This window comes from Carcharhinus amblyrhynchos, chromosome 8 (assembly GCF_965287045.1).
Source record: "Carcharhinus amblyrhynchos chromosome 8, sCarAmb.v2.hapA, whole genome shotgun sequence".
NCBI lineage: Eukaryota > Metazoa > Chordata > Chondrichthyes > Carcharhiniformes > Carcharhinidae > Carcharhinus > Carcharhinus amblyrhynchos.
The window spans coordinates 26,255,648-26,311,845 of NC_137331.1; the positions used below are offsets into that span (position 1 = coordinate 26,255,648).

Here is a 56,198-nt window from a genome sequence, read left to right on the forward strand (position 1 = left end):
TAGTGTGTATCAAAACTATGCAGTCTAAATGCACATCCATTAGGTTTCCATGACACTCCCTGAGTAATCACAAAATGCAAAAGATAATACCCAATAAGAAGAGCTGATGCTGGCCAGGTCTTCGTGCTCCTTCAGGATACCGTCTCCACATCCCCAATGCGGGATCTTCTTCTTCTGTATTGTTAATCTCTGGAGTTTCCCTGCTGCTTGTTGAGGAATTTCCATTTTTACCCTGCTGCTTATCTTTTTTCCAGATGTGCCGCCTCTTCTTTGTTGGTCTAAACTTGCTCGCCTATTTCATACCTTTCCCTCATTGGCCATTAGATGGGATTACCTCCTTGCTGCCTGGCTGAATAAGGGTCTATGCCTGACAACATTTCCTTTGCATATTTTCACAGAACTATGTAAGCTCAACCCGTTCAAACCAGTTTCAAGTTTCAGGTTATTCCAGTTTAAGCAGTCTTTGCAGACTTTAACTGCCCCTTTCAGCCCCTGGCCAACAGGCTCAGTTAAGTTGCTGCTCAATGATGAGCCCCTCAAGGATGTTGATGGAGGATTTGGCAATGGTAATGCCACTGAATGCCAAGTGAAGGAGTTAAATTCTCTCTTGCTGAATATGGTCATTGCTTTGTGTCATATGAATGTTACTTAAACATATTACCCAAGCCTGAATGTTGTCCAAGTCCAAGTTGTTCTAAGCGGGCATGGAATGTTTCATTATCTGAGGAGCTATAAAAGGCATGTAATCCTCAGCAAACATCCTCACTACTCCTCATGCTGGAGGGAAGGCCATTGATGAAGTAGCTGAAGATGGTTGGCTCGAGAACACCACTTTGAGCAACTCATTATGCAGCGATGATCTGAGGCTGAGATATTGACTTCCAACACCATGATTATCTTTCTTTGTGACAGGAATAACTCCAAATAGTGTAGGATTTTCCCCGGATTTCCATTGACTTCAATTTTATTCGGACACCTGAGTGCAACATGCAGTCAAATGCTGCCTTGGTGTCAAACAGCAGTCGTTCTTGCATCATCTGTGGAATTCAGATCTGTTGTCCACGTTTGGACCAAGGCTGTAATGAGGTCAGGAGCTGAGTGGTCTTTGTGGGACCCGAACTGAGTGGTAGTGAGAAGGTTATTGCTCTGTAAGTGTCGCTTGATTGCATTATTGATGACATCTTCCATCACTTTGCTGATGACTAACACCAGATTGATGGAGAGGTCTTGGATTGGATTTGGGTTGGATTTGTCCTGCTTTTTGTGAACAATATGCATTATTATAATATAATGAATCATTATAAATATTTATAGTACTGATACTGCAGTAGGTTCCTTTCTGGGCATCTGACCCTTTTCATCTCAAGAGTTCGAAGAAGACTCCTCAGTACAATAAATTAAACATGGCCATTGAGGGGGTTGGATGCTAGATAAAACATTTTTTTTCTGATATTCAAACTGAGCTGCTTCTCCACTGCCTGTGGGAGGGTATAAGGAGGAGTAAACAGTGAAATGTAGATATAGTGGCAAAGCTAGGATATTTTTAGTTATTTCTCCATAACTTAATATAAAAATGTCACGAGGTAAAATAACATTGCAAAGCGATGGAGTGGGAAGCACCTCCTGAGACGCCTTTGTGATTGTGTAGATGAGACAATAAGTTTAGTGCAGTTTGCAAGGATGCTTAATCAACGTCATCTCATTGTTTCTCTTTAACCGCATGCTGTATTCTCTTCATAGTGTTCAGAGTGTACAGAATTAGACCTTGAGTCCCCTCCACTGAATAACAGATTAATATTGTTATGCTACCACACACTCCCAGCACCTTCAGGGACTCTTTTTAGCTGCTTCTTCATTTCCCCTTCTTCAACCTCCCATTTCTCTCTCCTCCGCCATACCTCATCCCCCATTAGCCTGGAACGCTTGTCATCTGCCAAAAACTTGCCTTTCCAGCATTTTTATTATGGTGAATTTTCCTGTTCCACGGGAATCGCAGCTGGCAAGGGGTGGACCATGGAAAGGTCAGTTGACCTCGCACGGGATTTTCTGGTTTTGGGGTGAACACAGCCAGAAAATCCCACCCATTGGCTCCTGGTGAGTCCATGACTGATGTCATGGAACTAATTGGGTTATTGTTTCGAATGGCCTCTATCTGCACTTCATGATTCTATAACTACATTGAAGCCATATGCCTGCCATGTCATCGTGAAATTGAACTGTTTTTGTTTTATCGGTGATTGTCCCTTTAAGGATCAATCTGTGGAAAAAGGGTCACATGACCTGGTGAGCCAATCAGGACATAGGGTGTAGGATCACCCCTGGTGAGCTCAGGTTTCTGTTCCAGAATCATCTCGGGAGCTGGCTGCAGGCACAGGGCTGTAAACCTCTGATTAGTCTTTACCTGCAGATAAACATGTTATTTTTCCCTTAATTGGTGAGCAAGAATTATTACATCCACTTATTCTTTTACATGTTGGGGCATACTTTTAAGCCTTCCAAATGTTGCTTGAGAAGTTTAGTAAATCCTTCAAAACCTGTGTCCTATATACTTTTATCAATTACAATAATTAGCCTACTCACATAAAGAGCAGATGTTATTTTTTGGCACAGGAATCCACATTTCAAAGGAATCTCTCTGAAATAATTTTTTTAAAACAATTCCTGTCTTGTTTGAGGTAGTGTTGAGCACTGCTGCCTCACAGCACCAGGGGACCCAGGTTCAATTCCAGCCTTGGGTGACTGTGTGGAGTCTGTACATCCTCCTCGTGGGTTTCCTCCCACACTCCAAAGATGTGTGGGCCAAGTTGATTGGGCATGCTAAATTGTCCCTTAGTGTCAGGGGATTAGCAGGGTAAATACTTGGCTTACAGGGATAGAATCTGGGTGGGATTGTTCCCGGCTTGATGGGCCAAGTGGACTGTAGGGATTCTATGATTCTGTCTCTCAGTCCTTGGAAGTGACATTTACCCATTTGCTGCAGTCAGCTGCTATTTCTTTGTGGTCCTGCTTTTTTTTTGGCCTCTCCTCCCTCCCACCCACCCTTTAAACTCTTTGGATTTAGAAACCATGGGCTCTCCTGATGTAAAATTGTCATAATGGCCTGAATTTTTATCACGGTAAGCACTCAGCACCCATCAGCCTGAGAGCATCCCAACAACTCTGCCAGGCTGACAGCCATTTTACACTCAACTGAACCTTGAGTCCGCCCTTGGATGGACTTCTCACCTTGGTACGATGTCAGGCAATCTGATAGGCTGACAGTTCTCCAGCCCCTCCTGACGCAGCACTGCAGTGGCCAGAAGAGGTACTGCATTGGCCATTGCCTGTGACAAAGTCCCAGGACTGCACTTCAGATAAGTGCCAGGATTCTCAGGACAGACTTCCTGAGCAGAGGGAGGGCCTTGGGGTGGGGGAACCCCTAGCCTGAAGGGGCCTTTTGATCGAAATGTCTCCACCTTCCCTCCCAAGATTGAGGTTGCGGTGGCACAGTAGTTAGCACTGCTGCCTTACTGCACCAGGGTCCCGGGTTCAATTCTGTCCTTGGGTCACTGTGCGGAGTCTGCATGGGTTTCCTCTGGGTGTTCCAGTTCCCTCACTCTGAAAGGCGTGCTGATTGGGGCATTAGCCATGCTAAATTGTCCCTTAGTGTACCCAAACAGGCACTGGAATGTGGCAACTACAGGATATTCACAGTAAATTCATTGCAGTGTTATTGTAAGCTTATTTCTGACACTAATAAATAAACTTTAAAACCCAAACTGCAAACTCCTTCAGTTCTCCACCCTCAGTCATCCGGCATCTGCCAGCCTAAAAATTGAGGCTGGGTAGGAAATGGTCCTTATGGTCATTAAGAGCCTAAACAGGAGCGTGGATGGGGCTCCTGTCTGAGGCCCTGCCCACCCCATCATAAAATCACCTCCGGGCCTGGGTGGATGGGACCCCAAAGGGAATCCGGGCAAAGCAATTTTACATCCCTCTCACTCTGCCTGAAAACACATTGGGAAAGAGGTGGTGGAGCATAAAATGGTGTTGTAAACTTGGAAAAATAGCTGATATGAATGAAGCAATGAGGGGGAAAAGAAAGTTGTTATTGTTCATAGAATAGAACTAACATTGTTGAATATAAAAGCTAAATATAGCGAATGCTGAAATCTGACCAAAAAGAGAAAATGCTGGAAAAGCTCAGCAGGTCTGATAGCATCTGTGAAGAGTGGATAGTTTTGAGTCAGGATGATCCTTTATGACCCAGGTCTGATGAAGGGTCATCCTGATGTGAAACGTTGTCTCTGTCCTCCCTTCACAGGTGCTGTCAGACCCGCTGAGATTTCCAGGATGGTCATTGTATAGTCCTTATTTCCTGTGGACAACTTGAAAAGTTATTATAAGAGAATATTCTAAATAAGAACTTGGAGCTGGGGTAATTAGATGGTAGAATGAGTTAGCACATTGTCATTCAACAAGTACACTCCAAGTTTGAGTTTAGCCATGATTATGGAATGAAATTCTCCTTTGGCAGCTATGTGTAATTCTGTGTAAAGTGAAACGATACTTGATTCCTTTCCTTATGAGTAGGGGATAAGCAACGCAGAAATACAATTACTTTGGCTTTACTTGCAAAACCTCAAAAGCTGTGGCATAGAAGTAATTTTTTTTTTGACAATTACTTTACTAGATAATGTAGAACATAAGAAACTATATCACCTTGTCCAGAGCAGTGGAAGCAGAGGTCACTGCTTACAACTGAAGGGAGTAAATTTAAAACTAAAGCGCAGAAATAATATTTCATTGAGTGAATTTTCAATATTTGAAATAAACTCCTACAGGAGATGATAGAAGCAGACAATATTGATTATTCAAATGCAAGTTAGATTGATTCTCCTTGTAAAATAATATTTGGGAAATATTGTACCAGTAATACGAAACATGACGTAGAATCCCTACAGCACAGAATGAAGCCATTCAGCTCATCGAGTCTGGACCAACTCTCCAAAAAAGCATCCAACCCAGACCTATAACCCCAAATCTTTACCCCCAGTCTACACATCTAGGGACATTAAAAGACAATTTAGCAAGACCAATCAACCTAATCTGCACATTTTTGGACTGTGGGAGGAAACCAGAGCACCCGGAGAAAGTGCAAACTCCATACAGTCAACCAAGGCCAGGACTGAACCTGGGTCCCTAACACTGTGAGATGGCAGTGCTAACCACCATGCCACTTCTATGTTAGCATGCTTGGCAGGAATAGATCACTTTGAACCTCTGAGGGCTGAAAATCATTGGGCCTGTAAAAACAGAAAATTTTTTTTTTATTCATTTGTGGAACATGTGACTCTAATAAATAAACTTAAATTTTAAATGTAAGTCCATCAGGAGAGTGGAAGTCCAAAGCATTTCTGGCTTTACCAATAGAAATGACATGCCACTTGTGGTGATAAATTTCACCCCAGGTTACCAAGACTCTGTACCGTGAGGTTTTGCTTGTGTTACTTCTGGGTCAATTTGTTAAAGGTTGATTGTGATGATTATCATTGTATCATGATTAACAGGGTAGTGGAAAGTATGTTGAATGGATCCAAGGTTAATGGTGAAGCACGGAACAGGACACAGATCTTCCCCCAATAATACGTTTATTCACAGAACTCAACGTTACAAATATCTACCTTCTAACTATTAACTCAGTGACTCAGTTGAATCTTTTCTTACTATTTTGAATACCAAGAAAAATAGGTAACAGCTAAGCTAATGAACAAATTAACAGCCCTGAAGTAACACAAGCAAAACCTCACGGTACAGAGTCTTGGTAACCTGGGGTGAAATTTATCACCACAAGTGGCACGTCATTTCTATTGGTGAAGCCAGAAATGGGCCATTGAAACAAAAAGATAAAACTTCAAAGGAAGCTTAGCAAGTTAAATTAAAATGTCATTTCTGTGATTGATGATTGATTTTTGTGGCACCCACCAGTCGCTAAAAACTCCAAGTATGCTAATGGACATCACGAGGGCAATTCTTTCCAAAAAAAATTCTAGGTGCTGACTTTGCGTGAAAACTGGAGCAACTCCCACTGATTTTTTTTTTAGCTGGATTTTCAGAATGAATTTCCAACACACTGAGACATAACTGTGGAACAGGGACAGACAATTGGGTCAAGCAAGATTCTCCTTATGCATTTTCAGTCCTTAGTAAAACAATGCCCATGATCTGTGTATCATTAATAACATAATCCACTAACTATTAACAAAGTCAATAAGAAGGAGTCCACTTTGCCTGCTTCAGTCTGGAAATTCCTATATTTCTGCGTTCCCATGGAAGCTCCATCTTGGAAATAAGTCAAAACCATAATTCTGCCTCTATCTCTCATGATGTATGTGGCCTGGTGCTACTCGGTGATGAAGCATGTCTTATAAATATTGTGCTTTGACGCCTTCCTGCAATAAACTTGTAAAATCTTGATGTTTCAGATGTGGCTTGTCAGGAGTACCCGAATGTGGACTCAACAATGAAACGCCAGGATGTAGTGGTGCTGAAATGCGCCTTTCCAAAGACAAGCAAAATGACCCAGTTGTCCTGGATGAAGGTTGATGGTGCTAAGCACACTGTCGCCGTGTATAAGCCATCAGAAGGAGAGAGCATTTCAGCTCAGTACAATCAAAGTGTGACATTTCTCTCAACATCCATTAGTGGAGATATACAGTTGAGGGCAACAGCTGCAGAGGAAGGCAGTTATCAATGTTCCATTAGCGCTTTTCCTGAGGGGAGTTTGGTGAAACGATTTGCAGTAATAAACCCAGGTAAGTGATTGCTTCAAACTATAGCACTGACCAATTGATGAGAACCCATGTCTGTGTCAATTCTTTGTTCAAGTAATCCCAAACTAAATTCAATTGCCCAGCCCTCTTCCTTTATCCTAAATCTTCAACTGCTTCAAATATGTTTTTTTCTAATTCATTCATGGGACATGAGTATTGCTGGTTGGCCAGCGTTTATTGCCCATCCCTAGTTGCCCTTGGAGGCTAGTTGAGAGTCAACCACATTGCTATGGCTCTGGAATCACATATGGGCCAGACCAGGTAAGGACAGCAGATTTCCTTCCCTAAAGGGCATTAAAGTTAAAGTTCAATTTATTGGTCACAAATAAGCTTACATTAACACTGCAACAAAGTTACTGTGAACCAAATGGACTTTTCCGACAATGGTTTCATAGGCATCAGTAGATTTTTAATTTCAGATGTTTTTATATTGAATTCAAATTCCGCCATCTGCCATGGTGGGATTCGAACCTGGATGCCCAGAGCATTAGCTGAGTTTCTGGACCAATAGGCTAGCAATAACACCACTATGCTTCTTCCATTGTCTTTGGCAAAACATTCTATGCTCCAAAAACCTTCTGTTTAAGGTTTTTTTCCAAACTTCCCTCCTTCAGCTCTGAGTAATAACATTAAATCCATGATCTCTTCTCACTGACTCCCAACTTCTCACCTTCTCACCGACATAGTGGGCAAGAAACTGATTACAATATATTTATATATTTCAATATAATTAAACCCCGCCCTCCCCAGCCCATGGCCACATAATCCATGTTTTCAAACCTCACCGACTTGATGTCACATGAATGTGGTTGACAACAGATTCACCCAGATGCAAACCTGTCATGGGGATCCCCCGGTGACATAAATGTGAGCTAACCCCCTGGGGGAAAGGGTCTTGACCTGGCACAGGGGGTTGATGCCAGCATTGACTGTTTGCGGGTGGGGGTGGGGGGGAGGAGGCTGGGCAGGGCAGCAGAGGGAGGACAGAGTGTGGGAAAGGTAAGAAGGTGTCCAATGCCTTTAAAGAGGGCATCCCAATCTGCCATTTTTTCGTAAGATTCCGCTTATGAAGTTACTGTGAAAATCCCCTCGTCTCCCTGTTCGGGTAAACTGAGTGAGAATTTAACATGGTCAATGCACCTGACCTACACATCTTTGGACTGTGGAAGGAAACCGGAGCACCCAGAGGGAACCCACAGAGACACAGAAGAATGTGCAAACTCCACACAATGACCCAAGCTGGGAATTGAACCGGGTCTGTGGAACTATGAGCAAGCAGTGCTAACCCACTATGCCACCGTGTCGCCCATCCAGCTCCAATCTCTTTTCCATAGTTTCCCATCTGGTTATCATTCTGATGAATCTACAATGTACACTCTGTCACTTTAATATCTTTCCTAGGATAAACGTTACACTGCATTCTAACTGTGACCCTCCCAACGTCATGTACAACTTTATCATTACATCTGTACTCTTGTGATCCACTCTCATATAGACAAGCCTGAAAATAGGATTGGAAATTTCTTTTAGTTTTTATCTAGCTGCTTAAACCTTTCAGGAACCCCGAGGGATCGGTTGTACAGTGGTTAGTACTGCTGCCTCACAGCAACAGGGACTCAGGTTCAATTCCAGCCTTGGGTGACTGTGCAGAGTCTGCATGTTATGTCTGCATGGGTTTCCTCTGAGTGTTCCAGTTTCCTGCCACAGCCCAAAAGATGTGTTGGTTAGGTGTATCAGCCATGCTAAATTTCCCCTAGTGTGGCAACGAGGGGATTTTCACAGTAACTTCATTGCGATGTTACTGTAAGCCTACTTGTGACATTAATAAATGAACTTAAACTTATTTTTTAGCAATGTGCTCATTTCCTGTTTTTCCTACTCTCACGTGTCCATGTTTATTTGAATCATCCACCGAGCCACTCATACCTTTAACTGGTATCTCTTTGCCCAAAGCCTTTCACGGTCCTCACTGTTTATCAAAGCAAATACTTGCATGTAATCAGTAAATGTTAATTGTGCTACCTGTACTAAAATGCAAATTATCTATAAATTAAGAACAATTATGGAATCGTTATTGCCCCCTTATCATATGTCACTTCCAATCCTCCTCCAATTCATGCAAGATCCATTTACCATAACTGTTGTTTTCTTGTTTATTTGCCAACCTACTATCGATTTTTACTTGTATCAAATTTCTTCAGAGCCAACTTATCATAGTCGTGTGAAAATTGATACATCTATTGCATCGTCTCTGTGCAATCAGTCACCTCTTCAAAATATCTATTACATTTGACAAACATAACTTGAGTTTAATAAATCCACATCTTTCGTTAGTTCATGTGTTTCTACATGCTTAATCACGTTGTTTCAAATTTTGGATTCTAACAGTTAGACCATTAGCATTAGTTTAACTGATCTATAATTGTTTGACTTATCCACTGCTGAACCAGAAATATCTTTTAAGATACTGTTATTTGTATAATTATAGATTAGAATTATAGAATCCCTACTGTGCAGAAGGAGGCTATTTGGCCCATCGAGCCCACACTAACAACAATCCCACTCAGGCCCTGTCCCCGTAATGCCACGTATTTACCCTGCCAAAAGTAAAGTAAAGTAACATTGCAATGAAGTTACTGTGAAATTCCCCTAGTTGCTACATTCCAGTGCGTGTTTGGGTCAATGCACCTAATCAGCACGTCTTTCGGAATGTGGGAGGAAACCGGAGCACCCGAAGGAAATACATGCATACAATGTGCAAACTCCTCACAGTCAGTGGCCCAAGCTGGGAATCAAACTCAGCGCCCTGGCACTGTGAAGCAGCAGTGCCAGCCACGATGCCAATGTGCCGCCTAACGCGCCTATTCACCCTGACATTAAAGAGCAATTTAGTGTGGCCAATCAACCTAACCTGCATATCTTTGGACAATGGGGGGAAATTGGAGGAAACCCACGCAGACACGGGGAGAATGTGCAAACTCCACACAGACAGTCACCCAAGGCCGGAATCGAACCCAGGTCCCTGGCACTGTGAGGCAGCAGTGCTAACCACTGTGCCACTCTGGAATATTGAAAAGTTTTGATGGAGCCACTGCTCTGTCTCCCCTTTGACTTAATTCAAGTGTCTGGGCTGTGCACCATCGGTGGTTATTCAGTTTGGGTTTATCTCGTTTACTTTAGAGCTGGGTATTCTCCGACAATTTTCTCTCACAATTGTCACCTAGCCTCCTCCTATGCACCGATATTTTGACTGGCGCTGTCGTTTGTAAAGTTTCTGAAAAACCATCCCCAAGTAGATTGCAATTTTTTTATCCCTGAGCGCTACCATCTTCATATGAATGTTCTTTCACTTTCAAAAAATTGTTCTCCATTTTCATTTATGACACCTTCTCATCTTTATATATAGTCTCTTTAAACCCTTCTAATCTCCTTGTTCACCTCTCCAATACATTTAATATATTTCGGGATTTTCTTCAGTATTGCTTCAGTATTTGAAATTGTATAATCAACTAAGGGAATGTCTCTGAGGTGATTGAATATGCAAGTGGCCATGAAGTATATATGTATTTAGTGGTTGCATTGTTAATATATTTAACGATATGGCACTGTGTTATACAGATCAGCAAATTCCTTGCCTCATTTGTGCTATGTGCCCTTTGGTGTATAGTGATCAGCCTCAACACCCTTGGGAACAGGAGATGAAAACTAAATGACAGTTCATCAGAGTTCAGTTCAAATGAACCCAAATTACAAAATGAGCAAGCATGAAAATTGGGTGTTGGCAGGAATGAAGCTGCAATGACCTCCACAGTCAAGTTGCCGAGAAGACCAGTTCCTGTTTGCGCATTAGACATGAATCATTGTGAGATAACATGTTCTTGGCAGCTAGTTAAGTTCCATTGTTTATTTATAAATAGAGTTTGAACACTTAATGAATCTATCGAGTTGTATCAGGCTGGCATTTCAGCATTTCATTTTGCTTCCAATAATGAAAATATAACACGCTTTTCGATCTGTAATTGGTATGCTGGACTTAACAGAGATCAATATATATGATTATCCTATTGTCATTTTCAATACACATTTGGGTTGTTTATCTCTCCAGTATACTATTGATTCTCTTCAGCCATGTAAAGCTCAGCCCATTAGACTCCAAAGTGTATTCGCCATCCATTTTCATTTCTTTCACCTTCTCCTGGTTTTAGGTGCAGAATATAATAAACTATTTATCGCTCAATTCCAGGGACAGTAGTGTTCTCCTGCTAAAATCTCTTTTGGCTTGCTGTTAGTTATATGTTTTTCTCTTTTCATGGTATCGCTACAGTTTCTAACAGTTAGACAATTAGCATTAGATTAACTGATGCATAGTTATTTAACATAGAAACATTGAACAGTACAGCACAGTACAGGGCCTTTGGCCCTCAATGTTCTGCTGAGCTATGTCCAAACCCAAGATCAAGCTATCCCCTCCCTATCATTCTGGTGTGCTCCATGTGCCTATCCAATAACCGCTTGAAAGTTCCTAAAGTGCCTGACTCCAGTATCACAACAGGCAGTCTATTCCACACCCCAACCACTCTCTGAGTAAAGAATCTACCTCAGAAATCCCTCCTATATCTCCCACCATGAAACTTATAGTTATGCCTCCAAGTAACAGCTACATCCACCCGAGAAACAGTCTTTGCAACAGTCTCTATTTGATTTGTCTTCTGCCATATCAGAAATATCACATAAGCTACTCTTTAATGTACATTTGTACATAATTAGAGCATTGAAAATTGTTGACCAAAACCACAGCTCTCTCTCTCTCTCTCTCCTTTTTTACTCCATTCAAGGAGAGACGATAGCTTAGTGGTATTATCACTAGACTATTAATCCAGGAACTCAGCTAATGTTCCGGGCACCCAGGTTCAAATCTCCCCATAGCAGGTGATGAATTTGAATTCAATTTTTAAAAAATCTGGAATTAAGTATCTACTGATGACCATGAAACCATTGTTGATTGTCAGGGGAAAAACCCATCTGGTTCGCTAATGTCCTTTAAGGAAGGAAATTTGCCATCTTTACCTGATCTGGCCTACATGTGACTCCAGAACCACAACAATGTGGTTGACTCTCAATGAGGGATGGACAATAAATGCTGGCCATCCAGTGACATTAGTCCAGTTAACCAGAATGATAGGGAGTGGGATAGCTTGATTTTGGATTTGGGCATAGTTCGGCACATCATCAAGAGCTGAAGGGCCTGTACTGCGCTGTACTGTTCTATGTTTCTATGACATCCATGGTCAATGAATGAATAAGAACAAAACTGCCTGGGCTGTGCACCATTAGTGGTTATTCAGTTTGAGTTTAGTTCATTTATTTTCAAGCTAGTTCCTCTTTTCAAGTGTTCTCTAGCAATTAAAGCATATCCTCACAGATTAAGACATTTTGCTATACATGCGTTGCATGGAATGGGAGCGACATGGTGATGCTGTGGTTAGCACTGCTGCCTCACCATGTCACGGATGCAAGTATGATCCTGGCTTGGGTGACTGTACTCTCTATCTCCCCATGGGTTTCCTCAGGTTGCTCCAGTTTACTCCCACTGTCCAAAGATGTGCGGGTTAAGTGGATTGGCCATGCTAAATTGTTTCTTAATGTCAAGGGACTAGCAGGGTAAATACATGGGTTACAGATATAGGACATGGCAGGGTTGTTCAGACCCAATTGGCCAAATGTTCTCCTTAGGACAGGTGTCAGAGGTAGATTCTTTACTCGGAGAGTATTAAGGGCATGGAATGTCCTGCCTGCATCAGTAATGGACTCGCCAACATTAAGGGCATTTAAATGGCCATTGGATAAACATATGGATGATATTGGAATAGTGTAGGTTAGATGGGTTTTAGATTGGTTTTCACAGGTCGGCGCAACATCGAGGGCCGAAGGGCCTGTACTGCGCTGTAATGGTCTATGTTCTGCACTGTAGGGATTCAATGATTCTATGATGAAATAGATTTTGTAGACAATTTGTAAAGAATTAAAACATCTCAAATATTGGAACCAGAGGTTCAAGTTCCATCTGTACCCAGATCCTAGCACTGCCCATTAACATGAATATTTGTTTGTAATATTGTGGCACACACACCAATCTGTTCCTTTTTAAACAAGTTAAAATACACCAGCTGACCTGAGCATGTTAACAGTTCATGAGGGAAATCAGGTCATTTGGGGCAGCACGGTGGCACAGTGGTTTGCACTGCTGCTCCACAGTGCCAAGGACGTGGGTTCAATTCCCGGCTTGGATTGTTGTCTGTGCGGAGTCTGCGTGTTCTCTGATTAGGTACATTCGTCTTGCTAAATTCTCCCTTCGTGAACCCAAACAGGAGCCGGAGTGTAGCGACAAGGAGATTTTCACAGTCATTTCATTGCAGTAAGCCTACTTGTATCACTAATAAATAAAATAATCAACTAGCAAAGTAAGCTTTAAATAATCTATCTATATCTTAAAGCATCCTTATATCTAAGCATGCTGGTTAGATGCATTGGCATTGCTAAATTCTCCCTCAGTGTACCCGAACAGACGCCAGAGAGTGATGGCCAGGGGATTTTCACAGTAACTTGATTGCAGTGTTACTGTAAGCCTACTTGTGACACTAATAAATAAAATTATCAACTGGGAAAGTAATCATTAACTAATCTATATCTTAAACCTCTGTTATGTCTAAGTGTGCTTCAACATTGGGAATGAGAACTGTCCATGTAAACTTAATTCAGTGCAATTGCGGTGGTGACATTATACTGGGCATTTTAACCTTCCAACACTCTCACTAAGTTATGTTGTGCTTTCTTTAGATACCTTTAAAGAAAAGTTTGCCAAAAGTCAGGCAGCAGACACTCAGGTGCTACGTGTATCAGGCAACAGCATGACCTTATCCTGCGGGTATCTGGATGGGGACAAAGTTGTACAGCTGACGTGGCAACGGGTGACAGAAGAAGAAATAAGCACGATAGCTAACTTCACACAGTTACGATCATTCATCGGCTATGACTACCGACGGAGGATCCAAGATGACTCCATGCCCCATCTAAACATCAGTCTGACCATACAGAATGTGACAACAAACGACGCGGGAATGTATTCCTGTCACGTTGTCACGTCTAATAGAAATTGGACCAAATTCTTTGATGTCAGTGTGGAAGGAGGTGAGCTAGTTATGTGCTAATATAATTGCCTCTATTTTTATCCTATTTTGTAATTGCTTCTTTCCCCCAACCCTTTCCTCCAACTCCTCGATGGCAAGGATGATTCCAGAATATAATTGTGGTTTCTGGCTCTAATTCACCAACGATCCCTGTAGAATTGAAGCTGTTTTCAGTAGAGGAAAGATGAACGGTATGATCCAGATTATTTTTAAATGCTGAGAGGCATGGAGATACAAGCTCATCATTTAACCTCAACTGCGAATTCGAAATCAGAGGAAGAAGGATAAAATTAAAATGCCCCAAGTGAGATGAGAGACGTTAGACAGTCTTTTTTCCCCCTCCTATGCATTAGTGGATAAGTAGAAGATGATTGAAGGTTAAAGGGTAAGCATAGACTAAGAGAATGATATACTCCATGGGCATAAATGTCCCTATGATGCTGGCATCAGCAAGCGCTGAATGGCAATGACGTGATGGATAGTTTGAATTTTTGCTATATTACCTTTGGTGGTCAGGGAAAAATTTTGTGGAACTTTCTCTCGGGTGGTACAGTGCAAGTGTAGATTGTTCAGTGCCTTTCGAAATTGCAGGCTTATTAAGTTTGTCATTATTTTTCCCCTGCTTCTCCTTTGGCCTCCATGCCACAGAATGTGCACGAGGATGGCAAGATATGTGGTCCCCAGACATTTTAAAATCCAGACCTGTAGTCAACCTCTTGGAGGCACATATGAGTGACATAGGTCAACCACTCCCCAGTTTCCCTCTCCCCTTGGACGCACTATCTTGATTTTCACCATGGTACCAATTACAGTTAAATTTAATTTCAACTTTCCTTTCATATCTATAAAAAAAAATTACAGTATCCTCCAGAATCCTTTTTCAGTTCTGGATGTGATTGCACTGGAGGGGGTACAGAGGAGATTCACCAGGATGTTGCCTGGGATGGAAGATATAGGTTTTGAAGAGAGGGTGGATAGGCTTGGGTTGTTTTTGTTGCAGCAGAGAAGACTGAAGGATGGCTTGATCGAGGTGTACAAGGTTTTGAGGGGCGTGGATAGGGAAGAGCTATTCCATTTAGTTGAAGGGTTCATAGGTTCAAGGTGAGGAGCAGGGGGTTTAAGGGAGAATCTGAGGAAAAGCATCTTTACCCAGAGGGTAGTGATGGTCTGAAACGTGCTGTTCGGGAGGATGGTAGAGACTGATTGCCCCACGTCCTTCATAAGGTACCTGGATGAGCACTTGGCACATTCAAGCTATCGGCCAAGTGCTGGTAAATGGGATTAGCAGGGAGGTCAGGTGTTTCTCTTGTGTTGGTACAGACTTGATGGGCCGAAGGGCCTCTTTTGCATTCTATGATTACTTATTAAGGGGGATGTGGGCCTCAATGGGGAGGCCTTCATTTATTGGCCTCCTGAGAAGGTGGCTTGCTAGACAGTTTCAGAGAGCAGATAAGAAGCATCTATACTGCTGTGGGCCTGGAGTCCCGTATAGGTCAGACTTGGCAAAGAGGCAGATTTTGTTCCATAAAGGATGGTAGCATAGTAGCATTGTTCAGAAAATCCAGAACCTGTTGTGTATGACCGGAACTTTCCGGCTGTTTGACGGCCCACCCTGCCACTGGTTTGCCAATAGTATGGGGCAGAGCCAATGGCAATTCCATTGGCAGCAGCGGGACCAGAAGGTCCTGTTGCCAGCCACCAGCACACCACCTCCCGCTGCAAGAAGTACACCACGGGAAGGTCAGAGAATCCTGCCAACAAACACTACTCCAGAAGGTTTCTGTCAATGATTCTACTTTTCTTCAGAGGGTGTGTTTCTGAAGGTTCCCCCCAGAACTGTAATCTTATGGGAATCAATGAACTGAATTAAACATAAACTCTTACACTTTTAGTTCTGTTGTAAAAACTATTTAAAAAGTTACACCCTATTGACTGGGTTTTTAACTGTGCACTAAGTTCATAATTCCTGCTAAACCTCCTTAATGACCCTGAATAAGTAATTTTATATTTGCTGAATGTTTCTATATGATGGTAAAAAGAAAATTGGCCATTTAAGGGCTTCATTAGGTTGAAGGACAGGCAGCTCGTGAGCACCTTACCCACTCCACTACGTATTACTGGGACCAGGCCAAAGGTGGGTGGAACAACAGTGCACCACCCCACCCTCTGCCAAAAATGGGGTGGGCGCATTGCCTTTCCACCCACCTCTGGCCTAGTCCCAGTGAAAGTAGGTAACTTGGGTCAGGCGTCCACTAGCCATCTGGCCTTAGACAGACTGTGGCCTTTAATGGTGGTGAGCATCGGGGAGGGGGCAGCCCAATATTTTTAGTTTCATAAGTTTAAGATTTTGTTTTGAGTCTAACCATGTACGGGTGCCAATCATTTAACTTGTCAAATAAAAAGAAAAGTGAAGCCACGCAATGGTCTCTACATCCTAGTTTGTTGCCCCATTGAGAATATCCCAGTGTGATATTTGGTAAAATCACTGTTGCTGGGTGCCTGGTGATCCCTTTGACCTGCGATGCCAAATTGACTTCAACATAGCGAACAGTCCCGTCACAGAGATCTGCAAATCTTTGCAGCGAGTGGCACTTCTTCGCTGCTGACCTCAATGTCCAGCATATTGCTTATAGACCTTCGTAAGACTGTAAGGCTAGAGTGGTATGGAGACACAGTAGACCAGGGTCTACAGGGGACCCCCGCCCCTCACAGGGACCAGGTTTTGATTCCTGCTTGAGTCACTGTCTGTATGGAGCCTGCACATTCTCCCCGTGTCTGCGTGGGTTTCTTCCAGGTGCTCCAGTTTCCTCCCACAGTCTGAAAGACATGCTGGTTAGCTGCATTGACCATGCTAAATTTTCCCTCAGCGTACCCAAACAGGAGTCGGTGTATGGTCACTAGGGGATTTTCATAGTAACTTCACGCAGTGTTAACGTAAGCCTACTTGCGACACTAATTAAAAAGCTTGAAGTTATCAGAATCTAGAATGACGTCAATGCACAGAAAACTCGCTACAAGAGGATATTGTTGCAAGAATATTCCTTGGTGTGGTTAACAACTTCAGAAATAATGAATTATTTCCTTTTCTTTAGTTGCTTTAAACATTCATGGCAGCTTTTGCCCTTTCCTGTGCTAAAAAAAAACAATCAAACGTTTTTACAAGTTGCCCACTTCAATACCTAGTTGAGGCATTGGGGATGTGTTCCATTTCACATTCGCTGTCAGAAAGAACAGCAGTGAGAGCAGAAAATCCAGAGAGCATGAGAAAACGTGATTCTCTTTGAAGAGACTGCCTTTCCCAATTATCCCCACCCCCCGCTGGTGATGTCACAAGGTTCATTCCCAGAAAGGACAAGAACCTCATCTCAATGAGTTCAATAAATTTTAATATAAGTAGCTGGACCCTGCATCCCCTGCGGCCGCCTCCTCACACCCCCACCCCCTGTCCCACTCCACCTAGAGTATTCAAACATGCCAGCGAGGTTTACAATAGCTTTTTAAGAATGAGATTCTGTCGAGCGAATCCCCTATGGGAAAGCAAAGATAAGTACATCCCGTGGGAGAAGTGGGATATGCCTGGCAATGCTCTTTGGCATTGCCTCTTAGCACAGGCTGGCACTGCCACATTGTCACTGTGCCGCACTGCCATATTGACATTGTGTGACAACCTGGCAGTGCCAAGGCTGGGCCCTCTGGGCAGCCCTGTGGAAGGTGCTCTCCTTATCATTATTGGGGAGGGAATATGCCCCTGAGATCCCAGTTGTGGGCTGGGGGTTGCAGGGGATGTCCTGATGCCTGCAAGAAGGGAGTGGGTGTGACAGATGGTCGCCTCAATATCTGTAAGGGAGGGGTGGGGAATGTGATGAGGAGAGCCCTGTCCCCTGTGCAGTGGTGCAGAGAGGGGATTCCTAAGGTCCATGTTGTGAGGGGGAGAGCGCTGGAGGCCACTTAGTTTCTGTTGATCAGGGCGCCAGTTTCAAATCTCCTGGCCCATCAGAGTGATGGTGCAAACACTCCCATTGATGATTTTTCTCTGAAGGGCTCAAGATCTAGAGAGAAAACTGGTCTGTGTGGCTGGGGAGCTTCCCATTGGTTTTCAGTGAGAGCTAATGAGAAAATTGCACTCATTGTTCACAACTGACGTTTACGTTTGCCAGTTCTCAGTTAAAAATCAGAAGTGTACCATTATACATCCTCAAAAATAATGTAGAACAGAGTTTAATGACTGCACACATGGTAAAACCTTGTTCAATGTAACAAATGGCTGTACATCGCTTCAAGAGAAGGATAGAATGTAGATCAATATAAAATCATTTCCAGTCGATTAAAATTTAGAATATATTTGCTGCCTTCTCCTATATTTTGCTCTTAAGCTTGCACATTGGATATTCCCTGTCTTTGTTAAAACCTGACAATGAGTTATTTATCAGCAAAAAGCCATCCTTTATTGTGTTTATCTATTTTTCCTACACTTTCCTGTGAAAAGCCTGTGCATTCTTCTCCACAATACTAAAACCCATATGACAGTGCAGGCCGACGATAAATTCATAGCAGTACAATGAATTGGATTTGAGCCAAAGGAAATATTCAATCTACATGTTTACTGCACTTGTTAATTTATACTTCACTTAGCCAATATGTTCTCAGGGTAGAGGACTGTTTAAAATAAGATTTTATTCTGTTAATATATTAGAGTAAAAAAAGATGATCATTCCCCAAGTACTAACCTCTCGGGATATGTGATTTTGAAATGGCCCCTTATTTCTTACGAGGGCACTGCATTTTTTGCATTTATCCTGAACCCTTCCATGGATGCTGGAGTATGCCTGTGATTGTCGTGAAGTGTGGTCTTAACAGTGGAACTAGGGGAAAGTGGTAACAACACAGAAGCAGAGGGCAGACTGAAGGGGGTTGGCTTCTATAGTTCAATTAGATATCAACAGAATGACTTTGTCAAGGGATCCAATAAAAGCTCAAACGTTAGGGAAATTAAAGGAAAGAGGCTGAGACAGGGAGGCGATGGCCTAGTGGTATTATCATTCAGCCATTATTCCAGAAACTCGGCTAATGTTCTGGGGACGCGGCTTTGAATTCTGTCACGGCAGGTGGTAGAATTTGAATTCAATAAAGAATATCTGAAATTAAGAAGCTACTGATGGCCACTGTTGATTGCTGGAAAAACCTATCTGACAGATTTTTTCCAACAATTGGCGGTGCTGGGGCAGGAGCAACAGGGACCAGTCACTTTTTCATTCTGCTTTCCTCGTTCCTGCCAAAAACCATGAAACGCAGACAACGTTCTCTCAATTTCTGTCAGTCTGGTTCTGAGCTGAATCAATGTTCGCACACAAATACTTAGAACAGGGATCACTGTACAATGTTAAACGTGAGGACGTTTGGTGAATCCTTTGTCTGAGAACACTTTGGCACAGTGGTTAACACTGCTGCCTCACAGTGCCAAGGACCCGGGTTCGATTCCTGACTTGGGTCACTGTCTGTGCGGAGCCTGCATGTTCTTCCCATGTCCGCGTGGGTTTCCTCCAGGTGCTCCGGTTTCCTCCCACAGTCCGCAAGATATGCTGGTTGGGTGCATTGGCCATGCTAAATTCTCCCTCAGTGTACCCGAACAGGTGTCAGAATATGGTGACTAGGAGATTTTCATAGTAACTTCATGCAGTGTTAATGTAAGCCTACTTGTGACTCTAATAAATAAACCTAAAACTTAAATTTGAGATTAATCCCATATTCCCAACTCCAACAATGTTGGGAATTAATTAACCTGCTACAAGGAGATCTTCTGACCTTTCTGATCCGTATATGTTTCATTTACCCAATGTAAAGTTAAGGGATATACCTGAAAAAAACTTTCTTTTCTGTGTTGCAACTGTATTCTCCAGCAAAGTATACTTCAAGTGAGGGTTTTATCAGGCCCTGTACTCCCCACATAGAACTCTATCTAATTGGCCTTAGTTCTCTTGATTCTCTTTTGTAATGAAGATCTGGCAATAAAAACGTCAGCAATTATTACCCTAGGCTAAAATGTAAAAGAATTGATGGTAAAATATGTTGTCTAATTAGCTAACATGAAATTGTCCTGTTCCAGAGGAGGTTGAATGCCCTGTATTCTGAGTATAGATTTTTGTGTGGGTTCCAGTGATCTAGATGCAAGGAGGGATGAATAGATCTATATAATGAATGATATAATGAAGTGACCAAAAGAAAGAATAGGCCTTGGTTTGACTGAAATTTTAAAGGGTTGTTCTAACTCCATCATAAAACCTGGCATTGGCTTAAGTTGCGTGTCTGGGATGTCTGGATAAAATTTTCTTCATTCTATTATAATATTTGTGCATAGAATTCAAAGCTAGATGGCCAGCAAATAATGCAAATAGCCGTCAACATTACGAAAAATATTTTGTACTCAACATTGTGTTGCAACGAATGTTGATTTATACCAAATATGAAAATGAATGCATTGTTAACCAGTAATTGAGAAGGCCAGTCAATAAAGGATAAAACTGTTGACAGTTTTTCTTTCTGAGCTTTGAGGTTTATTAGATTATGCATTATGCATTTTTTTTAGCACAAGTGGCTACTACTGGAGAACCTATAACAATTTGGTAGGAATTAGATGAATTGGTAGAAAGTGTTTGGATGAATGGCAGAGAAATGAGATTAGAAGGAAAAGGTCTACCTGAACATAGATATGCTGAGCTAAATGTGCTATTATTGTCTAAATTTTGGCAGTCCGGGTCTGTGTTTGGTCAATGTCCCTAGACACAATCTTATAACAGGGATCACTGTCATTCACTTCTAATATGCATTTATTTGCAGAGATGTACATTACAAACATGTGCCTCCTAATGCAACAAGCCCAGTTTCAATCCAGTCCTATTAGTAGGAGTACAAGTGTACCCCCCAGTTAACGCAGTGAACATGCACCAGGCAGTAACCCTGCATAGTTTCAGGAAGAAGTCTTTCAACATGAGGTTAAAGTCCAAGAAGTTTATCTGGAATCACGAGCTTTTGGAGTGCTGCTGCTTCCTCAAGTGAGTCACTCACCTGGTGAAGAAGAAATGGTCTGAAAATTCATGATTCCAAATAAACCTGTTGGACTTTAACCTAATGTTGTGAGACTTCTTACTGTGTCCACCCCAGTCAAACACCAGCATCTCCACATCATGCCTGCATAGTTTAACCTACTTGGCTGCATGAACATCTGGGTTTGTCAATAATATTAATATCAAAAATATTTCAGCATATTGCTTTTGAGCATACTAAATAAAAATATCTCCATTGTAAGCTCACTTTAGCATTGGCTTAGTTTTCACAAAGCATTGTTAGATTTGAGCTCAATATAATAAAACACTCTATTTGCCTGGGTGTTGCAGAGAAAAGATTCTTAATTTTAAAAATATTAGTGTTCACAACTCTGTTATTGTGTGCCCCTACGTTTATCATGGGGGAAACTTGGGTATGAGCGGCACTTAAATATTTATTATCAGAGAGTGCGTCATTTCAAGAGTTTGCTGAAGGAAACTGAAAGACACAGTTTATTTTAAATTGCCATTCCACTGTGTTGTAAGTTACTGATTGACGTAGAGAATCATAGAAAATCATAGAATCCCAACAGTGCAGAAGGAGGCCATTTGGCCCATTGAGCCTGAACCGGCAACAATCTCACCCAGGCTCTCTCCCCTTCACCACACATCCGCCGGACACTAAGGGGCAATTTAGCATTGCCAATCAAACTAACCTGCACATCTTTATAGTGTAGGAGGAAACTGGATCACCTGAACAAAACTCACACAGACACGGGGAGAACGTGCAGATTCCACACAAACGATCACCCAAGGCTGGAATTGACCCCGGATTCCTGACGCTGTGGAGCAGCAGTGCTAACCACTGTGCCACCGTGCTGCCTCGTGTGATATATTAGTTTGTCTCACGCTGATGCATCTGTAAGTCAGCTTCTTTGTAGATGAATCTGGACACGAGTTTAATCCGTTACAAAATGATCCCGGGGCGTGAATATTTTACACCTTCTCAAGTTTCAGGAGAGCTCCCTTTGCATTGTCCAGGACCAGTTCATTGTGATCAGGTTAATTTGTTAGATTTGGACTATATGCAGAGGGTAAACTATCTCGATGTTGGCTGATAAGATGGGTGGCCTACTCATGGAAACTGGCATCACGCTATTTCTAAAAGATAAAAACTGTTGGAAAAAATGCCTGAAATGTACCAACAGTTTCAGGTTCAGCAGAACACGGTCTTGTAACCTTCGGTTGTGGTGGGAACATCTCGACCACACACTGAACAAGGCGAGTCACTATCAGCAGGAAATTCATACACTTTAACACATGCTATTTTGATCTGCTTTGCTGTTGCTCTCACTGAGAAATAATTGACCTTTTGTTTTTGTTTTGATCTAGTAAAATGCTTTGTTGAAAATATAACTAAATGTTTAACTTTTCTTGCATTCCTTTTAATTGCTCGTCTCTTTAAGATCCTAACATATTTTTTAGATTGTCACCTCTGTTTGAATGTAATCAGGTCATCTCCAGTTAAACTGTATTTCCACTGACACAGTTTAGACTCAATGATATTTTGTTTGAGAGGAAGTCGAGTTCAACATGTGGTCAGTGGTAAGAGGCTGGTTGGCATTAACGTTTATAGCTAGTGTTTTACAATTGTTTTAATCAGATTAAAAAGAAAAAAAAATGACTAAATCAATTAACCTCTGCCTTGTTCCTCTCGCTGTACATGCTTACTAATTCTGGCCTGTGATTAGGTCCATCATTTTGGATAGAATAGTTACCAGTTCCATTGTTTCCTTTCATACAAGAGCAGTCAGATGCCCCACCAAGAATTCACGCCACATCCCAAGTATTTGTTGAAGGACAGAGCGACTCATCAAAGGCAGGTGAGTCCTCAGCAGGGAGCCACTCCTGTAAACTGTGTTGGATCACTGTGTCATTGGTACATATATGTGCGTTAGAAAATTGCAGCGCACAGCTTATACTAGATTCCATTTTGTCTGAATATAATACCTGATCTGACATGAATGATCAAATTCTATAGTCCTTTGTATAGGCAAGACATGTCAATAGGGCAATGAATGAGTAGATATATTCATAGAACCCCTACAGTGCAGAAGGAGGCCATTAGGCCCATTGAGTCTGCATCGACTCTCCAACAGAACATCCTACCTAGGCCATGTTCCCGTAACCCTATTTACCCCGCTAATCCATCTAACTACACATCTTGGGACATTAAGGGGCAATTTAGCATGACCAATCCAGCTAACCTGCACATCTTTGGACTGTGGGTAGAAACTGGAGCACCTGGAGGAAACTCACGCAGACACTGAGAGAACATGCAAACTCCACACAGACAGTCATCTGAGGCTGGAATCGAACCTGGGTCACTGGTGCCATGAGACAGCAGTGCTAACCACTGTGCCACCGTGCCGCCCTATTCCATATTAAAATATTCCATATTAAAAATATCCATCTCTTTTAGGCTTATTTTCCTGAGAATACTGACATTTTCATAATGAATGGAAATACAAAATAATAGAATCCATACCACAGAGGCAGTGTTTAGGTTCATACAAACTTCCTCCCACTCCAGTCATCTTTCAATTCTTCACTCTACCCCCGTCCCCCCGCTTTGTCAGAACACTGACTCCTGTGTTCCTCAATTTCTATCAGCCCTCCCTTTAAATTCGTCAATACTCTTTGCTTCAATCATTTAATTTGACAGAGAGCTCTACATTCTCGCTGTGCTGGACGCACAGAAACTCCTGTTAATTTCTTTATTTGATTTGTTTTTGGTTATCTTCTAATAATGCCCATTTGCCACCTGGAATTGTATAATACTTACAGCTCAGAAGCCAGTCATATGGCCCAACACCTCAATGTCATATTTATACTCTGCATGATTCTCTTTCCACTCTCTTTCACGTAACCCTATCAGCATATCCATCTATCCCTTTCTCCCTCTTACTCAGCTTCCCCACATCTATGCATCTATGCCATTCACATCAGCCACTGAATGTGATAGCAAATTTCACATTCCAACCACTCTCTGGCTAAAGAAATCTCAACACCATTGGAAACAGTTTCTCGACATCCATTCTATCAGATCCCTTCATAATTTTACAAAACCTCTCCGGTTCTCCTCATAGTTTTTTCTTTTCTAGAAGCAAGAACCCCAGTCTGCTGAGACTACCTTGAGGATAGCGTCCAACTTTAATCTTGGTAACAGCCTTAGTAGATCTTTTTTGCACCTTCTCCAATGCTTCAACATCATTACCAGGGCCATATAGGTGTGGATATGTACAAGGAAAAATTGGTGCATAATTCTAAAAGTAGGAGTAAAATGAGAAGTTAGGAGAAGATAAGGATAAATATTAGCAGGGAACGCCATTGAATAAAATAATGTAAATAAACAGTGAACAATGGAAGAAAACAGGTCTATCAGAATATGTAAAGAGAAAGACAGTTTGATGTTTTAGATAGAGAACCTTTATAAAGAACATAAGAACATAAGAAGTAGGAGCAGGAGTAGGCCATCTAGCCCCTCGAGCCTGCCCCGCCATTCAATAAGATCATGGCTGATCCAAAGCGGCTCAGTTCCACTTTCCCGCTTTCTCCCCATAACCCTTAATTCCCTTGCCTACCAAAAACCTATCTACCCGTGTCTTAAATATATTTAGCGAGGTAGCCTCCACCACTTCAACGGGCAGAGAATTCCAGAGATTCACCACCCTTTGAGTGAAGAAGTTCCTCCTCAACTCCGTTCTAAACTTATCTTGAGGCTGTGCCCTCTAGTCCTGTTGTCCTTCCTGAGCGGGAAGAATCTCTCTACCTCTACCCTATCCATCCCTTTCATTATCTTATACGTCTCTATAAGATCCCCCCTCATATTCTAAACTCCAACGAGTACAGACCCAGTCTATTTAGTCTCTCTTCATAGTCTAACCCCCTCATCTCCGGTATCAGCCTAGTGAACCTCCTCTGCACTCCATCCAAGGCCAAAATACCCTTGCGCAAGTACGGCGACCAAAACTGCACACAGTATTCCAGCTGTGGCCTCACCAATGCCCTGTACAGTTGCAGCAAGACCTCCCTGCTTTTATATTCTATTCCCCTCGCTATAAAGGCCAGCATCCCATTCGCCTTCTTGATCACCTGCTGCACCTGCAGACTGGGTTTTTGCAACTCATGCACAAGGACCCCCAGGTCCCTCTGCACCATTAGCATGCTGCAGCTTTTCGCCCTTTAAGTAGTAATCCCTCCTACTATTATTCCTGCCAAAGTGGATAACCTCACACTTGCTAACATTGTACTCCATCTGCCAGGTCCTCGCCCACTCGCTCAGCCTATCTAGATCCCTCTGCAGACTTTCCACACCCTCCGCACACTTTCCACACCCTCTGCACAATTTGCTTTTCCACTTATCTTTGTGATATCAACAAATTTCATCACTCTACATTCAGCCCCCTCCTCCAGATCCTCTATATCATCTATATATTATCTATCTATATCATCTAAAACTGAAAAGACCAAAATATAGAGAGGAAAGCAGAACAGCAGATAACAGGGGAGGTGGTGGCCTAGTGGCCATATCGCTAGACGATCAATCCAGGAACTCAGATAACACTCTGGGGACCCAGGTTTGAATCCTGCCGTGGCAGATGGTGGAATTTGAATTCAATTGTAAAAAAAATCTGGAATTAAGAATCTACTGAAACCATTGTCGATTGTTGGAAAAACCCATCTGGTTCACGAATGTCCTTTAGGGAAGGAAACCTATCATCCTTACCTGGTCTGGCCTACATGTGACTCCAGAGCCACAGCAAGGTGGTTGACTCTCAACTGCCCTCTGAAATGGCCTAGCAAATCATTCAGTTCAAGGGCGATTAGAGATAGGCAATAAGTGCTGGCCTAACCAGTGAAGTCCACATCCCATGAATGAATTAAAAAAAGTTAACGAGTACATTATAAAGAGGTAGCTAATAATCTGTGGGCAGGTACTAATATAGCTACAAAGAGATGAAAAGTGCTGGAAGACATAGACAGTTCACCTCAATCTGGCTAAGGAAAAGAGCTAAAATAAAAAGATATATAAAATAGTGGGAGATAGAATGGGGAACACTGGAAGGATAAAAGGAGAGATAACTTAAGTCTGGAATTACCTAGTTAGTGTTCGGATGAGAGATCACTTGGCACCATGGGGAAAATTGAGACGTTGTTCTGAAGTTTCTATGGAATTTGGTTGGGACAGCATAGACTGAAACATTTGACTGTGCTCGGAGTAGCAGCAGAGATAATGAGCTACAGTCAAACAGGACTATATCTGTTGACAGAACAAGCAGTGAGCAACAAACAGTCAAAATTTCTTGGCCTCTCCAGTATAAAGCACACTGTACTGTATACAGTAAATAGAGTGGCACAGTGGTTAGCATTGCTGCTTCACAGCATTAGGGACCTGGGTTCAATTCCAGCCTTGGGTGACCATCTGTGTGGAGTTTGCATGTTCTGCCTGTGTCTGGGTTTCCTCTGGGTTCTGTGGTTTCCTCCCACGCTCCAAAGATGTGCAGGTTAGGTGGATTGGCTGTGTAAATTCCCCCATTAGTGTCCCAAATGTGGAGGTTGAATAGACAAGCCATAGTAAATGCATGGATTTATAGGGATAGGGCAAGGGAGTGGACCTGGGTGAGACATTCTATCGGAAAGTCGATGCAGACTTAATGGGCCGAATGGTTTCCTTCTGCATTGTAGGGATTCTATGAATGGCATGAAAATAAGTAAATGGACATTTGCTGAGGTGGTTTGCGAAACTGCTTGAGGAAGAACTGTTGGAAGTGTAGGCGATGAAAAATAAAATTAGCTTAAGAAACGGCTTGAAGTCTTTTTGGAGAAAAGAATAACAGAGTGATATGTTAAGAAGGTAGATGAGGGGGAGGGGGTAGAAGTTGGCGGAAATGAGAGTAGTGTTGCTGATCGAACAATCTTTTCCTGTTCCTATTTCCAGTTAAATTGTCAGGGACTTAATAAATAACAAGACAAACCTTTCAGAAAATCATCATTGTATGATAAAGCTCTGTAATTCACAGCATCGTGAAAGAGCAGGACACAGCTTGTCAGCACAATATAGCTCACACAGATGGCAACTAAAAATATTAATCACTAACCAATTACTAACCGAGGTGCTATTCTAAAGCAAATTATTTCATTTTGATTTAGTAAACTATCAATTTCTAATGGTACAAACATTGCCTTTGATTAACGTTGAGATCCTACCTTGCTTAAGTTAAATTCTTATCAGGTCAATGTAAATTAATGAGACTTTGGCTGTTTTGTCCCTGCATTCGCCCACTGCATACATTAATTTGCCAGATATCATTTAAACAGTCAGAATTGCCGGGAATTTCCTCAAGGATTGCTCTGATCAGCCAGTATCACTTCAACACTGTCCTCTTCAGTCTATGGCACTTTTTGATTTATTGATTTGATTTGTTTTATTATTGCCACATGTATTGGTGTGCAGTGAAAAGTATTGTTTCTTGCACGCAGACAAAGCACACCGTACATAGAGAGGGAGAGGGTGCAGAATGTAGTGTTAGCTAGGGTGTGGAGAAAGATCAACTTAATACAATGTAGGTCCATTCAAAAGTCTGATAGCTGCAGGGAAGAAGCTGTTTTTGAGTCGGTTGGTACATGATCTCAGACTTCTGTATCTTTTTTCCCAAGGGAAGAAGGTGGAAAAGAGAATGTCTGGGTTGTGTGAGGTCCTTGATTATGCTGTACTTCCAAATTTTGTATCATCCACAAACTAATTGTCCCCTGCACACCAAGATCTAGGTGAATGGGATGGATAGGATAGAGGTGGAGAGACTCTTCCCACTCAGAAAGGATAATAGGACTAGGGGGCACAGCCTCAAGATAAAGGGGGGGCAGTTTAGAACGGAGTTGAGGAGGAACTTCTTCACTCAAAGGTTGGTGAATCTCTGGAATTCTCTGCCCGTTGAAGTGGTGGAGGCTGCCTCGCTAAATATTTTTAAGACGCGGGTTGATGGGTTTTTGATAGGCGAGGGGATTAAGGGTTATGGGGGGAGGGCGGGAATGTGGAACTGAGCCACGACAGATCAGTCATGATCTTATTGAATGGCGGGGCAGGCTCAAAGGGCTAGATGGCCTACTCCTGCTCCTATTTCTTATGTTCTTACGTAAGGGTCCCAATATTAACCCATGGGGAACACCACCACAAATCTTCTCCAGCAGAGAAATATCCATTGACCATTGCTCTCTACTTCTGATTATTCAGCCAATTTTGTATCCATGTTGATATTGTTCCTTTTATTCCATGGATTATAACTTATCTTGCAATCCAAATGCTTATTTTAGCTTTGTTTTCCATGTTTTGTAGTCCATTAGATATTAATGAGATTCCTGAGATGTTTCAGCATATGCTTATGGAAAGGATACTGTAAATTTCAGGGGGAAGCACTATACGGTTCTACATGATGAGGGCTTGGGCCTTCATATTTGAGACTGTCCCAACCCAATTGCTCACGTTTATCAGTTTTCGGGCCACGAGTTGCTAATATTGATAGCTATTCCTCTTCCGCAGGCACTGTTGCTCAGCCCTTCAAAATGGTTATCATCATCACCACGCCCATCCTCAAAAAGCCCACTCCATCTCATCAATAGGGCTGACATTGCCTAAGCAAAGTCACTGACAACATTCTGTGTGACAATAGTTGTTGTACATTATCTCCTCAACTTCCCTATGGTTGGTGACTTGAGCAATCCTGAGGTGACCGTGCATGAGTAGGAGAAGACATCATTGCAGGATAGGTGTTAGCTATTTTGGAATGAATAGAATTGGAACCAGGCAAGAGCATTAACATGAAGATAAATGATGGAGGAATGTGAAGTAGTTGGCTGTGTTGAACACTGTGACAGAAATGGACTAAATAGATTCAAACTGAAAAGGGCTTTGGTTTCAATACATTCTAGGATGTTTGCAATAGTGGGGAAGTTTGAAGTATGATGGCAGTTAGAGAGGAAGAAGGATTGAGATTGAGCTTTTTGAAGAGCTGTAATTGACTCAAAACATTGGGTGGGATTTTCCACTCCTTCCCCCCTCTCCCTGTGTTTTCCAGTGGTGGAGGTGACCTGCAATTAGCTGCCAGTGGGATCTTCCGGTCTCGTCATTGTCTATAACGTTTTGCGTGACACGCCCATCCCGCTGCCAGGGAACCCACCACCAGAGGTCACCAGTGGCAGGACCAGAAGGTCCCATTGGCTGGGATGGCTGGTAAATCTCACTCATTAACTCTTCTTCTCTCTCCACAGATGTTGCTCGACCTGCTGAGTATTTCCAGTACTTCCTTTTTTGTGTTTCGGATTTCTGTCTACCTCTCTGTGATATGGCTTACTGATACATCCATGCTTTCTGCCACAAGACCATTTGTTTATTTATTTATTAGTGTCACAAGTAGGCTTATATTAACACCACAGTGAAGTTACTGTGAAAATATCCTAGTCGCCACACTCTGGCACCTGTTTGGGTATGCTGAAGGACAATTTAGCATGGGCAATGAACCTAACCAGCGTGTCTTTTGGACTATGGGAGGAAACCAGAGCACCCGGAAGAAAGCTACGCAGGCACAAGGAGAATGTGCAGACTCTGCATAGACAGTGACCTGAACTGGGAATTAAACCAAGGTCCCTGGCGCTGTGAGGCAGCAGTGCTAACCACTGTGACACCTTGCTGCCCCGTTTGTGTAATAACTTCTGAACAATGACAGTTTAATTGTTGCTATAGGAGATGGAAAACCAAAGCATGTGATGTGTTAGTTTTATGTGACTAAAAAAACCCCAAATAGTTGACAGCTCAAAATATTAGCAAGGCAATGTACATGTGCAGCAAATATAATCACATGGAATCTGTTGAGTAATACCCTTCAGCATTTCATTTTAAGTTAGTATATTGTGCGCTAATATCTTTTTTCTTGTTCAGTTACAGGTTTAACAACGTATTTAATAATTGGTGCAGTTGCTTTTGGAAGCCTTGTGTTGGTCATCACTGTTGTTATTATAATATGTGTAAGAAGGTATGTATTCTGTGATTTATTAAATAGTGAATGAATGAATAGGTTAATGAAGTGATTGACCCGGGACATACTAACATGCCTTATTCTTTTCCTCAGAAGAAAGAAACAAAAAGGGAACAAAAAACAGTTTAAACAGGACACAGCCAAAAGGAGTAATGTAAGACAATCTTTGTTACAAAGTTAGATGCTTATTAATTTGCTGTTAATGTAAATTTTATGATAGGCCACATCAACTTAGATTAGTGATAAGACTTTGCAGTTCCAGGCCCTTAAAGAGTTGAAAGATTAAAGAAAAGCTCTCAGCCATTGACAGGGACTCCAATCTGCTGCCTTACAGACACAATGGTTAGCACTGCTGCCTCACAGCGCCAGGGCCCTGGGTTTGGTTCCCAGCTTCGCTGCCTTGTGGAGTTTGCACGTTCTCCCCATCTATTCTCTGCATGAGGTTATGTTTCACCAACCTGATTTGAGTTTTTTGAAGAGGTGGCAAAGAAAACTGAAGAGGAAAGGGCTGTGGACGTAGTTTATATAGTCTTTAGCAAGGCGTGTGACAAGGTCCCGCATGGCAGACTGGTACAAAAACTAAAATCACATGGGATTCGGGGTGCGGTGGCTAGATGGATACAGAACTGGCTTGGTTATAGAAGATAGAGAGTAGCGGTGGAAGGACGTTTTTTAGAATGGAGATCTGTATCTAGTGCTGTACCACAGGGTATATATAAATGATCTGGAAGAAAATGTGGGTGGTCTGATTAATAAGTTTGTGGATGACACAAAGATTGGTGGAGCTGCTGATAGTGCCGGGGATTGTCAGGGGATACAACAGGATTTTGATAGATTGGAGACTTGGGCACAGAAATGACAGATGGAGTTTTATCTGGACAAATGCAAAGTGATGCATTTTGGAGGATCAAATTTGGCTGTGAATGGCACAACCCTTAGGAACATTAACAGACCAAGGGATCTGGGTGTGCAGGTCCACAGTTCCTTAAAAGTGGCAGCATATGTGGCCAAGATGTTTAAGTAGACATATGGAATGCATCATCAACTGGGGCATTGAGTTGGGAAATCACATTTAAGCGAAATAAAACCTTGGTTAGGGTGCATTTGAAGTATTGCATGCAGTTCTGGTCACCACACTACCAGAAGGATGTGGAAGCTTTGGATGGAGTGCAAAGAATGTTCACCAGGATGTTGCTTGGTCCTGAGGGTGTTGACCATGAAGAGAGGTTGAATAAATAGGATCGTTTTCACCGGAAAGGCAAAGGCAGAGGCTGAGGGGAGACCTGATAAGAGTCTACAAAATTTTAAGAGACATAGAGAGGGTGGATAGTCAGAGGCTTTTTCCTAGGGTGGAAGTGTTAATTAAAGGGGGCAGAGGTTCAAGGTGAGAGGCCAAAAGTTTAAGGGAGATGTGTGCGGGAAATTTTTCATGCAGAGAGTGGTGGGTGCCTGGAACATGCTGCTAGAGAGGTGTGGAAGCAGGCACATAAGCAAATTTTGAGAGGCATCTGGATGAGTACAAGAATAGGGAAGGAATAAAGGGGTATGGACCTAGTAAGGGCAGAAGGTGTTTTTTAAGTTACGGCATCTTGATCAGCACGGGCTTGGAGGGCTGAAGGGCCTGTTCCTGTGCTGTACTTTTCTTTGTTCTATGTTATTGAATAGATGTAAGGTTTGGGGTTTCCTGGTGTTTTGGTCCATTTGCCTTTGAAGACCAGAAGGAGCTTTCTTTCTAAGGATTACATCAACTTGGTTGAATGACATTTTCTCGGTGCCCACGTTTTTCTCTTTCAGTGAGAAACAATCAAGTTCTGGGTGTCTAACAATTACCTTTTGGTTATTGTGTGACCGAAAAAAAGGTTTGTGTATTGTGTTTGGTTACACCAGGTATTGGAAAGAAGTACATTGCTTGATCACCTCTCTGATTTGGAAAGCTCAGATGCCAGGAATGAAAACAGTGAGGCTTCTTCTTGTTGTTCTAGTTGTTTTCTCTGGAGCAGGAAAGACTGAGAGGCCACCTGATTGAGGTGCTCAAGGGGCATGGACAGGGTGGATAAGGTGGAGCTGTTTCTCTGAGTTAACGGGTTAACTTAGTTTCAAGGAGACACAAGTTAGAAGTGAGGGATGGGAGGTTTAGGGGGGATTTGAGGAAAAACTTTTTTTATCCAAATGGTGGTGATGGTCTGGAATGCACTGCCTGGTAGGGTGGTGGAGGCGGGATACCTCACATCCTTTAAAAGGTACCTGGATCAGTACTTGGCATGCCATAACATTCAAGAGCTGACAAGTGGGATTAGGTGGGCAGGTCAGTGCCTTTCAAGAGTCAGTGCAAACTCGATGGGCTGAAGGGCCTCTTCCGCACTGTAGTATGCCGTGATTCTTGAGAGAAAATTGCTGGAAAAATCTCAGCAGGTCTGACAGCATCTGTGGAAATGTTTTGAAATGTTGGCTCTATTCTCTCTCCACAGATGCTGTCAGACATGCTGATATTTTCCAACCTTTTTTGTTTCAGATCCAGATTCCAACACCTGCAGTATTTTTTCTTCACATTCGGCTTCTTGTCAGGTTGTGGTGGGGCACACTGCTGAGTTGGAGGAATTTCACTCTGCTTTTAATAACCCATCCTACAATTGAGTTTCAAGTGTTTAATTTTAGACATCGATTGAGCATAAAACATTCCTCATTTTACAAAATAAAACTTCTATCCACTTAATTTGGCATTGAATTGGCGATGTAAAAGATAACGAGGAGGTAGTTAAATCCAAGAGTTGGGTTACAAAGAGCAATGTCTTGTTTAATGTATGTAACAAACAATAGCGTCAATGGCCAGTCCCTCTCATTCTGCGCAGTTTTATCAAGTAATGAGGAATGGCTTTGCTGCCAGCTCAGCTGGTTCAGATCTATATCCTGAGTTAGCCGGGGTGGTGGTGGAAATGTTCAATTTTTGACCTCAGTAGCACAGAGTAAGGTAGTGGGAGTGAAGGCTGAGGTAAGGGTGGGGCAATAAAATTATCTGAGCTTTCCAGCACTGTTTTCCAGAAACTTGTCCCGGCAGTGTAGGTCTATGTTGACCTGAGGCAGAATTAGGCTTGGCTGCAACGATATCAAAAGTGACTTCAGAATTTATAACAACTGGTTATACACTCAACGATGATTCCTTGAACCTTTATCTTTACTCATTCATTATTCTTTATCCATGTGGGACATGGTGTTGCTGACTGGCCAACATTTATTGCCAATTCCTAATTGCCCGAGAAAAGTTGAGAGTCAATAACATACATTGCTGTGGATCTGGAGTCATATGTAGGCCAGACCAGGTAAGGATGGCAGATTTCCTTTCCTGAAGGGACATCAGTGAAACAGATGGGTTGTTTTCTGACAATCGACAATTGTTTCATGGTCAACTGCTTCACAGCTCCAGGGACCTGAGTTGGATTCCCAGCTCGGGTCACTGTGGGGAGTTTGCACATTCTCCTCGAGTCTGCATGGGTTTCCTCCGGGTACTCCGGTTTCCTCCCACAGTCCAAAGATGTGCGGGTTAGGTTGACTGGCTGTGGTAAGAAATTGCCCCTTAGTGTCCGGGGATGTGTAGGTTAGAGGAATTAGTGGGTATAATATGTAGGGATATGGGGGTAGGGCCTGGGTGGGATTGTGTTCAGTGCAGACTCGATGGGCCAAAGGGCCTCTTTCCGCACTGTAGAGTTCTATGGTTCTATCAATAGATTCTTAATTCTAGTCTTTTTTAAATTGAATTCAAATTCCACCATCTGTTGTTATGGGATTTGAACACGGTTCTCCGTTTCTGGATTAATAGTGTAGCGATAATACCACTAGGCCACTGCTTCTCTTTGGGCAAATTATTAACAGTTTCCAAAGACATTTTTTCCGCAAAATTACTTGGTCATTATTACTGTAATAAATCCTCCTCTTGGAAAAGATTAAATCAAGTGAACCAGGGATTGAAACCCAGCCAGAACAAAGTCTCATCGCTCCTTTTCGACTTGTCTTGTCTGTTTCTCCCTTTTTTGAACCAAGTTGCTGTGCCCCATAATGGGGCTCAACTATTTATTGGGTTTATCGTTTCATTGAACAAGTGTGAGTGGCATAGTGGCCTAATGATTAGCACTGCTGCTTCACTGAGTCAGGGACCTGGGTTCAAATCTGGGCTTAGGTCACTGTCTTTGCGGAGTCTACATATTCTCATTGTGTCTGTGTGGTTTTTCTCCAGGTGTTCCGGTTTCCTCCCACCACCTGAATGTGCTGGTTAGGTGCATTGGCCATGTTAAATTCTCCCTCAGTGTAGCCAAACAGATGCCAGAGTGTGGGGTTTTCACATTAACTTCATTGCAGTGTTAATGTAAGTCTACTTGTGACACTAATAAGTAAACTTAAATCTTCTCATAGAACAGCGCTGAAGGAGGCCATTCAGCCCATCAAGCCTGCACTGACAACAATCGCATCCAGGCCCATCCCATTAACCCCATATATTTATCCTACTAATCCCCCCGACACGAAGGACAATTTAGCATGGCCAATCAACATAACCCGCACGTCTTTACACTGTGGGAGGAAACTGGAGCACCTGGAGAAAACCCATGCAGATGTGGGAAAAATATGCAGACTCCTAACAGACAATCACCCAAAACTGGAATTGAAGCTGGGTCCCTGGCGCTGTGACGCAGCAGTGCTAACCACTGTGCCGCCATTGAACAATGTTCAGTTGGTGTTTAATGATTGTTGCTGTCTGCAATTCTAATCGCCATCTTTATAAACAGCACCGAAGAGCCAATCCAAACAGCTATTCAGCCCCTGACATCTATGACCAAGCAAATTCCAGGGCTGCAGGATCTCGGGAAGAACCTATTTACGCTAACTTGTAGAATCTGCTGAAGATAAGCTGACCAAAGATGCACCAGTAACTTCACTGGTAGATAGTGGACAGACCTTCATCATCATGGACTGCTTGCATGTTTCAGTCTTCATTTTCTTCACTAACGAGATGATTGTGGATTCATTCCATTGCAAAAATGGTGAACTTCACTGTAATGTTAGAACCAAATCTGTAAATTATTGTTTTATTTCTTTTAACTTTTAAAAAATGCTCCACTCGTTTTATTGTTATAAGTTCCGTATGATTATCTTTCAAACAAGAGTAAAGTATTGAGAATTTATAGGAAATATTCATTTAGCAAAACACATTATGGGAATAGAAATCTATTTCTGAGAAACTAAGCCAGTCCTTCAGGTGTGATTGAAAACTTGGCTGCAGACATTAGATGATTTCTTTTGTAAGTTTGTTTAACACTTTGACATTTGGATTGTGTCCAAATATATTCAGTTGAGAGGCCATGAAAGTACGACTGGATTCTCCCATGTTGGATACCCCGCCCCTGCTGCCAGTGGGAGCAGACAATTTGGCACTCAGTGGAAGCAGGGTATCTCAGCCGTGGGTTAGGTTGGAGAATGCCAGCCTAATGTTATTGTCAGCTCTGACGAAGGGTCACCTAGACTTGAAATGTTGGCTCCATTCTCTCTCCACAGATGCTGTCGTACCTGCTGAGCTATTCCAACATTTTTCAATTTTTGCATTGTGCAAGTATTATCATGTTACATTTGAACAGATGAAGTGCCAAAAAAGGGATTTATACCAGATTGTGGGAGCTTTGGTACAGCACCATAGTCCAGCGTGTTCATATATACAAGGAATATTATATTAACTTCCTGACTTGTGCTCCATTTTTTTATGTCTTGTACTTATTATTCAACTATGGTCACCCTCAGTTGATCAAGAGCTTTTTCTGAATCTCAGGCTTCTCTGTGATCCCTGCAAAAAAAAGTCTATAAGTCTGAAGCTTTTTCTCCTTTATTCTTGCATGGGATGTGGGAATTGCCCACAATGCCAGCATTCAGTGCCCATCCCTAATTGTCCTTGAACTGAGTGGCTTGCTAGGACCATGTCACAGCCAAGTTCAGAGACAATCATACTGCTATGGCTTTAGAGTCACATGTAGAGGAGACTGGGGAAGGATGGCAGGTTTCTTTCCTTATAGAACATGAGTGCGTCAAATGGGGTATTTTAGTTTTGAAAGTCGACAATGGTTTCATGTTTACCATTCCTGACAGTTTTAGATTCCAGACTTTACTAATGCGGTTTAAGTTCCAATTAGCCTGAATTACTAGTCCAGCATCATTACCACTATGCCAGTCTCCCCTACAGCAACACAAACAAGATCCCTTTACCATATAGTCAGAGGGAAAGGGGAATATTGTACCAGAGTCTTTAGGAAAGGTTTGAAAGCAGGGAAGGAACTGGCAAGATTGAGATACTGATTTAAGGGAGCTACAAAGTAGAAGAGGTTTATTTGGTGCTTCAAGCAGCAGTTGTCAAAGTTAGTAAAATATTAGAAGAGCAGAGGGTATGCACAGAGGTTTAAACCTGAAAGGGTTGTGCAGATTGGAAAAAGCAAGGACGTGGAGAATTTGGATTTAATCCAGATGTTAGACAAGGAAATTACCGGAGCCATACCCATGACATGGTGGTACAGTGGTTAGCACTGCTGGCCTCACAGGGACCTGGGTTTGATTCCCAGCTTGGGTCACTGTGCAGAGTCTGCACATTCTCCCTGTATCTGTGTGGGTTTCCTCCCACATTCCAGACGATGTGCTGGTTAGGTGCATTGGCTATACTAAATTATCCCTCAGTGAACCTGAACAGGTAGCGGAGTGTGGAGACTAGGGGATTTTCACAATAACTTCATTGCAGTATTAATGTAAGCCAGCTTGTGACATTAATAAATAAACTTAAACGAAAGGAGGTTAAAATTGACCGGAACTGGTCAGCTAAAGGACACATAGAAAATTATGATTTTAATAACAGCTAATTCAAAGAGGTGAAGCGTAGAGCTGAGGGTCTTTGCTAACCAGACGAAAGCTTACTCCATGATTTTGGATAATATCCTTATGTAAATAACAAAAGAGCACGTTAAAGATAAAGAACCTCTGGCACACCATATATGTGATCTGTAAGCAGTGAATCAGAAACCACTGGCAAATCTCTATGATCAAACTGGAAAGTATCAAAATACCTCAATGGGTAAAGCTCGTCTCAGTCTGCTAGTGTAAGTACTTCACCATTTTTGCCAACTCTTGGGCACTCAACAAGTGGATTCAATTGGCCCTGTTGGTCTGACCCAACAGAAAGCATCCTTGAGAAATATTTTACTGACAGTTAATGATCTTTCTCTCCCTCGCCAATCTTAATCTTAGAGGCAGCACGGTGGCACAGTGTTTGGCACTGCTGCCTCTCAGCGCCAGGAATCCAGGTATGATTTCCCAGCTTGGGTCACAGTGCAGAGTCTGCACATTCTCCCGTGTCTACATGGGTTTCCTCGGGACGCTCCGGTTTCCTCCCACAGTCCAAAATTAGTTGCATTAGCTGTGCTAAATTCTCCCTCAGTGTAGCTGAACAGGTGCCAGACTGTGGCGAGTAGGGGATTTTTACAGTGACATAAATAAAAATAAACTCAAACTTAAATGAATTAAGCAAAAACCCAAACTATGAAGGAACGCTTTGGGTAAAAATTAAGACAGAGTGGCATTTGAAATCAAGTTCTCCAAGTCTAGACTCCAATACCGGGGGTTATTGGTGATGGCCATTTCCTACAGAGGTGCCACAGAATTACATTGAATTTGAAACACAAAAACAGGTCATTTGCCTAACAGGTTTATGCACCTTCCAAATTTCCTCCTACCTTAGTTATGTGTCTATGCATAAGCACATCATGTGCCCATTTGTAAACGGCATGGTTATCATTTTCATTCATATTGTTCTAAAGGTGGCTCTAAGTACCATTCATTTATTTATTTTGCCACACTGAAAATTTTAAGCGGGGGAACTGGATCAACTCTGGAACTAGCAGTCGGGTGAAAAGGCCTGTTCTACTTTCCGGTGGTGTCATTTGACCTGCTTCTGAGACTGCATAATGAAACCTTGCTGATAGTCACCCTCAACTCGGCAGTATCTCAGACAGTTGCATCCCCTAACACAAATGGGAGGCAAACGTATTTGAGAAATGGCGATCTGTACTTCTTGTACTTTACCTGACATGTTACCGATAATGGTGAATTTACCTGCACTTAACGATAATCAACCTGCTTTTAATGTAACCCATCTTTGTATGTAACCGATACCACGGTGTGCAAAATAAAATGCAACTCAAAACCCACAGTTTGATAAAGCCAATAATTTATTTCCAAGAGCAGTCACACAGAACCATAAATTACAACATAAAAATAACATCTACTGAAAACCATACTCTGAAATACATCATGAAGCATGAGATAAATAGTAGATAATGATGGCTAAGATGCAAATTTCCTTTGGATACAGATATCTGGGCCAGTCTGATGAACTTGGTTAGGAATCAGTTTCTCGTTTTCATCAGATTGTCCCTTTCATTAAGTGCATGACGACAAACAGCAAAAGAAAAGTAGCCTAAAATCTGAACTGGAGATCAGTGTTATTTTACTCTGCTGTGTTTTCATACGAACCTAACATTTAGTCATGATACTCACCAAAGCGGTTTCAGAGTGTGAACTTATAATTTCACACCTATCATAACACTGGTAGCATCATAACATCGTCATATTAGGCAGTTTCTAGGCAAGTAATTAACTCCTGGAAATAACCTACTCTTCAAGCTTTGTAACACCAAAACCCCTTTGGCTGCAGCTTGCAACACTCAATCTAATTTTCAAAATGCTTTTTGCATCGTTAACCAAAGTTTTTGTTGCACTAGATACGGCCAGGGGTGTGATAATTTTGCGAATTGCACTAATCTCAGTATACAGCCGTGCTAAGGTGTCTTCCAAGACATGTTGCCATGGTGACAAGTAGGCCTTTTAAGTGTAAGATGGGTGTTCGACATGACCAATACAGAATTCACGAGCAAATGATTAACACTTTGTTTAAAAAAAAACGAAATTCCTAACACACAATGATTTTCTAACAGCAACAAAATAGCATATGAATAGAAATTAAATCTAATTTTCCACAATATTGAAAATGTCATGTTGCAAAGGAACTGAGACAATGCATACGATCAAACACCCTCTGTGCTACAGGCTTGTAGTAACGTACAGTGAACCTTATAAGCAAATCTAGAATGCCGTAAACTTCGAGATTTCACTGAAGCCAGTGAATTCCTCATTTCATGCAGTTGAATTTTTGAAGATTGACACAACCAGCTTATATAGGCTGAAGCTGGGACGAGCAGAGGGAATCATGATTGTAATTAGTTGCCAGCCCAGTGTGCAAAGTGCATGACTTACAACATTCGACATACCTGCAAGTGTATTAAACAGGCGCTTAAAAAGGCCAAATGCGCAGCCGATTTCACTGACACCTTAGAGTTTCTCGAGACCTCTTCTGATTTACAGCATACAAGGTTTTAACTATAAGGAGAGCAGATAACCCACTGAGAAAGAAAACAAATTGTCACACAATTGAAAAGCGTTACAATAGAGGAAAACGTGGAGAGAAAATAACTTGACTGTTCCGACAACTAGGAGATGGAAGCCATGATAAAGGGAGTGGAGGGAATGAAAAGCAAGTTAACAGTGCAGTTAGAAAAGTTCCGCAAATACAAATATGGACGTAATAGAAATTCATGTCAAAACAGCACACCATGGCAAAACACAGCAACAGGTAGTGCCAATCGCCACCTCATTTCATTAATTAATTATGTACATCACAGTGAAACAAGCATTCATTATAATTTTATGTTAAAAACGTGGGGGCTTCCTATACTTCTGAGGCAGAATAGGGAACGCTCACTTCCAATATCTGTGGAAGAAACTGCCGAGAAAAGAAATGCAACCACCTAACTTGGTTTGTGACTGAGCTGTTGCCTGTTCACTCCAATTGCAGCTTCATTTGTGCACAGCACAACAATGAAACAAGACCCCTTTGTATGTAAAGGACCATACTGAGGCTGACAAATAGTACCCAACATCCAGTGCATTTTACTTTTACCTCAGTTTTGGTGATGGTGTGAGCTTGTACTATTGGAGTAAAAACATCTTTAAGAGCAATGGGTTATTCACTCAAGCGTGATTCAGAGCAAACCCAACTTATGAATCAACCCGAACCATGGAAAATATAGAGATTCCCCGAACTAGTCCACTTACTTACAGACTTTTGGTAAGAGTTATCTGGACAATTGTAGCATCTGCCATCTGTCAAATGGATTTTTGTTAATTTGTAATCAATGCGTCTATTGCTGTTTCAATGTTTTGACTTTCACTAGTTTAACAGTTAACGCTGCAGTTAGCATGACTTCTGAAACAATTAGCATGTTTGAACATTGTTTTTCACAATGCTGACGATGACATATAATAATCCATTTTTGGCCAATCCTTTGATCAGTAAACCACACAGATGGCACTTCCAGCATTATCGATCCAGGATTTATTAAAATTAAGAACCAAATATTTTGGTGAGTCATAAATTGGAGCGCTGCTCTGATGGGCCCTTCCATGGTTGCTCTAGGCTCCCCTCTATACTGGGAGCAGTAACTGCAATGAAGTTGGAATTAATAATCGATGAACATATTTGTGACAAAGCAACAGAAATGTGGGACAGATGGTGCATCAGGTTTTTGACACGACTGATCACCGTGAAGCAAGACTTTTTTGAAACTGGCTCAAGCTCCAACAGCAATTATTAGGACAACTTCTTTATTGCAACAAGTTTTTCCAGCCCCAACTCCAGTCACAGTACATTAGCTGGTGGAGTGAAAAAGATTCACTTTCAAATATAAGTCTGGGGCCCAAAGATTACAAAAGGCTAGGGGTGGGTTCTCTGAACAATTCTAATCTAACTAACCTACCTAATGACAATATTCCTGCTTTGGGACAGCCGATTTGTTATAGGTGACTATATACAATCACTTCTGATACTTAATAGCTTGATTTTGCTTCATGTTTCTGGCTGTGTATTTTCTGATTTCTATGGTCCACCTTCACAAACAGATTTGGTAAGTGTCATAAATATATTACTCCGCAAACATAACTTGCCTCTTAAAAACTCAAACAAGTTAATCCAATCTAAAAGGGGCAGGCGTTTGTTGTGTTCTTCTTTGATAACATTTCTATCCTCACCTTAATATCCATTATTGGATAGATTTTTCCTTCAAACTTGATTTGAGAGCTGTAACTAAATTCTTCAGTATTCGTTTATAATTACGCCTGTACTAATATTTCTCTTAACGTGGCTATGGCTTAGGGGAATGAACCTTCTAGATGTTTTCTAGGGATTTGCTTGTGTATTTTGATGAAGTGCAGGGATTTTTGACTTTGGGAGATAGTATAAAATGGGTGATGTTGATTTGACTGCTCAGCCTCTCCTACTGACTTCAATGAGAATGAAGTGTGGATGTTTAACTTGTCATAGACCTAGTATTACCCATTTTATACTTGCGACCAAAGTCAAAAAAGTTACCCCTCTTGCATAGGGTTGGGCTTTCCATATCAACATTTGCACTTGTTTATCCACTTTCACCATGTGTCCGGGTTTGATTGCAGATTCAGCATGTTCTCTAAGCAGGTAAATTGGTTAATAAACTCGTGATCAGCATGTTATTGAAGTTATTGCTTGACATCAGCGAAGAAATGCACCACTGACCTCTTCCTGTCTATCTTACTACTCACAGTCAACAACAGTATTATTTATTGACTCATTCATGCCATGTGGGCTCTGCTGGCTGGATAAGCATTTTTTGCTCATTCCTAATTGCTCTTAAGAAGGCGCTGGTGTGGTACCTTCTTGAACATGTATCAAATAACACAACTTATAAGAATGTGGCAGTTTTATTAGGATTTGATACTCTGGCTCCTACAGTTTGGATCTACTGATCAAATTCCTCACCCAGTCTGCCTATTGTAACTCTGAATACACGATCTGAAAATGGAAACAGTTCCAGCTCCACAAGTCTTTATGTGCCGCAATGGAACCTTGGGCGGATTTTCCGGGTGTGCTCACACCACAGCCCCAAAATCCCGCTCGAGGTTTGCATGGTCTGCCCCCACCCGCTACGATTCCCGTGGCAGGCGGGAGGGGAAAATACCAGCTCTTGTTGAGTTATGGTGAAGTTATTGCTTGACATCAGCAAAGAAATGCACCACTGACCTTTTCCTGTTTATCTTACTACTCACAGTCAACAACTGCTTCACAGATCAATGGCAGCAGTGACTCAGCCTCATTGAACTTGATCGCCTGCTTGCACTGACTTCTTCCAGCTGTTTCTTTTATTGGTCAGGGCCAACAACTCTTGACGCACAGGTCTCCAGCAGCAACAGCTTGTACTTATGTAGTGCCTCAACGTGGTAAAACATCCCAAGGCACTTCACAGGAATGTTATCAAACCGGATTTGATACCAAGCTATTCAAAGGGACAGGTGACCAATTGCTTGGTCGCAGAGCGAGGCTTAAGGAGTGTTAATGAAACGGAGAGGCAGAGAGCTTCAGGGAGGGAATGTGATCTCTTGCCATTAACAGTCCTTTTCATAATTTGACACATTCTCAAAAGCAGGTAAATGGAGCAATAAACTCGTGACCAGCATGGTCTTCTTTTTCATTCCTTGACAAGATGCTGCTTTGCTGGTTAGGCCAGCATTTATTACCCATCCCTAATTATATTTGAGAAGGCGGTGGGCCAGTCAACTTTTTGAACCACAGCAGCTCATCTGGCGTAGGTGCTATTAGGAAGGGAGTTCCAGGAGTTTAACCCAGAGACAGGAGGAGGAACAGCAGCATATTTCCAAGTCAGGATGGTGTATAGCTTGGCGGGGAACTTGCAGATGATGATGTTCCCATGCATTGATGATGTTCCCATCCCTTGTCCTTCTAGATGTGTGGGTTGTGGGTTTGGAAGGTGCTGTCAAAGGAGCCTTGGTGAGATGCTGCAGTGCATCTTGTAGATGGTGCTCACTGCTTCTACTGAGCGTCAGTGGTTGAGGGAGTGGATGTTTGCGCCTGGGTTGCCAATCAAGCAGGCTGCTTCTTCCTGGGTAATGTCAAATTTCTTGAGTGCTGTTGGAGCTTCCCTCATTCAGGCAAGTGGAGAATATTCCACCACATTCCTGACTTGAGCCTTGCAGGAGGTATCAGGCTTTGGGCAATCAGTAAGTTAGGTATTCCCCAAAAGAATTCCCAACCTTTGACTTCTTGTTGCACCCACAGTATTTATAGGGCTGGTCCAATTCAGTTTCTGCTGAATTGGAGATGGAATAGGGAAACACTTGCTCCTTGCATTACATGAGAAAAGCCTCAACACCCTATTTTATTACAAAACTCAACTTAGTGCAGGCGAGTTATCCCAATGTCCTTATCTAGACTTAAATCTGTTCTAAAGATGTGACTGAGGAATTTCTGGTCACTATCATTTTACAGTATGCATTGTAAAGTGCATCGGGATGTTCTGAGGTTGTGAAAGGCACCATATGAATGAAGTCTTTCTTATTTTGCTCAATCTGCCATACTATTCTTTGCACTTGACTATATTTGCAAAATCAAAGTCCATTGGGCCACTAACTCCGCAGAAGTCCACTACTGGCACTGATCAATTTTCCTAATTTTTTTTATCAGAGTAAGAGAAAAAGAAGATGTGCTGTAGGATTGTCTGGAGACATAAACCAATTGAAAGAAATTCAATTCCAAATCCTAGGCAATGAAATCAATGTCATTCATGAAGCATTTTAGATTTCTTTCCAGTCTAACAAGGTCACCAATGCCATCTGATAAGCTGAATACATTTGACATCTGGACATATAGGAACATGTTCCCCATACCTGTAAGCAGAAGTACAGATGAGGAAGTGATGGAAATGACCTAAGAAAAGAGGAAATCAGTGTATAATGTCAAAAAAGGAAGTTAAAACTAGAAGCAGGAGTAGCTCATTCAGCCTGCTCCACCATTCATTTTGATCATGGCTGATTATCAAATTCAATATCTTGATTCCCTCTTCCCCACTCCCCCCTCTTTAGCCCTAGAGCTATATGTATATCCCTAATCCCCCTCCCTCCCTCATATCTCTTGAGCCCAAGAGCTATATCTCATTTCTTCTTCAAATCACACAGCATTTTGACCTCAGCTACTTTCTACGGTAGCGAATTCCACACATTCATCACCCTTTGGGTGAAGAAATGTCTCCTCACCTCAGTTCTAAAAGATTTACTCCTTATCCTCAAACTATAACCTCTAATTCTGGAATCCCCCATCATTGGGGACATTCTTTATGAATCTACCCTGTCTAATCCTGCTAGAATTTTATAAGTTTCTACGAGATCCCCTCTCACTCTCCTAAACTCCAATGAATACAATCCTAACCGACTTGGTCTCTCCTCATATGACAGACCTGCCATCCCAGGAATCAGCCTGGTAAACCTTTGCTGTACTCTCTCTATAGCAAGGACATCCTTCCTCAGATATGATGCAGGGGCCACCTCATTCGATCAGATGGTGAACTGAGACAGTTATTGATGGGAAAATCAATGGAAAATGTAGGAGATGGAGGCAGAGAGCAAAATCAATGATGGACAGAATTAATTGGATGCAGTTAAATTGTGTAGATTGTGTAAGGACAGGTCAAAGGTGGAGAATTCATGAGGGAAAGGTGACATCAGTGAGTGAGTAAAACAGGTCAAAATTCTACCATTCTTCATGATGCGCAGGATGCCTCAGGACTTCAGAAGACTGAAGCAATATTACATGAATAAGCTTGTTTCTCTCACAAATGGAAATTGGCAAATATAGTCATGGATGTTGAAACATCATCCAAGTTCTACCCAGATATTATGCTGACATGGTACATAGTAAAAGAAACCAAAACAAGTCAGCTGCATGACCTGACATTGCTTCTGAAAAGATGAGAATTAAAATAGACTCATGAGTTCATACTAGTGCTAAAAGTCCCCACAGTCAACACACACTACTACATCCACTATCACTTTAAAAATCGCTCCAAATCTGCACACTAGTACTAATAAAGCTCTCAGATAAGTGAGATGAGTAACCTTCAACAATCAATATATTTATACTTTTAAACATTCTCCTAACTGACTGTACGATGAAAGACATTATAGCAAATACTGCAGATACAATTTCCTTATTTCCCAACTGTTAGGAACATTGTATATTTTTTGAGTTGAATATATATACTTATGGAGTAAGAAAGGTAAAATGATTTCATTTTAGGTTTTGGTTATTTAAGAGCATTGGTGCCCAGAAATTTGAGTGGACCTGTGGCTCAAAGGCTGATCTTTTACGTTTGTTTATGAACACATTTTAATGAGGGTTTACAGCCCTGAAGCTAAAAAGATGGAGTAAAAGAGATTAGCTGTTTAAAGATTTTTGGGAGAAAACTGGGTCGTTGCCTGGCAACAGTGGTCAAGAGACAATGGATAAAGACAGGGAAGACTCTCTCTGTTGGAGAGTCAGTGAGGGCTCATTGGGCCAAATGGCCCCTTCTGCACTCTAAGAATTCTATGATTTCAGAGAGGGGTTTTTCAGCACCCTCAAAAGAGAAACTTACAAAGCCCACTGGATTGCAGGTAACTGGATAGTCAGTTTAGGACTCAATAATATGATCAGTTTAACAGAGTTGTAACCAAAGCAGAGTTTGAAGTGGGGTTACTTTTGGGCGTCTCAGGGAGAAATTCGAGCTGGATGAGAAAACCTTTTGCACCTAATCCAGTCCCAATCAAAGAACCCCTCAAAGAGGTGGCACGGTGGTTGGCACTGCTCCCTCTCAGTACCAGGGACTTGGGTTTGATTCCTGGCTTGGGCACTGTCTGTGCGGATTCTGTATGTTGTCCCCATGTCTGCATGGGTTTCCTCCCATAGTCCAAAAAACATGCTCAATTTTCCCTCAGTGTACCCGAACAGGTGCCAGGGTGTGGCAATGAAGGGATTCTCACGGTGAGTGTTAATATAAGCCTACTTGTGACACTAATAGTTAAACTTAAAACTTTGTCTCATGATTGATTTGTGCATCTGTAAAGCTATTGCTGGGCGAAGGAATATTGAGAAACAGAATCATCACATTGAAATCTTTCCAACCTTTTTTCTCTGATTTATTATGGTTCATTTTTCTTACTTCAATAAATATTTTATCTTTTATGTTAAAAAGTTCATCAGCAGACTCCTGTGAATTTGTTCAGTAACTTTCCTCCACAGATTTTTTATTCTAACAGTTAGGATGTATCAAGCCAGGTTTTATTCTGGGATCTGACATGCCCAGTATTAACATCAGATTGGATTGTAACACAACTGCCAGCTGAAAATCGGGAAACTGAAGGTATTTTATTTTTGTCGCACAACAGTATAATTTATGAATGTTAAGCTACCAACTGATTAAACATCAAGATGTTAATTACAAAAACAACTGCACTGCAAGCACGGGGAGGGGAGATGGACTGACCTCCAAAACCTTTTTTCTCAGCAGTGATCTCTCTCAACAGATGCTGCCTCACCTTCTAAATATTTCCAACATTTTCTGCTTTAATAGCAGAAACATAGCACTACCAATGGAAATGGCCATGTTTATTTGCCTGACGCAGTTACATACGCACCCTGGCAAGTGTCGAAAATAGTTAGTAGCGATTCTTGGAATTTTCTGATTGTCACAGGCTTATTCAAGTAAACCACGTGTTTCTTGGCTTCCTGGTTAGAGTTTAAACATCCTGGTAGTGGGTTAAGAAACTGAGCTGTGGCATCTTTTGACACTGTTTCTGCAGATGAATTAGGCTACAGCAAGATGTCAGAAAAAACCTGTAATGATTTTAGTCAGGCAATTGAAGTGGGCCTGCTAGAAGATGAACTCCCTGATTAAGAGCTGAATCAGGGAGCCTCTTGCTTTGAATTTAACCAGGAATGTCAGTTCCTCTAGGACTCCTAGTGTAGACTGCATGTTGTTGTTTAACTCGTAAATAAAAGGATTTTGGTAAAAGGAATTCTGCCTCTGAGAACTTCTTACAAAGCCTCGGTTCAATGAAGACATGGAGTGAGATTTTACAGCCTCGCTCATCCCGAAACCGTGAAATTCTGCATGAGATCAACGGACCTTTCCATGGACTGCCCCTTGCCTGTTCCAATTCCCCCAGTGGATGGGATGGTAAAATTCTGGCCCTTTTTTTTCCTGCAGCATTGATGATTAAAGTAACAGGACACAGGGGAAACTTACTGGTTTAACACTATAAATAATCCGAATGAAACTGATTGTCTAATAAAATTAATGTAGTTTACGCTTCATATTTCACTTGCGGAGTTGATAGATTTCTCCCACTTTACCCTGATCTATGCTGTCACTTTAACCACCTTGAAGTTGGCATAACGCAAGGAAAGCTGTTCACCAACTATGTGAAGTGCTTTAGTTAAATATGCTTGGGTCTGTCCTGAGGTGTTCACTATGGGTTGGTGTGCAGAGGACATGCACACTTTCCAGTAGGCTTGTGTGTAGAAAGTATTCCCAACCTACTGGAATTGCTCCTGGTGTAATTCCAGAAGGAGATTTTAGACACCTGAGATGATCATTAGGGGTTTTAGATCAGATGGCTGACCCCAACGATGATCAGAGAGCAGGTACGTCACAGCTATTCAACTGCATCACTAGAGACTGAACAAGAACTCCGATTTATCTGTTCTCAGGTAGGATGGGTCACATTGAGTTACAGTGATTCCCATATTCTCCAGTTTATTGCAAACGCCCCAATTAAGAACAATACGCATAACATTGTCTCCACAGGACGCCCAACATGTGAGAATTTCTCCACATGTTGGATAAGTTCTTCACGGATTGTGAGGCTCTGATTGCATTGAACATTCAAGGCACATTTGTGGTTTTTGTCCTCTGTTGGATTGGAAGCCACCTTTGACTCCTGTTAAGCGATGGGAGTTGTCTTCATCCCCTTCGTGACTTGCACAATACTGTCAAAGTCAGGCTGATTATAACCATTTACTGGTTGGCTCCAGGGTCATTTGGTTAAGGTGTCAAACCATTTGTGACGATAAGAATCAGGGGGCTGCCGGCAGCTCATTCTGGGATTAAATTGACAGGCAAGGGATCAGAGAAAAGGAGAAAGTGAAGCATCAGGATGGCTACTTCTCTAAGTATCAGACCCAAGGCTGGATGGGCAACATTGTTCAATGTTGTTAAGTTAATCACTGAAATTTTGGTTGCCATTCAGGCCACACCCTTCTTTGGCCCAGCCATCCGTTCCTTGATCTTCTCAATTTTAGGATTTTTTAATGACATTTGCACGACTATCTTTTCTTGGTGGCTTCCCTTCTCTCGGTCACTGTGTCTATGTCTTGGAACGTACTCCACTGATAGTTTTGAACACTCACAAAATCACTACTTTTCCTTGTTTCCAGGAATCTGCACGTCTCATATTCAAAGGCTTAAACATGTTTCAAAAACCATGCTTTACATCCATACAAAGTTTTTGAACACTTCACAAATTCCAGCTACCTTCTCATTCCAGGGGATGTGCTTCCAAACATCGTTCAAATTTTAATCTGTTTTTCACACTAGAGCCAATCTAATTTTTAAAATCTTTTTCTCAGTACATTCTCTATGACCCAACATCTGCTGAGTGTTTGACCTCATCTCCATTTGTTACTATGATCACCCTAACAAATGCCATGTCATGTAACATTGGCAAGATCTTTGTAGAATAAAGCACCAGAGTGATGCATTGTGCTACTAATTTTCACATTGGTCAACAAATTCAAGGGATTAAGTAAGATGCTGTGAGTTGCAAACCTCTCGAACCAGCTGGTCAGTTTAAGCCATCGCACCATTTGCTTTGAGCGAACAGCATCTCCTCCTTATTATCTCCACTGGATTTTCATATGAAATGGCTACTAAAAAAAACCAGAGGGAGTTATATCTAGTAATTAAGGGTGACCAATATCTTTTAGCCAATTTAATAATTGATATTCCAATGCCAATCAACATCACTGGCCCTGTAAGGTTCCATTTTTCGTCATTGTTGGTTAAGATTTGAATCATGTTAAATTCAAAATGCTTCAACCTTTTTCTTACTGCTCCCTTCTCTCGTTTTTCTCTCTCACTTCATCTTATTTTTGTTTCATTCTCTTTATTTCTTTTTCATCCACATTCTCAGTTCTTCCTCAGTTTCTTTTTTAATCCATTCATCTCATTGATCAAGTTCCGCTGTTCACTAAGATCCCAGGCACCCTACTGCCTCAGCCAGGCCTTGATCAACTTACACTTCCAGTAAGGTACAGCATGAACATTTGCCAAGTGTCTGGATGAAGACAATGGTCTAACTAATAATATCCAACCCATTGTGATTCATTTCCTGGATTTATAGGAACCAGTAGCTATAGTTCTCTCATTTTCAGCCATGCTTATGATAATATCTGCATAGATCAGGTTGTTAAGCTTTTTGTTTCTGAGCTTTAAATCTCTTCTAGTGCTATCCTTATAAGTATCCAGAACAATACACAAACAGACAGGGAGAGAAGGCCAATCAGATGATTTTCTCAATCCTAAGCACTACAAATACATTGAGTCTTCTCATTGCGGCATTTTATATGTCATAATATTCCTTAGGATGCTTTATGATGTTTGAAGAAGTTATGAGTTTCATTTCCTCATAGCAATTCATATCGACTTCTGGAAACAGCTGCCAGCAATCTGTTAGAATTAGAAATAAGTGTGGGCGGCACAGTGGTTAGCACTGCTGCCTCACAGCGTCAGGGACCCGGGTTCGATTCCTGGCTTGGGTCATTGTCTGTGTGAAGTTGCACATTCTCCCCATGGGCTTCCTCTGGGTGCTCCAGTTACAGTCTGAAAGACTGTAGGTGTGTTGGCCACGCTAAATTCTCCCTCAGTATGCCCGAACAGTCACCGCAGTGTGGCAACTAGGGGATTTTCAGAATAACTTCATTGCAGTGTAAATGTAAGCCTACATGTGACGCTAACAAATAAATTTAAGAAAGTCTGTTCTGGCTATTTCTCACGATAATAAGCACAAGCATCCATTTCTTCCCTTCGTCTAGCTATTCCAGTTTATTATGCCGGGACTTTCTATCCGTTCATGCCGGGAGGATGTTCAGGTCCCGCGGACCGTGCACACACGCTGCAGATTTCCTGGTGATGTGGGGTAGAGTCAATGGGAAACCCCATTGACAGTGACAGGACCAGAAGATCCAGCCTTTGGCCCACAGCGTGCTGCCTCCCATCACACACAACAGGCCACAGGGAGGCCGCTGAATCCTGCCCTTCATCTTCTTACAGACCTTAAGAGATATTGGAATCATTTGGATTCCGTTCTCTTCTGTTTCTTTTTCCGATTCTTCGCGGCTGTGCAGCTGAATAATGTTGACAGGACACAGGGGTTCTGTATTGGTTCTTAGACTATTCAGCTCATCCAACTTTAATGGTTTTACTTTCAGTCAAGGCAACGGCCGGGAATCTCCAGCCCCTCACCGCTCCCCAGCGGTGGGTTTCCAGTGGGTCACCATTGGCTGATGGGCTCCCGGGAGCATGGGCCGGCGAACCATGGGAAACAGTCACCTTTGGCGATGCCATGGCAGGCAAATGGTGAGCCAGAAAATCCCAGCCACTGCCTCTTTCACCGTTGACTGTCTTAACAACATTCCTTTTATGAGCTAGAAAAAAGCCTCATGAGCATGTTGCTTCTCTTGTTTTTATTTTCTAACGTTGCTTCTTCAGTTCTTCCGACTTGGCATTCCTGATTGGCCTTTGAACTATCTTATCTGAGTTCCTCCCCCTTTCACACGTGGAGCTTCTTCTGCTCATTCACAATGAGGTGTTAAATCAAGGCCCCCGTTAGGAGAATGGAAACAATCCCATGCCGCTAACTAAGAAAGAAGAAATTCTTTCAATGTCACGGTCAATGTTACCCTTTGAGGACAGCATGGTGGCCCAGTGGATAGCACTGCTGCGTCACAGTGTCAGGGACCTGCATTCAATTCCAGGTTTGGGTGACTGTGCGGAGCGTGCACGCTTTTCCCATGTTTCCTCCGGACGCTTTGGTTTCTTCCCACATTCCAAAGGCATGCAAGGTTAGGCTGACTGGCCTAGTGTTCAAAGATATGTAGGTTAGGGGGATTAGTGGGATAGGTGTGCTGACCCAATGGGCCGAATGTAGGGATTCTATGAAAATGTTGATTTATTCATGTGGGTCCTCGCTGTATGTCAAATGGTTGCTGTATATACCTACAGAGCAGTACTTTTCAAGTATTCCACTGGTTATAAAATTCTTGGGATTGTCCTGAGGATGTGATTAAGTGCTACATAAATAAAATCTGTCTGGCTCCTTGTGCGTCCTTACAGGATTATCTAGGAGATATACTCTCACTGTTGTTCTTATAAGTTCACAAGACATTGGAACAGAATTTGGCCATTCGGCCCATTGAGTCTGCTCTGCCATTGGATCATGGCTGATATACTCCTCATCCCCATTTTCCTGCCTTCTTCCCATAACTCTTCAACCCATTACCAATTAAAAATTTGTCTACCTTCTCCTTAAATCTATTCACTGTCCCAACATCCACTGCACTTTTCGGGTAGTGAATTCCACAGATTCACAACACTTTGGGAAAAATAGTTTCTTCTCAACTCTGTTTTAAATTTGCAATTCTGATCCTAAGACAATGGCCTCTTGTCCTTGAATGCCCCACAAGAGAAAGCATCCGCTTCACACCTTTTATCATTTTGTATACCTCAATTTGATTTGCCCTTCTTAAATGGGACATTTTCTTTGTCATTAGACGCCAATTAGCTCTTTAATTAATTGTTGTCCATTACACATCTCTGAAACAGTTGTTTCCAAGTTTTGCATTGACGGTTCCCATATATCCCAGGATATTCTGTTGCTTTGGCTAAAAGTGGTTTAGCATTTTGATATTCTGTGACCAATTCTGGGGCGTTGCACGTCTGATGGTGACCCTTGGTACCTCACAGTAAAGATCCTCTCACATACCTATCTGAGATTGTGCTGCTTGTTTCTCACGCTTGCAACACTGCGTTCATGTAATCCAGATTTTATTGAGATTATTACTCCTGATGTTAAATGTGTGAGTTCAACCCATCTTACTTTTTCCAGTCCAAGTGTCTCTATTTGGTAGCTTTTGTTTCTACTAGGCTAGGAATTATTGGTTTGAATAATTCTTACATTTTGACAGCCTATTTTGTTGGTCCTGATAAGCCCAATTTAGTTTAGTTGCTTGGATGTTCTCAGAGTGGGGCTCTGAATCATTTTGTGGTCCAGGGTCCCTTCCCTTTCTCCAAGGGGTCATACTATGTGGTTCATTTTCCTCCCTGGTAGATTGCCAATATTTCACTTGAGCTTCTGGAATGAGCAATGTTACCGTCACCTCTGTATTCACCCTGCAACCTTCCACCACAATCTTTACAATGCTTGCTTCTCCTCCCCTTAGCAACAGTTTTCTTTTTTAAATTCAACATGACTACACTCCCTGGTTTGCAAAGCGGGTTAAGAAGTGTGGCAATTCCGTTTTACCAGAGAGCCAGGCCCCTTCAAACATCTACGTTGGTCAACAACTCCACAGCATGCAAGCAACAACTCTTGAGACAGTTTTGCCAAAAAATATTAACTTTCTTCACTGCGCATTCAGAATGAGAAAGCATTATTCCAAATATATTAACTGCTAGACTGCGAGGGTACCATCCACATGCTGAGGTTAAAGTTGCCATTGGGTCAGTTAGATTGTGGGGTACCCTTCAGTTCAGTGAATGAGAAGATTATTTTCCTTTGCAAAGGGAAAATTCTTTTAGGCGACATCTTGCTTCACAGTTTGACTGTTGTGTCTTAACCTTCCCAGTTTAGTTAATATTGGATCTTTCGTGGCGTGGCCTTTGAGAAATAAGGAGGCTTACCTATTTCATACACCACCTGAATGAGCATCGTGCAAGCTGTCCCAGGAACCCTGAACTCTGGGGCTGCACTTGTATAACGGGTACAGCAGCACGCATTGCCAGCGACACAAATTAACATGCATGGGCAGAGGGATGTGTTTGGATTGCGGATGTCCAATCTCCGTCGGCCTGAGTGACAATTACTCACAAAACTCTGCAGCTGCTGGAAATCTGAAACAAAATCAGAAGCTGCTGGATATGCTCAGCAGGTCAAACAGCATCTGTGGCCAGGGAAGCTGCCAACTTCACACTTCCAGGTGCCCATCCTTTATCAAAACAAACATGGCTGCAGATGCTGTTATTGAGAAGCTCCAGAGTTTTCTGCTGATATTTTGGCAATCTCTAATTCATCTATTCTCCAGCGCTACAACTCAACTCAATCTCCCCAAAGTCTCAATTTTTACAAGTTAAGGAGCTGAAAAGTTGGAGCTTCGTAAAGCACATATAGCGGGGACCTAACTTTTTTATGATAATCAATTGCCACTGAAAGGTCAGTGACATTTAATATGGCCCCTTCTGCAGGTAAATGGCTGGGTTAGACAATTCTCAGATTGCAAGCAAGTGTTCAGAAATGAGCTCGTGTTCTATGGGTCCAACTGGGAAAAGGATACTGTTATGTAACATCAGGGTGTTACGCCATCAGTGCTTCCTCTTAAGGGAAGAGGAACCTGATTACTAACCTGTGTTTGCAGAGGATATTGGGCAGAACTTATCTTCCAGAGACAGTTTCCGTTCTGTTTTCTTTGTACTGCCATTTCAATGGTCATTAAGTGTTTTTAGCGAGTCATTAATTGCTCTTGTTTCTCCTGCTGGACAGCCAAGTATTCAAGCAGAAAACCATTTTGAATGGTCCACTTACAAAAATCGTCCTTTGCATGGAAAGCATGCGCTGCTCCCTAGACCAGTCACTGAAAACAGTCTGCCAACGTGCAACATTTGAGCCCTTATTCTTTACAAAGAACATTCAACCCAATAAACAAAAAGGATGGCCTCAAAAAAGCCTGTAACCTGACCGCAGATGAAATAGTTTTAAAAATCCAGGGTATTTTCTTTTCTTTACAAAAATGATTGGATAAAATGTGTGCAATTGCCTGGCTGAATCTGAAAGTAACCACCTGAATTAGTATTAGTAACAAGACCACTGTGTAACAGACAGCTGTGGCAGGTACAGACAGTTTGACTCGACCACTTCTAGACATATCCAAACAAGCGTGCTTCACATACAGAAGCTTTGTTTTACAGCAGTAGGATTTTAAAAAATACTCTACATTGCATTTTTCTTTACATTAAACACCACTTCCCGAGGAGGTATGTAAGTGTTAGCAGGTGGGGGAGCCAATTAATATAAAAAAAGATTTCTTTTTTTTAAGCCTATGAATATTCGGTTAATCACCTGAATGTTTCAAGTACAGCAAGAGCCACACAAGTCTGGTTTTGTTTCACCTGTATTGAGTCCACGACCCCCTCACTGTTATGTATTCAGGCTTCCCTTAGTACAAGTGTGGCCTGGCTCTCACAGTGACGCTTCCCATTGTTCTGACGGTGTACACATCACTGGGCCAGCCCAGAGCTGTAGCTTGATCCGTAGCCACTAGACGGAGATAATAGGTACTGGTGCTCGTGACTCTGTTCTGAGATGTAATTGGGGAAGGTCTGTGCCCGAGGAACCTTTGTCAAGGTTAACTCATTTCCTGTCAGGGGGAAGAAAAAGTTGTTGCATTACAAGAATGGACATGACATTCACAAGGAGTTAATTCCTCTGTTCTCTAATAAATAACATTAATAACAGCACAGGCACAACAATTTCAAATTTCCTCTCAAATTCTTCCAAATTTTCAATCTCATCCTGTGCTCCATATTCTTTGAATTATCTATAGGATTAGATTAAACAAGATGGATAACAATGGTTTGAATAGCCCCATTTTGTGCTGCAGATGTTCGTTCAATGATTTTCAAATGGTGCAGAGGTTTTGAGAACTCTATTCTCTCTTTTCCTTCAGAGCTCCTCCAAATAAAACCTTTATGGATCATTCAATCTGATCTACTTTATTACTAATGATTCTGCCTTGCACTTGCAAACTTCTTTCCAATTGCATACTTCCACTCCTTTCAGAGTCTGAATGTCTAAACCTGGATTTTCTTCATTTGTTTCAATGGGATAATAAAACATTTGAGAGTAACATATGATTCTGCTGGGTGCTCAAAATGGACGGTAGTAAATCTTTTATCCAATTTATATTCTAGGCAATCTCCTTTCCCACTGACTTCTGCTACCATCGATTGAAGGCAACCTTCAATTGCATCATTTCTTTCAGTACTTTAACTTCATAGGGCAGAGTGTTTGACTTTGATGAGGATATACAATGGACACTGGCAGACTGACTATCCTTTGAATTTTGTTTCCCAGTGACTGCACAGAAAAGCAAATGGGTTGTATACAGCATTGCTACCTCCCATTTTGTACCACATCAAAGTTGAAACACCTGTTGGTCATATTTGTAAATCTCTCATTGCTCTCATTCATCTTCTAAACCTTCACTTCAATGGCCACATCTTAGTACTTCCTAATCTATTAACATGCTTGGTCTTGTTATGTCTTCCAATCTCAACTAGAACTCAGGTAGCTTCTCCATGTTGAATCAGGTTGAACACTTTTCAACAAATCTCATCTTCCCATAAAGTCCAAAACAGGCCAACAATTGAATATCGCTATTATATCTTGAGATGTTCTTCTATTATAACTCTTTCATTCCTGGGCAGGAGAAGAAAACACTTGGGGAGCGGTCTTACCAAAACAATTCTAAGTGCCAGATACGTTGATTTTTTTAGGTGAGTTAAAAATCCAATCTTACTACACTCTAGAGGAAAAAAAATGAAGCAAGACCTGTTTTCCGCCAGCAGAGAGAGGGATTGAGGCCTAAGTGCCTGAAAGCCGGCAGCTTGCACCAGAGGGTGCCATTGCACATGCATACATCTCTCTTCCTGTCATCATGGACAGCACTGTGTTGCTGGACTCAGGGACCCTCCTAAGTTACCGAGTCAGATTGGTACAGAGAGTGGGATTAGAGAATACAGG

The 56,198-nt window shown here is 42.0% G+C and overlaps 2 protein-coding genes across 3 annotated transcripts in view; one reads left to right on the forward strand and one right to left on the reverse strand.

The window, feature by feature from the left end:
• Nucleotides 1-1,573: 1,573 nt before the first annotated feature.
• cd226 (CD226 molecule) lies at nucleotides 1,574-36,247 on the forward strand. The gene is made up of 7 exons (XM_080194810.1): nucleotides 1,574-1,583; nucleotides 6,465-6,794; nucleotides 13,650-14,000; nucleotides 22,845-22,922; nucleotides 30,035-30,128; nucleotides 30,225-30,285; nucleotides 34,907-36,247. The coding sequence occupies exons 1-7, from the start codon at nucleotides 1,574-1,576 to the stop codon at nucleotides 35,009-35,011; spliced, it is 1,029 nt and encodes a 342-aa protein (XP_080050936.1). The 3' UTR covers nucleotides 35,012-36,247.
• An 8,000-nt stretch (nucleotides 36,248-44,247) lies between these two features.
• dok6 (docking protein 6) overlaps nucleotides 44,248-56,198 on the reverse strand; it is a 382,866-nt gene continuing 370,915 nt past the window's right edge. For both annotated transcript variants that reach the window (XM_080193779.1, XM_080193781.1), the window contains exon 8: nucleotides 44,248-54,813. In XM_080193779.1, coding sequence (XP_080049905.1) covers nucleotides 54,674-54,813 — 140 coding nt within the window. In that variant the 3' untranslated portion in view covers nucleotides 44,248-54,673. The remainder of the gene's footprint in view (nucleotides 54,814-56,198) is intronic.

What these genes read in the sequence shown, in the direction of transcription:
- cd226 (XM_080194810.1), top strand. An exon ending in ATTTGCAGTAATAAACCCAG is followed by an intron (nt 6,795 to 13,649) that starts GTAAGTGATTGC and finishes TGCTTTCTTTAG; the next exon opens with ATACCTTTAAAGAAAAGTTT. An exon ending in GAGCGACTCATCAAAGGCAG is followed by an intron (nt 22,923 to 30,034) that starts GTGAGTCCTCAG and finishes TTTCTTGTTCAG; the next exon opens with TTACAGGTTTAACAACGTAT.